Raw genomic sequence first — 64165 nt, forward strand, 5'->3', positions numbered from 1 at the left:
AATTTTTCCAGCGTTTTAATTGTAGTAAAATTGGCTATAAGACTAATTGCAACACTGATATTCAATCCAATGTTTATTTGACTTAAACAATTTGAAAAAAAGAGTTACCTTTACTGGGATTTGAACTCCAGACCTCTCGCTTCCTAAGCGAGCCCGAAAACCCTTCAGCCAACGGTGAATTTATATGTGAACGGCCTGAAGAAAACCATATTATTCTAAATTAGGGCTTGTAACGACTTTAACTGTTGTTTAACACAGATGTAAATAATCCTGGAGCTTACTATAAGCATGTATATTTATAAAGAATCAAAGGGCTGCAAGTTCTGTGGTATTTTCTAATCTTTGCAACCTAAATCGTACTGTATATCTGTATGCATTTTCCTGTATAAGTTTATTTTTGGCGTCCGCGCCAAAGCACGGCGCCTATTATGGAATGAAATCAGATTTTGTGAAAGGGCGACAGCAACTTCTCGAGCCTTTTATAGTTGTTCGTAATCAAAAGCCGATCATACCGATTGGTATGAGGGTGCTTGATTATTAATTAGTCGCGATATGTACAATGAATGGCGAACTGGAGAATTTCGCAATGCAAACATTTTCAAATGAAATAACATTTTCCGTCAATAAATCGCACTCTTCGGGGTATTTTTGTTTATCATTTTGTAGTACACAGTGGGTTTTTTGTAGGACACAGTGGGTTATTATGGTATGTTATTCCGAAAGCTGTTAATAGAATGATGAGTTGATGACCTAAATATTCCGAAAATCTATTTATAGAGGGATGTACTCCTATCGGTAATTCCCGGTCTCTCCCGGGATTTACTAGTGACCGGCGAATAGTACCACACGTTTATTGTCCGGTCTCTCCCGGTTTTGGAGTAGATGTTTGATATCGTTACAGAACAGAACAAATATTTTACAGATGAATGTTTGTCACTTAGTTTGGTTACAATAATAAATAAACACAGATCAACTCTCAAATTTATTGATTATTATCATACATAAACATACAATTCGAAAAAAAAACCAACAACACAAATCGCATGTTTTATTTTATCTATATGAGATAAAAACAATAAATATGTACAATAATTGAGAAAAAATGTACATTTTTATGGCATTAATATGACACTATCAACTTTATTTAATTTGTTATTCGTGTTTAGTAAAGATGACGAAGAATTATTCAAAGTTACAAATCAGATTTTATGAATTATTCAATTGATTGATAATTTAAAAAATGATAAAGAAAAATACAAATGTACATGTATATGGTTTAAGAATAAACAATATTATATATTGAAAGATTAACCATGATTTACTGACTTTTTTCCAGTTAAGTTTTGACTTATAATCGTCGGTCAATATGACAATTGAATTCTTAAAATAGTAGTAAACGTAAAAACTCAGTATTAAAATAGCGCATTAACACAAAAAAAAGAAAAGAAAACAATATTCATAAAATCTGTATTTTTTTATTAAAATAGATATTACAATTATTGTATAATAAACAATTATGATCAACATGATAATATAACAAGTGTCATATTGTTACTAAGTGTGAACAGATACCTTAGGAGGGGGTCCTCGCTAATAGCGATAACATAGTAAGGGACAATTACACAAGTATGGTGTTGATCATGCGTTACACATATGGATTATAAATGATTGTATACATGTATATCCGTTGCTATTAATAACCACGATCATAAAGAAATAACAAGTAATATTCTAATTTCTAGCATGCCAATCAAAGTTATAAATAATGAACAATGTCTTTCGTCCGTTCATTCATAAGTGATATACAATTCTGGTAAAAACCAATGAACCATTGAAAAGTTTATAAGAATATCTTGTCATCATATATCTACTAGTTCATCTGCACCTGCTGCTTGGACGCCCTTTGATGCTTTGCATCAATGCTTTTCTTGTTATGTATTATAATTCATTTTGCAAGGCACCAGAGTTTGATACATACGGAATTCTGCATAACTAGAGTTGCATCAAAAAATCATTTATGTTTATTTTTTTACGACAGCCACACTTTATCCTTGCATATCATGGCTACTTCCTTAACAAAGACACTTAAAAAAGAATTTAACAAGAAAAAAAAAGTTTCCTCGACTGGGATTTGAACTCGAGACCTCTCACTCACTAAGCGAGCGCGTTACCCCTGTACCACGGAGAAGTTATACAAACAATGTCTGAATAACATCAAGTCATTCTAAATTTAGAACTTCCATTGTTTGTTGTTTGTTTGTTTGTTTCATTTACGCCTTTTTCCAACAGTATTTCAGTCATATAGGCGGGTAGTTTCCTAACCATCTTTCCTGGAGAGTTACACCAGTACACGACTACCTTCCTCCGCGCTAAACTACCAAAGCATCTCCCGGGGATCGAACCCACGCCAGAGAGGTAACTGGATTAGAAGTCATCGACTCTAACCCCTCGACCACGGAGGCGGTACGAACTTCCATTGCATTTCGGGTTTGTAATCCTTATTAATTTCAAGGTATTTTGTTCAGGATAAACCTGTTGTTTAAAATTGAAGTATATATTTTAGCGAAAGTCTTCTCGTCTAAACAGTCCGACATGTAGAATCTATATATTCCACTACTCGGTTTGTGTAGTATTCGGTAATCGACATCGCTAAAAATAGTATTTTCATTGATAAAATCATATTCATCCGCGTAATTTGTGATTGTGCATTTATTGACAATTCTATAAGCCAACGCTATTTTTAAACTTTGAATGCGTTGTAATTTGTTGGATACTTGTAACAAAATAAAAATATTTCTTTCTTTTAAATCGCTAGTTTTAAGCTGTTTTGAGAACTACTTGTTGTTAGGTTTGTCGTAAACTTCTGTGTCAGAGATTGAATGTCCGCTTTGTATTTACTTATTTTCGATCAGAAAATACAATAAAAGAATATTAGAAATCTTCGACCATTCGGGAATTACTTTGCTTGAAAATTAAGGCGCCTGTCTTTGACCATCTTTACGCAGTGATCTCCCCTGAATTTTTCGGCGTTAGTCTACATACAAAAGGGAAGTAACCGCTTCAAAAAGTGGACTACTTTCGGCATTTGCAATTAACAACATTAGACTCTGAAATTTCGCTACCATTATTTGTTTGGTCTGACGACCCAAACAAATAAAAAACGGTAAATTTCATCATTGAAGATAATTTGAGTTGTTAAATTAAACTTTGATGATTAAACATTCGCCTTAAGTTGAAAGTATGCTAATTGCTCCAATTAAGGAGTCAAAAACCCTAATAAGTTGTATGTGAGAGTGACAAACCTCTACTTAGAAGGTAGAAACTCCTTTTTATAAGATTTTGCCGTACCAATACAGTACTGAAAACATTGTTTATTTGTTAGAGATTTTCTACCATGTGACCACAAACATGAATGTTCAATCATGCTACTTATCTATTAACTAGAGCCAGTGCGCTCGAATATTCTCAGTGCTTGATAGTAAAACAAGAGCATGAACAAGTTAAAATGGTTTCCTGCAGGGTGAATTTTTTAATGATTTATAGATATTTCATTTAAGTCTCTTCAAAACTGTTTAAAAACAAAAAAAACAACAAAAAAAACGTTTGTATCAATAAAAAAAAGTCTTTGGAGACCGTTGACCGTTGAAGACCGGAGAGGGCGATTAGCAGTTCGACCATCTGTATCAATCATAAATGGCATGTAATAATGATCTGTATGCTTATGGTCTTTTTTGGATTGATGTGAAATGAAAACATTAAGGAAAATAATTAAATACCATTGTATGACTAATTCCGTGCAAAGATAAAAAAATAAAAATAAAGAAATAAAATAAGGTAAACACATAAGATTACGCATAATATATATGCTATTATTATTGCAGATGCCACTACGAATGTTTTAATATTTTACATTTTCATTACATAAACAATTTAGTTTTTGTGAAATTTAAGATAGATATTAAAGCAACATTGATAATTTACAAACACATCAAGTTTTTTCCACCTCAAACGGTAAAATGATAATAGAAAAATAGAAAATATCACGCATAGTAATATGGACTTATAATAATGTGTTATTCCACAGAGCTAAATCCGTAACGCAGCGGAAAACGGCGTTCAGCTTGGTTTTAGAAAAGGTCCACAAACCAATCATGTACAGTTTACAGATCAATTGCTCCTCCATGTATCGAAAACAGGTCACTTGCTCCTCCATGCCTCAAAGATTAATCGCGTACCAATACCTGGTATAAAGTAGAACTTTCTAAGTTCAAAGGGACCATAGTTTTGTCAAAATTCACAATTCCAATAGCTCTTCCTATTTTTCGAATAGTCGAGCGTATACAACAGATTTTTCAATCTTAAATCGTAACAGGCAATATTTTAACTGTTTCAAACATGACACCATAGGAACCGACGGAAAGCTGTAGCGAACTTTGATAGCGCAACTCATGAGTAAATTTAGTTCATCGAGAAATGAATCAAATAAATTGGATGGCCATTTCCAGAAACATAGTTATTGTTGATTTTAGCATTGACGAAACTAACAGTTGTTCGTTGGATGATGCTAAAACTATAAAAAATTTATATATCGTCTGATTTTTTATAAAAACAACATTAAAACGACATTGTATTGTCCCAGTCCCCATCGTCAAAAATCATTGGCCATATACAGCTACACATTGCATGAAGCTTAGCATTTGAATACTTAAACTTACCAAGTTCCGGACTCAAAATGTTATCCACATAACATTGACGCAAAACATGTTCAGAGACGGTTTCAATGTTGAATGACATAATTTGTCTCTCTAATGAAGGTAGCCACTTATACATTGTTTATCATAAATGAAAGTGAATTCTGTCCGATTGAAATAAGTGCACGAAAATTCCGTGCGAATACAATTTACCTAAACCTTAAAGGCCATGCAAATATTTTCTATAGTTTTATATTTTCAACGTGAACATACATTAAAATTCAATTTCAATTAGATCTTTCTATAATTAAATGTGTTAATTTTTTGTTCTTTACACTTAAACGTCGAATATGTCAGGTACAGCTACTCGTATTTTCTTCCAAAGTGTCTTCATACAGACGTAAAGAGAATTGTTCGATAGGACAAACAATAATTTATCCTCGGACAATTTGTTGTTTATCCTAGCAAACTGTCTTCTGACGTCTGTTAGAAAACACTTTTGAAGAAAACATTACCAATCTTCTTGTTATAGACAAGGTTATCTGATGGGCTGTCAGAAGAAAAAAAAGATTGGAGAATGCGACAAAGACTCAATCGCATCTTCTCGGCCCTTTCCGTCAAGCTTCGGATAAGAGCGTTATTATTGATATAAGCCGAGATGGCAGATAAGATTGTGGTAAGACTGTATAGATTTGCAAGCCTTATCCTTAACCTGCTTATACGAGGGCTGTCCAAAAAATTCGTGCACTGCAGTTATTGTCGTGAGAGTTCTTGATATAAAAACATTAATTAAACATCACTTGAAGGGAAGATCTGTCTCGAATGAGAAAACAAAAGAAAAAAACGTGTAACCGGCATGTCGTGAAAACGAACCGTCATACAGTTACCTTGGTAACGTAATACCGGCGCACGACAAAATAGTGGTTTAGTTCATTACTTTGATGCATCACGGTATTCTTAAAACACAACATATAAGCGTTAAAATTCAGGGAAAAGTATGTGTACGTATTCCAAACGTGACTATAAAATATTACGTCATTTGCCCTATTGTAATGTCGTAAACAAACATTTGTGTGAGGTCGTCAATATTGTAATTACGTAAAAATGTCAGTCGCTAAACGTCTGGAAATACGGACGATCATTACATTTTGTGCAAATATTGGTAAAACACAAACAAATACCTACAAAGAACTTATAATGGCAAGCGGGGACAAGTTCAGTGTCACCAAGGCTGGTTTTTAAATGGCACAAACGCTCTGTAGAAGGGCGAGAGTCGGTAGACGATGACAACCGGTCAGGCAGACGTCCATCCATAATGCCGGACTATGTGACGAGGGTTGTCCAATATATTCGTTCACTGGTGGGATATGTTACATGTCTGTTGCATAAGAACAATAAAAACTACAACATACTATGCATCAATCATTCCTCTTTTGACAGTAAAACAAATTATAACATAAAAAGCAAATGCCACTTTACAAGCAACAAACAATTAATACAATTACAGTAATGAACAAACCCATTTTTGCCGTGCGCCGGTATTACGTTACTAAGGTAACTTAAAGACCATTCTTTTACACGACACGCCAGTTACCCGGCTTTTTCTTTTGTTTTCTTATTTGAGACATATTTCCCCTTCAAGTGATATATAATTCATTTGTTTTTATTAATAACCCTTACGACAATTACTGCAGTGCACGAATTTTTTGGACAACCCTCGTACACCATGTATATGAAATGAACCTTCCAAACTTTCAATTTCTTAACTGCCCAATATCATTCTGGAAATATTAGATATCTAAAAAGTTAGTCAGCCATTAGTACAGAACCTGATAAGACTGTACAAATGTCCAGGTTTGCTTGGCGCTATACTGGTGAATTCATTTCGGTTCGAGCTAGGTAAAGGTGCAGTGTTGTTTACAGTTATGATAGTTACATAATTACTTTTGATCAAACGAGTCAGACTAGTAATCAAGGATTGATGGCTGTGAGGGTTCAAGTCCCGTCTTTGAGCAAGCAACTTTATACTCATTGATTAGTACCCACATCGTGGTACAGGCGCTTATGATGACAAATTGTTGCAAAGTCCGGATTACCTGCCCTTTGTATAAACATATACATATATGTTGCATGGAACCAAACTAATTGTTGCTGATACAGTGATATAGTCTTAAACTGTTTTGATTACTACATATAAATTCAGTTAGTTTAATAACATTAATCAACAAAGGTCAATTTTATTCCTATAGACTTACTTACATTAACTTGGGTTAGTATCGGGAATAATTTTATGATTAAAACATATGCCTGACAATCTTAATCAATTTTAGACGTACTAAACGATATCAGATATATAATGATCTGCTTGACGCTTGATGATCCTCTTTCAGTCCATCATCAACTAAAGGTCTGCTTTGCATTTTTAAATGTCATGAATATCAGACATAATGAGATGATGTTTTAAGTACAGATTTTAATCCCTCTGATTAAGGTCAACAATTGGGTTTGCCAAACTACAGATTAACAACATGTACAACTTGTATATAATACATTTTCATGTACATACTTTTATGCTTCATTGTTAGTCTTTCGGTCTCCCGATTTAAAATGACATTTCTTTTTTTGACTTCATTAAGTGTTGATGGCATCAGGATGTTTTATATCTAAGGTATACAATATAAGGAAATACATTGACATTTTTTCGTAGCATTGATTTTAAATGTCATGATTCATTGACATTATATTTAGTTGATAACATCGTGACAAGATGTTTTATATAACCATAGAATTTCATAAGACATGTAATTCAAAGATAACAACAGGAAATAATCTGTTTAAATGGTCAATATGCAGATATTTGCCGCTGCTGTGGCAGCAAAAATGTAGGTCACACTGGAAGTTCCAATTTTTTGTCCGCACAATAAAGTCTATACTTCTTAAAGGACTAGTTTAATTTTGAGCTCAAATGTTCACCTTCAAAGTAATGGACTAACATAAAATCATGTGACATGGAGTGTCAGAATTGGTTGGGATATTTTTCACTCCAAGCTCAATTTTGATTATGAAAATTGACAAAATGGTTGTTCAATGATAAACAATTACAAATGTATACATCATGTTTATGTGATAAAGTAATATTGTTATAGATAATATTTTGTTCACAAATGCATGTTCAATTTAATATTTTTCATATTGAAATTTCCTTTGCTTGTAAAAGTATGAATGTGCAAAAATATCTGGAAAAAGTGATCCCTCGGAAGCATTAAAATCAGCAAAATAACATGGAAATTGCAGACCCGGTTTGATTTAGTCTGTATATGAGTGATATTGAAAAGGTGCAACATCCCTCAAAAGTTAAGTTATAGCACTTTGTATGTACAATATGATGTGTATTGATTTTGCTAAACAACATTCCAGCGTACTTTTCTGTCATGATATCAGATGAATACATCTTGATATAAGTTATTTCTTTGATCAGTCCCTACCGGTCCCTCTGTCAGTCAGTCCGTCCAATGACTAAAGACTGGATCTCTAACGAAATATCTGAAATTTAACTGAAAATATTTTTAAAGCTTGAACTATGGGAAGATTGCAGTGATTATGCGCGTCTTCTCTTTCTTCTTATGTTGAAAGAAATGTTTGCTAAATAGACTTAAAATATGGCAAATATAATACAAAAAACTTGATCCCGTGATAAGTTCTGAAAATAATGTATTCTATGCTTACTGAGGGTCCATCCGCCTTTTCTGGCATTGAGAGTACGGACCCCGCACTGAAAACTGCAGTATGGATAGATGGCAGTCGTCTTCAGATTGTGGACGTTTTCTTTTTCTTCCTATGTTGAAAATTGTGCTACGACAACATTTAGCAAATATAAAAATATTTGCGTTTACTCAAAAAGAACTGCAAATCTTTTTATGGAACTTGGAGTACCGCTCAAGCCGGTGCTAGGGGGCGTGAGGGATGTTGCACTTATTTATTATCTCTCATGTACAGACTCAATCAAACCGAGTCTGCAATTCTTATGTGATTTTGTTGTGATTAATACTTCCGAGGGATCACTTTGTTTCCAGAATTTTGAAATATGGATAATTGGCAGTTTTTAAATTATATACATCATGTTAATCCCGAGAACATTAAGGAGAACATTGAGAACTGACCTACTCATCCAGCGTCGTTTACCGCGTTCAGATTTTTGTTTAAAGATTTTAGCAGTAAAATCAAATCTTTTTCTGTATAACTTCTTTATTTTTTAAAGTATTTACTTCAACCTTCAAATATATGTGTGTTTCTGATCATCAATCACATCATATGCGTCAAAGTTCATAACACTAGCGTCAGAAGTAAACCTCTCCTGAACTCTGAAAAGTATGTTTTTATATAACTTCATTCTTTCTTTATGCTACAAACTTCAAATATACATGTACATTTGTATGTTTCTTATCATCACTCACATCATATGTGGTAAGGATCATAATTCCAGTAATCAGAATTATAATCCTTGAACTAAAGAGAATGTTCATTAAAAACTATTGTTTGTTTTCATTAACTTCTTTTTTTCTTAAGGTATCTATTTCAAATTCAAGTATATGCTCCTTATTATCCCTCTTATCATATGTGAGAACATTCCATACTGTAGCTTGATCCTTTCAGAATTATATCCACCTTGAACTTAGATCAAAAAATTATTATATGTTACTCAAATATCTTTAGTTCTTTAAGAAATTACTTCAAACTCTCAACTCTACTTTTATGACCTAGTGTCCATATCTCCAGAATAATTCCCCCCTTAAACTTTGAACTTTCTTATATTCAGTCATGGATTCACATAAAATTTCACGAACATTTTCATTATCAACACCAACATCTTGTGATTTGATTTATAAGCTTAGCGCATTTATTTCAGTTATTCTCATTTTGAACTTGGAATTTATATGAAAATTGTTATATTTGTATATGTATAGTTTCCGTATTAGACAGGGAAACATAACATATTATTATGATATAGACATACTGAAATTCGAAAGATTTAAGTTCATTTATGTCTTCCACAATGGCGTAGTTTGATAGTTATGGCCCTTCAGTATGTTACTGGGATTCTAACCGGTAAGGGACTTGCTTGCAATACTTAGATAATTTAGTTTTTCTTTTTTTAAACCTTTTATATGCCTTTTTCAGATTTTAAATAACATAGGTTTATCCTTTTATTTCAGGATTACTAAAAGATGTGTTCGTGACCTGTAAAACATTGAGATGTCTTTCCATATAGCTGTAGTATATTGTTGTATAGGTTATAAATCTATTTTTTGTTCTGATTTTCTTCTAGCAAAAACAAAATGAATGTCATCCTGTTTGTTGTTGCTGAATACTTTAAAGGCCCATTATGCACAAGAAATGCTTTTATTCTTATTCTAAAAAATACTCACTGGCCTATAAACCAATCATTGCTTCTGTTGATTTTTGTAAATTAGTTCAGTTATATAGTGATTTTGTATCGAAGTCAAAATAATACTTTATTTACATGTTTTATTTAGGCATAATGGGCCTTTAAAGAAAGGGAAAAGAAGAAAGCACATAAAATTACGCAACTAAGTCATGAAAATAAAAAGATTTTTTGATATAAATAAAAAAAAGTTTTTAATGAATTTTTTAAACTTATTTTTACTCATAAAAACATCTCAAATTTTCACAACTACAATTTAAAGAATATATAGTTTTTGTTTTTAAATCATAATGCAAAAAATTTAAAAGTACATTTTATAAATCGAAATAAAACCTTTTAAAAACATAATTCATGTACATGAAATTACAATGAAAAAACTGTATAAATTAAATATTGTAAATGTGTATAAATATACTTTTCAAGTTTTTTGGGTAAAGGTTTTTTTTTTAAAGTTTTTAATATTGTATTTCTCATATTTAATCAAACAGTATTTTTTAAAATTTTCTTCTTCCCTTTTAAAAGGGTTTATTTTTCATTTATTTACTTAACAGGGTTTGATATCAATTTACTTAATTTTTTGGAAAAATCTGCCCATTTAAACATCTTAAATTTATTTGTTTAAATTTCAACATACTGATAGTATTCCTCCTTTTGTACTATCAGCATTTATAATCTCTCCTATCAGCTCACCATCACATGTAAACTGTAAAACATTTTTGGAGTCGAATCCAGATACAAGCACACTACCTGTTTCAGTGAGATAACAACAGTTGGCCCCTTTTAATTGTTCACCATTACATGATGTAATAAAATGACCATTGTTGTCCAGTACTATCAGTCCATTATTATAGTCAGCAATATAAATCCTTGTAGCATCCTTACTGACAGCTATACTTTGTATGCTAGAGAACAGCTTATGTCCTGATTGATCCTTACTGAACTGTTTAAGCTTTCTACCAGACAATGTATACATATATACTGATGTGACAACATCTGAAATATATAAATTATTGTTTGCGAATGCAAGTCCATAACAATTAAAATCAGTTTTAATCTTGTTTGTTGTTTTCATTTTTCTTTCTAGAGAAATGAAATTAATTTCCTTTTGAGATGGAACAGTTATTGCTACCTGTGTGTTATTGATCAGACACATTTTCCATGCGTATTCAGGTAGATCACAGTAGTCAGTTACAGTATAGTTATAACTGTGTATCCGTTTAAGCTTGTTGTTGTTGTAATCAGCTAGAATTATTGTACCATCTTCCATACAGCAGGCACTGGTGATATAACAAATGTCATTATCAGACTCAACTTTTACATTATATGATTTATTTCTTTACCATGTTTACTATGAAAGAAATTGTTTTTTCTCTTATTGTGCCCAGGGTTTTCATTTGGTCTAACTGTGTACGAATTGTTCTATCAGGTAGAAATTCTATGTCTTCTACTTTAATTTTCATTTCGGCATGCTTCATATATTTGTTGGCAACATTTGCAGCATCCTCTGCCCTCTTAACATAAACAAACACTTCAGACTGATTTGTGTTTGTAGATGCTAATTTATCATTAGCTGATGTAACCCTGGACTTGTTTGCTTGTAGTTGTTTGAGACCATCTTCAATCTCGTCTTCAAGACTTTTGACTTTACTTTCCATCTCTTCTATGGAATTTTTCTCCAGCTTGTCAAGTTTGTCATTGATTTCTTGGCGGAATTTTCTGATATCAGCCAGTAACTCTGCTTTCCTCTTTAACAGCCTTTGTTTATCCTGCTTAAAATATATCAGCTTGTTTTGCAAGGGTCTTGGCTATTTCCTTGAGTTTTTGTTTGTAGTCCCTGGATGTAACTTGGTAAGTATTATTTTGGATAAATTCTGGTATGTAGAATGTATCCTTGCATAATCTGAAAAATAAGTTCACACAATTTATGTATATGAAACTATGACATGACTCAGGAGATGATATGTTATTTTCTGTAGCATACAATCGGTATTTAAGATAGAATGGTTATAGAGTAAAGTTTACCTATGAGCAAACTGCCATACATGTAGAACATCCCAACAATTATCATGGTTCTGACAGTACATATCAATGTGTTTATGACTGTGTCTGTCACATCTCTCTGCTGGTGCCCTCGGCAGACCTTTGCTGGTTCCTGACTTTAACTTGAGATTTATCTAGCAAATTTTTGAAACCCAAATAAAACCCCGGTACCGAATTTTGGGAAATTTTTCACAATTGGGAAAAAGAAATTCTTTTTTCAGTCTTTCCAAAAAGTATTTTTTTACCCCTTTGGCCGTTTTTGGCTTTGGGTTTTTTTCCCCTTGGGAAAAAAAAATAAAATTTCCCAAATTTTTTTCCCTCCCGGGAAAAAAATAAACCTTTTTTATTTTATTTTTTTCCCCCATAAAGCCATTTTTTAAAAAAAGGGTTTGTTCACTTTTGGGAAAAATTTTTTAACTGAAACTATTCAATTTAAAAAAGGGGTCCCAATTTTTTTTTTCACAAAATTGTTTTTTTAAAATTTAAATTTTTAAAAAACCCAAAATTAAAACACAAATTTCCTTTAAAAAATTTGGAAAGTTTTAAAGTAAATTTTTTCGTCCCCGCCAAATTTTTGGCCCCAAGTTTTTTTGGGCCAACCCCACTTAAAAAAACGCAAATTTAAAAAAAACCCCCTTTTTTCCATTGCATAGTTGTAAACTTTATATAAATTTAAATGTTTTAAACCCAAATCCCCATCTAAGGTTTCCCAAAATTGGGTAACACAAATGTCCCTATGTTTCAAGGCTTGGTTTTAAAAAACTATGGGTAGGTTTTTAAACAAAAAACCCGGGGGTAAAAAAGCCGACCAATTTTTGAAGGGAAAAAATGTTCTTTTTAAGGGAAAAGAAAAAGTAAAGAAAAAAAAACCATGATTAAATCAAAAATTCCTTCATTAAAAAAAAACATTTTTTAGTTTAAAGGGTTTTTGGCAAAAATTTCATAAATTGTTTTTTTTTTTTTATTTTTTTTTTTTGAAAAAATATTGTTAAGGGGAAAAAAGAAAAAAAACAAATTTTTTTAAATTTTAAGCCCACAAAAAAAAAATGCAAAAGTTTTTTATCACAAAATCTGATTTTTGTTTTTAAAGGTTTTTGCCCAAATTTTTGGGAAATGGCCGTTTTATAAAAGAACCGTTAAACGGAAAAAAAAACAAGAACGGCATGTCTATAAATGTAAGAGAAATAATCGAATTATTTGCTACTAAATATAGCTACAGGGGTTACCTCGCTTCGTTTCTATTCCTTTAAACGAGTGCTGTATTATTATTATTATTATTATTATTATTAATATTATTATTATTATTATTATTATTATTATTATTATTATTATTATTATCATCATCATCATCATACTGTCCAATTGATATTGTGTTTTCATTTCTGGTGAAAATGACACACATTACGGGGCGAAATGGTATATTCTCCTAAATTAAGTAAAAAAATTGCAAAATGATAATGCTTAGAATTTTACTTTCCTCCGTCGGGTACAAAAGTACGGTGGCACAAAGGTGACATGTGTGTGTGTGTTTTTATCTATCTCGTGGCCACGAGATACTATGTCGTGGCCACGAGTTACTAAGTCGTGGCCCTAGATAGCAAAGTCGTGGTCACGAGATACTATCTCGTGGCCACGAGTTACTAAGTCGTGGCCACGAGATAGCTAAGTCGTGGCCACGAGTTACTATGTCGTGGGCACGAGTTACTAAGTCGTGGCCACGAGATAGCTAAGTCGTGGCCACGGGAAACTATCTCGTGGGCACGAGTTACTATGTCGTGGCCACGAGTTACTAAGTCGTGGCCACGAGATAGCTAAGTCGTGGCCACGAGATAGCTAAGTCGTGACCACAAGATAGCTAAGTCGTGGCCACGAGATACTATGTCGTGGCCACGAGATACTATTTCGTGGCCACGAGTTACTAAGTCGTGGCCACGAGATAGCTAAGTCGTGGCCACGAGATACTATGTCGTGGCCACAAGTTACTAAGTCGTGGCCACGAGACAACTAAGCCGTGGCCACGAGATACTATGTCGTGGCCACGAGATAAATAACCAATCAGATTTCACCATTTATATGAATTTCCCTAATTAACTAGACATGTGCTATAGTACAATGATGTCCCTACTTCACCAGCCTGTAAAAGTGCCATTTATTTCACGGCGTCTCAACGCCGTGATATTGTGATGGGTAGTTTTCGGTAGCATGGGCAAAAGTCACGTGACAAAATGCCTTTCGATTTCTACAGCCGACATTTTATTGTTTTTACGTAATCATTGTACAGCCCATTTCCGTGAAAAGTTACATAGAAACAGTTTTTTTTTTCAAAACCATATAGAATCTAAACAGTATTTTTATCAACACACGAAATATCAGCGTTTTATATTAACACATTTCCGGACATCTTTTCGACATACTTGAGAAATTTGCCTTGAATGGATTATGTATGGTGGCTGATTAACGCCATCCAAATATTTTCGCGTCTTCGCCTCAAAATGCGAAAATGCGAAAACACGAAGGGACGACATATTTTGACTAATGTGTTCTCATGTCGGATCTATGTCTCTCTCGGAGTGAATCTTTTCACGTGTAAAATGTCTTTGAACATTACATTCCTAAGTTTCTATATTTGCAATTAAGAACTTAAATTGTCTTCTTTTTTTTAGCTCACCCGAGCCGAAGGCTCAGGGTGAGCTATAAGTAACAAAGGGGGATACTCCGGCGTCGGTAGTCCGTCGTCATGCGTCAACAATCATCTTCTTCTCTGAAACTGCTGGGCAGATTTAACTAAAATTTGGTCTGTAGCATCCTTGTGATAGTCACACTTAAATTTGCTCATGTCATTTCAATTGGCCCCTTTTAGGGTTCAGCAGAGCTAAAAATTGAAAAACCTTTAAACATCTTCTACTACAGAACTAATGGATGGATGATCACCAAACTTTGTCTGTAGCATCCTTAGGTAGTATTTTATCAAGTTTGCTCATATTAATTTGATTAGCACTAGGGCTAAAAATAGAAAAACCTTTAGACATCTTCTTCTACAGAACCAATTGATGGATGATCACCAAACTTTGTCTGTAGCATTCTTGGGTAGTCTTTTATCAAGTTTGCTCATATTAATTTGATTGGCCCCTTGTAGGGGCGGCTATAGCTAAAAATAGAAATACCTTTAAACGTCTTCTTCTACAGAACTAATTGATGGATGATCACCAAACTTTGTCTGTAGCATCCTTAGGTAGTCTTTTATCAAGTTTGCTCATATTAATTTGATTGGCCCCCTTTAGGGGTCACTAGGGCTTAAAATAGAAAACCTTTAGACATTTTCTTGTACAGAACCAATTGATGGATGATCACTAAACTTTGTCTGTAGCATTCTTGAGTAGTCTTTTATCAAGTTTGCTCATATTAATTTGATTGGCCCCTTGTAGGGGCCGCTATAGCTAAAAATATAAATACCTTTAAATGTCTTCTTCTACAGAACTAATAGATGGATGATCACAAAACTTTGTCAGTACCATTCTTGGGTAGTCTTTTATTAAGTTTGCTCGTATTTATTTGATTGGCCCCTTTTAGGGGTCTCTAGGGCTAAAAATAGAAAAACCTTTAGACATCTTTTTCTACAGAACTAATGGATGGATGATTACCAAACTTTGTCTGTAGCATTCTTGGGAAGTCTTTTATCAAGTTTGCTTATATTATTTTGATTGGCCCCTTATAAGGGCCGCTATAGCTTAAGATAGAAATACTTTTAAATGCTTTTTCTACAGAACCAATTGATGGATGATCACCAAACTTTGTCTGTAGCATTCTTAAGTAGTCTTTTATCAAGTTTGCTCATATTTATTTGATTGGCCCCTTGAAGGGGCCGCTAAAGCTAAAAATAGAAATACCTTTAAACATCTGCTTCTACAGAACTAATAGATGAATGATCACCAAACTTTGTCTGTAGCCTTCTTTGGTAGTCTTTTATCAAGTTTGCTCATCTTAATTTGATTGGCCCCTTTTAGGGGTCTCTAGGGCTAAAAATAGAAAAACCTTTAGACATCTTCATCTACAGAGCTAATTGATAGATGATCATTAAACTTTGTCAGTAGCATTCTAAGGTAGTCTTTAATCAAGTTTGCTCATATTAGTTTGATTGGTCCTGTTAAAGCTAAAGCTTAAATACACTAGCATTTCTTTAAATTAAAGTTTAAAGATATTCTAAGCTCTAATTTTAATATATAAAAAATATTGACAATGGATACACAGTCTCCTTATAAATATAAATATGAAATATACGTGTTTTGACTTCACACAAAGTAGATATGTTATGTTTTAAACTCTTAACACAGTATAAATATAATGATAGTGTCATTACAAAAACTTTTTTTCTTTTTTTTTATAGAAAAGACCATCTTTACATTGCCTGTAATAGCATATGCAGTTCCCTGTACATAGTATATTCATTCTTTTATCCAAATAAGACATTTTCAGCAAGAATTTCATAAATTTCATTGGCTTGGGTCATGACCTGTTTATGATGTGTAAATATATTTCAGCTCTGGAATTCGGACTATTGCATCATTGTAAGGTCAGTTGTAGGTCATTAACCAGGAAAAAAATAGGCCTAGAGAAACATAAAATTTGTTTCTCCTGTACTTTACTATCAAAGATGAGTTTATCTCCTCAATTCTCTTATTGAATTTTGTAAAAAAAAATGTAATTTTTTCATTTTTTTTGTTGAATTACCAAGGGACAAGGGGTTTAATTTCTGTTCCTGAATTAAATTTTGATATGAACTGGCTTACTTTTGATATATTTGATATCGCTTTACCTACTTTTTTTTGTCTTTTATGTACAGACTTGAAATTTGGACTATGGGTGTAATTTGTGTAATTTTTGATGTTGAATTCAATTTTGATACCAGCTGACCTACTTTAGGTATTACTGACATCATTTGACCTACTGTCTTGTATTTTGACATTCAGATTTTAAATGTTGACCAGGTTTGTAAATTCTGATGCCGAAATGAATTTTGATATCAACTGACCTACTTTTGATATTTTTGATATAATTTGACTTTCATTCTTGTGTTCTTGACATACAGACTTGAAATTTGGACTAGGGGTGTAATTTCTGATGCTGAATTGAATTTTGATATTAACTGGCCTACTTTTCATATTTTTTACAATGTTTGACCTATTGTCTTTTTTTGAGGTACAGTTATGTTACCATACAGAATGTATAAAAAAAATTTTGTCCCAAACTGTGAACTTCAAACATCTACACCTTACATGTTTTGCATGTGACATTTTGTGTTTTCATTCAAAAAAAGTTTTTAAAAAAATTGTCCAATCAAGATTAATCCTGCTCTAGTGGTCAGTTGTTCTGCATTTATTCTACATAGTCTCATAGGAACACACTTGCAACATACATATTTTAACAAATCCTTTCCAAAATATTAGGGCAAAATATTACAGTTTTTATAGTGAATAATGAAATGATGGGTTAGATGAGTCATCTAGGGCCATCTTAGTGGTCCTATTGTTTATTATGAAGAAAAAAAGCTAAAACAATCAGTGTTGTGAAAGTATATCACTGGAGCGGCAGGTTGAAGTTGAGCTGGACATGCCTTTCGGCAAGTTCTTTTGAAAATAATTTCTAACACTGAAAACAGTTGTTTCGATCTGGTGAGCGACTCTGAGCCATCATGGCCCTCTTGTTTAATAATTTCATTTTTCTTGCGCAATTCTCTAAAATGAGACTTGGTTTTTCTATATGCGTTTCACAATTAACATTCACCATACCAGGTTGTAAAATAACTTAATTTGGTCCTTAAATCAGTTTTTACCACAACATCAAACTTCATTCAGAATTCATGTCACGTTATTGTGAGCAAAATTCTGAGTTTCCTTTAGATATGAGCAAGAAAATGTTTATCCCCCCCCCCGCCGAAAAGACGGATATAGAATTAGTCTCCATCCGTCCGTCTGTCCTTCCGTCCGTCACTCTACATTTTTGTCCGGAGCATATCTCAAAAAGTATCAATTTGAAACTTCATAGGTGGAGGTATCAACTTGAAACTTCATTTGTGGATAAATCATATTTAGGAAAAGTGCAGTGCACAAGAATGATAACTCTACGCTGCATATTTTTTTCATTGTTGCCCTTTGTTATTCTTCAAACTCAATTTTTGTCCACAGCAAAAAGCCTTTGAGATATCAACATGAAACTTCATGTGGATAGATCTCACTCAGGAGGTGTGCAATGCAAGAGTGATAACTGTACCATTTCTAAATTTTGAGTAATTGCTCTTTGTTATTTTTCATACTTAATTTTTCACATGAGTGGAGCATAAATAAACTAAAAAAACAAACTTTGAGATGTCAATGTAATCTTCATAGGTAGATAGATCTTTTTGAGGATGAATGTTGTGCGAAAGAATGATAACTCTAACCTTTATAATTTTTGAGTTATTGACATTTGTTATTTTCTTACTTTTTGTCCGGAGAATATCTAAAAAAGTGGTAGAGGTAACAACTTGAAACTTCATAGGTGGATAGATCTTATTGGGGAGCATTGCAGCACACTAGAATGATAACATACCGTGCATTGTTTTTTCAATTATTGCACTTTGTTATTTTTCATACTTTATTTTTGTCCAGGGTATAACTACAAAAGCATTTGAGATTTCAACATGAAACTTCATAGGTGGATAGATCTTACTCAGGAGGTATGCAGTGCAAAAGAGTGATAACTCTACCCTTCATAATTTTTGAGTTATTGCCCTTTGTTATTTTCCATACTAAATCTTTCACCTGAGTGGAGCGTATCTCTGAAAAAGTCTTTGAAATGTCAACATGAAACTTTATAGGTGGATAGATCTTATTGGGGAGGAATGTTGTGCGCAAGAATAATACCCTTTATATTTTGTTAGTTATTGCCATTTGTTATTTTTCATACTTTTTGTCCGGAGCTTATCTCAATTATTATTAATTGAGCCTTGATTTTAAACTAAATGTGTCTGTATTTCTTACCATCCTTTACTGGTTTTAGATTATCATTATTGTTTAATAGGTTAACTTAATTAATGTTGTTCATTATGTCTTATATATATATATGATTATGTTTTATCGGATTTATATAAAGCACTCTTGAACATTTATTATCCAAATACTCGAAATAAAATAAAATAACTAACTGTGCAATTATACTTCAATTGTATTTATTTCATACATATGTATAGCAATATCATATACATGTATAACGATTGAGCTTTCAATACCTTACTCCAAATTTGATAAAAAATGATTCTATTAAAATATTATGGAATAATTTTGGCCGCTCAGAATTGTGTTCGACCGAAGGGCAAGCAGGCGTGGTACATGCACCATTGTTTAATACGCTTAAAGTATAGCAATGAACAAAAATTATCATACAGTTGTCCACCAATTAGGCCATCACAATCGGTCCAAGATTACCGTAAATGATCCCGACTTGAAGATCTGATTCACCGTCTGGAATAAACATGACGCGTGAATCAAACCAACCTGCTTCATTAAGACGAGCACGCCTGCCTGCCCAACAGTCGATAGAATTTGTAGGCCACAAATAAATTTTAGAAAATTTATCCCCCAAACTTCTATCGACACAAGATATTATTTCTAATTAAAGCATCCCTGAGGTAATCAAGATAAAATTCAAGGCCAACGTCATTTAAATGAACTCCATCCGGTCGGAAAAAAACCAGTTTTAGCGTCAATATCAGTTTTAATTACGTCACTTTTACCAGATGAACCGACAAAATAACGGCCAATTCCATTTATACGCTTACGTTTTTTCTCCATGGCAACCCACCCAGAAGTTGCACCCGACCAAGATTGCCTTTGAATAATGTCAAACCATATAATAATAGCATCAGGTAAAGCTTCACGAAGGTAGTTTATCTCTGATTTGATTAATTCTTTTAAAGTAACAAGGGGTAAGCTCACAAGATCATTTCCGCCTAAGTTGATAATAATAACTGATGGAGGTGTCGATAATAGAACTTGAGCTTCAACTGACCTCCGGAAATGAGTCCAACGCAGGCCTCGTTCACCCCACCAAGCAATATTGCACCTCAACCGCAGATTCTCCTTGCCAGTATCTTGTGCTCTCTTTCCAGCCCAAAACGGGATTGAATCTCCCAAAACCCACACATCTAAATGTAAATGCATTTAAACTTAATTATGAAACGAAAGTTATTTCGAACCGAAAAATTGATTTACAGGGGACCTACTGGCGAATATATAATCTATAAGCACCAGAATTCCATCTACCCAATTTCATGATAACTGACGAGCTGTAACCTTGAGATGCTAAATCAGTAGCCCTTCCTATCCGAAAACTATGTGACTTAAAACATAAATCCGTACAAACTGTCTTGCTAATACATTTAGACAAAACTGCCGAAAATTGAGATCTAGTAACCGGTGTTAAATTGCTATGACAGAAAAGAGGACCTGGTGAACGAGGCCTTAAACTTAAATATTCAGACATGGACCGGACCGGGCACAATATTCCGTGCTCACAAGGAATCTTCAAATATGTTGGGATACCCCTCTGATTCGTCTTGTATCGACGTAACTGAATGATGATATATTTTTTATTATCGACAAAAGATAAATCCGAAAGGCTAAGCATGTCGTCACTGAGTGAGCTCACCAGTTCGCTTACACGAAAAAGTCCGAAGTAAGCCAAAACAAAAAGAGCTGAAAATAGTTTGCACTCATAGTTGTTATAACATACTCCTGGTAGAGTAGTATATACGGAAATTAAGATCTGCATTGTTAGTGGAGCCCGGATATCACGACAAGGACGACCTCTTCTACACCCTTCTAACAATTTCTGAATTACAAAGATATTGGTAATGTCGTAAAAATCCGTTAAGTTTATGAAAATAATTTATCCCTGCAATATAGGTAGAAATTGTGTTCGGTGAATGGCCTTTTTCGAAGCAAAATGCCATAAATAAAGAAATATGATGAATTGGAAATGGCCATTGATTTGGCAAATTATAATTTTGTCTGAATGTATTAAAGACATTTATGCTAGTGTTATAAGTTAACATAGAATTTGAAGCTATTCCCGATTGTACCAGTCGTCTAGCTCTATACTGAAGACATTCCATAGGAATTCTGGGAACGGGCAAGGATGTAAGTCTGCGTCTGGAGCCAACTTCCGGAATCTGGTTAACTGAAACCGAGATAAAGCATCGCAGATATCATTTGAAGTACCCGGCACATGATTTGCTCGGATTCAGACATTAAGACTCAGGGATCTTAAAGTAATTGCCCTCATCAAGCTCATTACTCTATCTGACTTTGACGTTGCCTTATTTAAGATGTGAACTACTGCAATATTATCACAGTTAAATCTTATTTTCTTATTCGCTAAATGATTGCCCCAAATGAATAACGAAACAAAGATCGGGAAAAGTTCTAAAACGGTTATGTCAGCAGTAATACCAGATTTATGCCAAAATTCCGGCCATTTTGCCTGACACCAATGACCTTGAAAATAGATACCGAACCCTAGATTGTCACCGCCAGCACTGTCTGAAAATAGCTGTACATCGTCATTAGACACCCAAAATATGTCATGAAAAACTGAAATACCATTATATTTTTTAAGAAAAGCTAGCCACATAAGTAAATCCTGTTTTGTATCTTTTTTAATACGAACACGTAAAAAAGGCTTACTAAGCCCACATATTGAATTAATAAGCCGGCGTAGGAATGGTCTACCTGCAATAATTGCCCGGCAACAAAAATTAAGAGAACCTATTAGTGACTGGATTTCCTTCACAGTGCACTTTTTCCGACTCAAAATGTACAAAATCTTATCAATTATTTCCTGAATTTTTGGCATGGGTATCCGAACTTGCATTTTGTCCGAATCTAATTCTAGGCCTAAAAATATCAGACATTCAGTCGGGCCCTCAGTTTTATCCATGGCTAAAGGAACACCCAATTCATTCATGGTATCCTTGAATATTTCTAAAGCCTTGTTACAAGAATTTGTTGTTTTATCTCCGCCCAAAAAATCGTCAAGATAATGTATTAAATTACCGGATTTAAATTTAGATTTTACACAAAATTCTAAAAACCTAGCAAACCGTTCAAAAGTTACACAGCTAATTGAGGCCCCAAAAGGCAATGCTTTATCAAAATAATATTTATTTTTAAAACAAAAGCCTAAAAGCTCAAAATCGGAGGGGTTTATTGGAATTAAGCGATAAGCGCTCTTAATATCCGACTTAAAAAGTTTACAATGGGGACCTAACTCTTGTACCATCTTAACGGCCTCGTCAAAACTTGTATATCGAACCGTGCATAAAGCTGGATCCATATAGTCGTTTACAGATTCCCCCGGAGGAAAAGACAAATGATGTATCATTCTATATTCGCCAGGAGTTTTCTTTTCAACAAGACCAATAGGTGAAACAATTAACTTTGGAAGCGGGGGAGAAACGAACGGGCCGGCGACCCTTCCTGCTTGAATTTCCTTAGAAATTTGACTTTCAATTACCTCCGGCTTTAACCTTGCGGAACGTAAATTGCTACAACCCCGACTAATACGCCTTCATACTGAATCGGAAAGCCAAATTTAAAACCATTATATAAAAATTGAGCTTCATTTCTTTCGTAAAATTGTAAATAATGCATTAACATAGTAATATTTATGGGAGAATAAGCTAAACTAGAAATATCGGTATTTGCCAATTCATTTTGTGTGTCGGTAACCTTTTTAACCTTATTTACCGTATTTGTCGAAAGAAGAGCCCCGGCCTTTAGCAAAACTTCGGAAACCTCTCCCTCGAAATGTCTTTTGGAAAGACGAAGATCGGTCAGACTTAAGATTAGAAGTTTCCGAAGAAGAAGAAGGGGGGCAATTTATTTCTGGGAGAGGTCCGTGACATTTTTTGCAAACATGAGGATATTTGCAATTTGACCAATGGCAATTTCCTCTATTAAAATCAAAACACACCAGGTCGGGGTTTGATATTTGTGGTTTTGAGGGTTGTACCACTTGGAAACAACGCCACCATAAATCATTATTTATCCGAGCCCATGATGCGTTGGCTGTTGCCTGACGAAGCCTAAACTGTTCATCATACGTTCTCCAAGCAAAACCCCCTTGACGCATAGCGCATTCTCTTATGTTTAAACATGTAATGCAAGATTTCGTACATTCTATCCGAATGATTTGATAGATAAATTGAGGAATAAATAAGGAATGCATTTGTCCATTTCTCGATACTGTTTATTTGCTCTTTACATTCCCGAGAAGATGAGACAATATTTCCTTCAAAACTCACCCTAAAGAGGCCACCCTTACAAAATTCATTTAATTCTATAGCACCTTTCAAAAGGAGTGCGAGATTTATGTACTCTCCCCTACAAATTTGTTGCTTTAAAGACGTAGGCACGTGAGCCGCTATATCATCGTCTGCTAGACGTAACGGGGGCACGCTTGGTTCACGTGTGCCTGTATTTAAATTTGAGAAATGACTAGTACTACTAGAATCCCTCGAGGGAAAAGATACTAAATTCAAATTTTGGTTCGGTACGCCACACCCTAAAGATTCAGTATTTGTTGCACGAGCAGACCTATCTCTCTCAGAAATTAAACCTGAAGCATTTATGATTTGTTCAAAATCGACAAAATTTGACATACCAGCATCTCCTTGCAGGAGCCTGTTCTCTACCTCACCCAGCTCGTCAATCGACCGCTTACTGCCTCTGGACTGCGCAGGCTGCCCATTTGTGCCTGTCTGTTCCCCCCTCGCTGACCTCTGATGGGGTGGAATTTCATCCCCTCTCGAGAATTCAGCGTCGGGTTGTGCGCCCCTGGTATTTCTAGCCGCTGGACTGCGAGTTTGCCTTGCAGACTGAACATCATTGAGCTGCCTATGTCTCAAGTTATGGCTATGTTGAGACGGTACTCTTCTTCGGCATCCACGACCACGTGGCATTATCTTATTTTACTTGTATAGTGAATCGTGTGTAAAGGCGAAAGAGGAAATTGCACGGGCATTTCGTGCTTTTATAGCCAATTATCTGGTACCTGTTTACGCTATATAAAATTAACTTGTACAACGGAAACCAGTAGTATTCTACACCTAACACAATAAGGTTAGAATTAATCCGATTGTATAGCAACCGCTAATGTAAACAAATCTGATTTCTTGAAGGATAAATTGAATTATTTTAATTCAAAAATAATTTTCATTATTTATGAAAAGAGTGCTATAGAAATGTGGTATATAACAATAATAATAATAATAATAATAATAATAATAATCTCAAAAAGGTGTTAGAGGTATCAACTTGAAACTTATTAGGTGGATAGATCTCATTGAGGAGGAGTGCAGCACACAAGACATTTAACCTACCGTGCATTATTTTTCAGTTATTGCCCTTTGTTATTTTTCATACTTAATTTTGTCCAGAGCATAACTACAAAGGCCATGAACATTCATAGGTGGATAAATCTCACTCGAGAGGTATGCAGTACACAAGAATGATAATTATTCTGCTCTACTACATATAAACATGGCTCTTGTAACAAGTTACATGATTATGATATTTTAAAACCTTCTGAACAAGTTAACATGTCAATTCAAAACAATGCTATTTGGAGATACCTTATCAATATATTTTACTGGGTTTTTTGGGGTTTTTTTTTGTGTGGGGGTTTTTTTTTTTTTTTTTTTTTTTTTTTTCGCCGTGACAATCATATTGCTGCATTTCCCAGCAATTTTTTACTTGTACAACTTATTGACTGGTCAATTATTTTACATTAAGCGTCACTATGACCCTAATTTTTGACCCAATGACCTCAAAATTATTACATGTCATTTACTGACTTAGCTATCTCGTGGCCACGACTTAGCTATCTCGTGGCCACGACATAGTATCTCGTGGCCACGACTTAGCTATCTCGTGGCCACGACTTAGCTATCTCGTGGCCACGACATAGTATCTCGTGTCCACGACTTAGCTTTGTCGTGGCCACGACTTAGCTATCTCGTGGCCACGACTTAGCTATCTCGTGGCCACGACATAGTATCTCGTGGCCACGACATAGTAACTCGTGGCCACGACATAGTATCTCGTGGCCACGACTTAGTAACTCCTGGCCACGAAATAGTATATCGTGGCCACGACTTAGCTACATCTCGCGGCCACGACTTAGTAACTCATCTGATAGCATTGTCTGATAGAGGATATAAATAATAACCGGAGCATAATTTTTTCACTCATTAAGAGATTTTGCAACAACTTGGTAGAAATATTCACCATAATAAGACGATATGTCATTGGAAACAACCAGAGCTGAAAGGTCAAGGTCACACTATGAGATCAAAGGACAATATACATAAGAATGGAATATTTCGTTCGTGTCCGTTGAAAACTTTTTCATCAATCAAGGGATTTTTAAAAAACTTGCACAAATGTTTAACATAGTTAAAGCACATGTCATGCGCAACAATCAGACCTCTTTCTCATATAATTATGTCACACTTAGATGTCAAAGGTCAACTCTGTCTTATCAAACGTAAATATTGTGGTCAGTTCATAATTTTTTCATCCATCCAGTGATTTTGAAATTACTTAGCATAAACGTTCACCATAATAAGACGATGTGTTGCGTAACACCCAGAACTATGGAAGCTTGAATTTACCCCCTAGATGCCGTGTTCGTGACTACTCGTGTGTCGTCATGTCGACTTATATTTACGCGACATGACGTCTTCTATCATTGTTTGGTGAGATAATAAAGATGTATAGGCAACGTTTGTTTCAAGGCATGTCGACATATTTTTTGTCATTAATGGAGTTAATGAGAATCAATAATAGCTATGTCAACGTAATTTATCTCGACAAGCCTTGTTATATCTGCTTCTTGGAATATATCACCGATTATTAACATCATGGGCACTGTCGGAAAGACCCAATTAATATTCGGAAAGTAAACTCCTCCCACCAAACCAAAATCTTATTACATTGAATGGTTCATCTTTTGAATAACATATTGCTGGACACTTGTATAGGTCATTTGTGTTTTAATATAAAATTTGGTATATGTCCGTTTCTATAGTGCATTTTGTATATGCGTTTTTATCTAACTAGCAGTTATACCAATTAAATTTTGTCACAGGGTGAGAAAAAATGTGCAGCCTGACCGGGACTCAAACCCGATATTGTAAAATATCAACTCAATTGATACATTAAGATCAAATTAAACATCAGACTGATAAACTTTTAATATAGCCGAAATTGTTTCCTCAATAAAGGACGATTCTAAATATTTAGTTTATAATTACTCGATGGGCGGGATTTAGTTTCCGAATAATAATTATGACGTTCAAATGGTCCCGTCCTGTTTTATAATAGACATAAGTTATGTCGACATGGTCTGATACAGATGTTGTAAAGATTCTATGTTTCTCCATCAAAACCATGATACAGCAGGCCATGTCGCACTAATATATATCAACATGACCACATATAAATTATCACGGACCACGGCATCTCGGGGGGTCAATTCAAGCTTCCATACAGAACCCTATCTTACAGATAAAGGTCACACTTAGAGAGTCAACATTGTTTGATGGAGGGAATTTGTCGTGTCCTTTGCATAACTTTGTCATCCATCAAGGGATTTTAAAATTACTTGGCAAAAATGTTTACCATAAAAAGGAAATGCAGCGTGCTCAACAACCAGGTCGAAGTCATACACAGAGGTTTTTGATGGTATACGGTATTTTTTCTTATATGTAAAAAATGTTTGAAAACCAGTTTTATCGTTGTAATAGATGTACCATTCGTGTTTAAATATTAAAATAGTTTCGATAGAGTGTTTACAGCGGCGTATCACGTTGGGGGGGGGGGGGGCAGGATCTGACCCCAAAGCGTCTGTGTTTGTATACTGGACTAATCTTCCTTGTAGTGATGGGCTGTAAGAACAAAAATCTGAGAAGGCGGCAGTGCTGACATTGGTAAGACTTACAGATCTGCAAGCATAATTTTAACCTGCTGAATTTGTGATATGTCTAGTATCAGGTAATTTTGGCCTCGTTTCTCCATTACATAAAATGTTTTGAAAAAAGGCATCGGAAAAATCCTTGAACATGTTTTTTGTTGTGTTTTTTCTTCTAGATTTGTGTACAAGATACAGAACATGTAAACATGTATTTTTAACGTATCTTAAATTTATTCTTAGCGTACTTTTTATTATATAAAATTATCACGCTTAATATTGTGTGTAATATTTTCAAAAGATAGAAAAGTATTAAAGCGGTAGGTGCATCGAAAAAGCTTCTTATCGACACGCAGTTACAGGACAAAATATGATTCACTACGACCAAATTGCATTATTATATATAATAATAGAATATTAGAGCAATTAACATGAAAAAAATGTCCTATATAATTATGATCTGATCGTATGATGTCATCTGATCAGTTGTGTCACTCACTGCTGAGTTTATATACAAAGAGCTATTCTTAAAAATTGATGGAACTTTTTTTTTATTTTAGAATAGCGTTTACAGTGTGTCATTAAAAAGATTTGTCCGAAGCACCTATCGTATTGCAAACACTTACATCAGAAGAAAATACTAAAAATTAAAGTCGAAAACCACGTAGTTATTAAGTTAGTAACATAAGGGGACATGCAGAATGAAAACTGTATATCATACACGGTGTTTAATCGTTTCGAACCGATTTGGAGTATTTCCCCGTTCCTGAACTGATTTGGATTCATGGCTGATTTGAATTGATTAAGATAAAATGGATTTTAGCTTGACAAAATAAACACATTTACATTTTTTAGTCTTTGAATATTCTACTTGCATGGAACATTGCAATGTTTAAGGAATTCATATACAACTTTATAAGGTTAGTTAATGGTCTTTTATCTGACAGTTAGAATCGAAAAAACAAATTTCACATGTCAGTGAAGTAATAATAAACACTAGCATAAAAGTGCCAAAAAAGTTATTATTATCTTCGACTTTTCAGGTATTTCATGTTCATTTTATAGAGAGAAAAAATCACACCGTGATTTTATGGTTTTAGTAAAATGTTTTGTCCAGTCATGAATGTGTATTACGTATTTTTATAATTGTTATACATGTATTATAATTATTCGGAAACACTGGTTAATTATATACTGCGAGCCGGCTGCCCCAACCCCAACTCTAAAAAGTACGTGTCCCGTGCATTAATTATTCTACCCAAATATAAACCAAACAGCAAAAACATATTTAAAGTAGAATAAAAAGTACCAAAAAGAAAAGAGTATGAAAAAAAACATGACTTTTTAAATTTTCATTTGAATTGGAGAGGTTTTCAATTCACTTGAATGGTATTGCGCGATTTAATCAATGTTTGATATGAATAATTGAATTAGAGAGCGTAATTTCCAATCATTTAAAAAAAATCTCTACAATACTATGATTTTGCACATCTCTAATTGAAATTGAGACTTGAAGAGCTCTTGAAATTTTCCAATTTGAATTTATATCGAAACTTTGTGAAAACAATGTATATACATACATGTAGATTTGGCATCCCATACATTTATAAATGTAATAACTACAAGTTTATTGTTTACGTATCTGACCATTTGATAGCATGTATCAAATTTGGAAGGGATTTGCCAATTCGCGTATTAAGAATAATTATGGCACATGTCCCTTCAGGTATTCCGTAGTTTGTACAGGAAGTAAACAGAACATGTATACAACACATTTAACGTATAATTTCTTCTCTTGTTTTTATAACGCTTTACCTTAGTTTAACAGGAAAACTTCATTGATATTTAAATGCTTAAAATACAGGGTTTACATGGCATGGAAATTTTTTTTGCAGAATATTGCCTTGTCAGTAAATAAAATCGAATATTAGTAACTAAATGATGTAGTAACCGTACTGTACCCAATTTCGGATATTTGAACTATTTTTAAATGCACTTTGAACTAGCGGTTAGAAATAAACAATCGGATCAAAGTAATGCTGTATAGTGATACTGATAACGAAGATTTTGAGCTTAACGACTTCGAAATGTCAGACGAGCAATCACTTTTAGTCCAGACTTCAGCAAGGATGGGTCGTGCTCAATATAGCTCGGACTCTGAAAAAGAGGGCAGTATTAAAATAGATACAAAAATGGACCAAAAGGAAAGAAGCACACCATGCTTTGTGTTTGTACTTTCATTTTTCTCAGCAATTAGTGGATTTTTATTTGGTTATGATACTGGTGTGGTCTCTGGAGCTATGTTGCTAATTAAAGATCGTTTCCAATTAACTTCAATTAAAGAAGAAGTAATAGTCAGTGTGACAATAGGATTTGCTTTTATATTTGCTCTAATTGGAGGCTGGTTAAATGACAGATTTGGTAGAAAGATGACAACTATTTTAGCAAGCATTGTGTTCACAGTGGGAGCCGTAGTCTTGGCTGCGGCTTATCAGTTTTGGATGCTGGTGCTTGGTAGGGCCATTCTAGGCATGGGAATAGGTATGTTTCATATATATGAGCGTTTTTATTATGATTTTTTGGTAGCTGGATAAAATTCCCCTGCACTATGTGTTTGGCCATCTGACTGTAACCTTCTAGGATAATTTCTTTCTTGTTTCTTTCTGGCATTAAGGGATTTACCTCCATCTTTGACAGACTTTCATGTTTAGTAAAAAAAAAAATTTTTTTTTTTTGTTTGGCAATAAATTTTTAGGTGTACCTGTGATTTTTGTGGGTACCGGTAGGTAACAGGAGGGGAAACAAACAATGTTTATTTTAGGTTTTATTGGAACACTTCAGATTATGTAATGTGTCTACCCTGATGATAAATTATAAGCTTTTAAAATTTCAAAATTTTATTACATTTGTAAGTTTGAAAGATGATTGATCATTTTATAAATATACTGTACTGTACACATATTAAGTACATGTACTAAAATGAATAAAAAGGGAATTTTACCCAGCTGCCATTTTTAGTTAAAAATTGAATAAAATTTGTTTTCCATAGCATATTTTCTCTTGATATTTCTACATTATATACATGTATAAACTCAGTTGTTTCATCATGTTGATACCTTTACAGCTGACAAACTTGAAAGAGTCATTAGGCATCTGTTTATTACGGCAGGATGTTATACAAATCTCTTTATTGATTTTAATGCATTAAGTTGGATATATTAAGAATGCTTAATTATATATACAATAATCCATATAAAAAACATACATGAAATATATCAATACATGTATTTGAAACTATTTTCATGCTGTCAGTTTTGTCATGGACTTTAATTGTCAATTTGTTAATTATATATATTTTTTGACAGCTCCAAATGTTGTAACCTGGCTCTTCTACCTCCAGGAAATATTAGGCACTTTGACTTTTCAAGCCCATGTTAAAGGTCCGGCATAACTTGTAAAATCTAAAATATCTTCTAAAATCCCCTGCACTGCAAACTTGTTAGAAATATTCTCAATTTTTTCAACTATTTTGATGTTCAATCAAAACCACTATTGACCAAGCAGTATTGGGACAGATAGAAAATGAAATACTGACAAATCCTGCCCGCTACTATACCAGACGCACTGCCCAGGCTGTTAGGGAGTGGGCTTATCAGTTGATACATGTAAATGACTGGTGGTTTACCAGTTAGAAATATATCATTGTGATTATGAGCATGGAGTTTGCATGAAGTTTTTTACCCAATATTTTTTCATTATATAAATGTCATATGAAAGGTCTTTATGGCAGATTAGCAGAGTTTTAAGGGGAGATAATTGTTTCAGGCATGGCGTCCATGACGGTGCCAGTATATATTGCTGAATGTGCACCAATGTCTATGAGGGGCCGTTTAGTAACCCTCAATACACTCTTCATAACTGGTGGACAATGCATTGCCAGTATTATTGACGGTGCATTTAGTTACGACAAAGAACATGGATGGAGGTACTCTTTAGTGATAACTTTACATAAATCTGCTCATAAAAGCTTTTAAGAAAGGTCACAATTGCCCATGTTCCTATGGGCAGCTTTTGGTGGAAGTACTTGAAAATGGTAAGGTAATTATTATATTGTATCGTATAGACAAGCTTGACAAAGACTGGTTTGGAACTTTTTCCAGGAATGGCTTCAATGACGGTACCTGTCTATATTGCGGAATGTGCGCCAATGCATATGCGAGGAAGGCTGGTAACTCTTAATAACCTGTTTATAACGGGCGGTCAGTGTGTGGCTAGTGTTGTAGATGGCGCCTTCAGTTACGATAAAGAAAATGGATGGAGGTAAGCGAATGCTTTATCAACAGTATGGGGAAGCATGTCTGTGTTTTTAAAGGTATCTTTTATCTTACATTGTTTCAGGGATGGTACTTTGTTCTTCTTTTATCTTTTTCAATTTATTGGAGCTATAGGCCAATCCAGTGGGATAAAAAGAGTCATGACCCCATATGAACAATGAGTAAAATGCCAAACCCCCTCGAGAATATGCATTACCTTTTATCAAATTATGCAACCCCCTCTGGTAAAAAATCCTTAATCCGCCCCTCAGAGCTTCTATAAGCTAGTAGATTTGACCTGATGATACAATGCAAATCTGTTAAAGAATTAGTATAAATATTTCTCTCTCAAAAACAGTTCATCAAATACATGCTCTATTGAAAGTAGGCATGAACAATTTTCCTTTTATGTTACCTTAATAATTAAATGTTTATGTTATTTACAGATGGATGTTAGGCCTTGCTGCTGTGCCGTCTATCGTACAGTTTATCGGGTTTATTTTCTTGCCAGAAAGTCCTCGTTGGTTGATTGCTAATGGAAAAAGTGATACAGCTCGAACAGTTCTAGTAAACATACGGGGGACCACAGACATAGAATCAGAATTGGAAGAAATCGAGGCAACTGTTGAAGAAGATAGGCTGGAAAAAGAAAAAGCAGGTGTCTGAATTAAAGTCATTTGGTACATAGTAAAGTAAATAAAAAAAAATAAAATTGTATATAAATATTTAAGATTTGTAAAAGGAGTATATATTTCCAGTTAATGTTTATTGGTTCCAATGTACAGTAAAACCTGTGTAGAGCAATACCCTGTGAGAGACAAAGATTTAGGTTGCTTTTGAGAGGTCTTGCTCTATAGGGGTAAAATTATTGTTTATTGTTAATTATTATAGAAATAATACCGTTGTTGTACAGAGGTTATTGCTTTATGGAGGGCTGGCTCGGTAGGGGTTGAACTGTATTAAACTTCAACTATTTTACAATTTACAATTAGCATTCTCATTTCTCAACATCAGTGTTATTCCATACAATGAGGGGGGGATAGATGTTAGTTAACCCTTTCCCCCATGAGCATATTGTGAAAAATGGCCGTTTTCACTGAAAAGCCTCCTGTTACAAGTTCAAACTGCTATGAAACTATGAAAAATACTTCAATACTAATCAAACTTGGCACAAATGTTGACTGGACCATTGTCTTTGTAACGACATGCTCAGTCTTAAATTTCCTGTTACCATGGCAACAAGGGGACATCTCAAAATTTCCAAAAATCACTATTTTGCCTCGATTTTTTCCATCAAAATTTATTTCAAAGTGCTGCAACTGCTCAAGGGATTGAGATAGAGTCAAAGGCTTTTCAGCGTTGGTTAAACGTTACATTATGATCGACCTGGGGTCATTTTTAGCCTCTCACAAGTCCAAAATTTTCTTGGCGATTCAAACCCCCCCCTAAAAGAAGGGGGCACATCCCCCTTCTGGCAACCCCCTGATGTATGTTTTGGATGGGGGGCGGCGCCGAAAAAGTGCTCAATTTTTTAAGCAACATTTCTCAAACGAAAACTTATGTTTGGGACCCAAATAGGACATTTTTTCACTATTTGAGGTCTAAAAAGGGGGGGGGTCGAAAGTGCGTTGTTTCGCGTATATATGTGGTAAAGGGTTAAGCTCTTTGGATGTCTGTGGCCGAGTGGTAATGGTTGCTGATCTTGAACTTGCCCCTCATTGCTATGGGTTTGAAAATTTCTTACAAAGACAATGTCTGGAACAGCCCCAACTGGAATTGCATTGAATTAATAAAAAAGAAATTCTTGAACTATTTATATTTTTCTCATATTTCACATACTTTTGTTGGTAAAAAAAACCCATCAACTTATTTCCTACTTTTTTCCTTCAGGTTCAAATGTATTTATGAAGATATTGAGGACTCCGCCTGTAAGGAGGGCCCTCATTGTGGGGTGTGGCTTACAACTTTTCCAGCAACTTTCCGGTATAAATACTGTCATGTAAGATTGGAAAGCCATTTTCTAATTTTAGTGTTTGTTACCAATTTTAATATTTATAATTTTATTAAAATTAAACTTATAATAAACGACTGAAATGTCATCAAAAAAATTGTCATAAATTTTAATTGATTTAACTTTGATTGAACTAGAATACTTTGAAGGAACTCCACTGAGGTCCATAAGCCTAAGACACAAAATTTCCAAATCTTACTTAGATCAGCAGGGGCATTTAAAATGGAAAGATGTGCAAAGGATTATTGAGAAATATACTGAGAAATAAAATTGAAAATCATATTTTGTGCAAATTAAGCCCAATTTGAGTAAACAAACTTTGCAATGCTTTTATATTTTGGGTCATTTTTCACATATAGATTAGAATAATTATTCTGGATAAATGGAGCAAGCAAATGATCTGGAATTTTGCACACAAGCTATTATCAAATGCAACATTAACCTTGAAAAAAAAATCCTGTTCCATCAGTGGAGTCCCTTTAAAGCATATTTTAAGATTTAAATGTCAAGAAAATTTTGACCTATATGAGCAACCAGGTTACTGAAGAATCTATATATGTATTTGGACCTACTTCAGTATACATTGTATGTAGTCTGAAATTTGTTATCTGAAATATGTCATAAATTTGATACTTAATTTCATCTCAATTAGTTGTATACCTTACTGTTGTATGTGTTAGGAGCAGTTAAATGTTTGACTTACTTAGTAACTAGTAAATGTTAGGGTAATACTGGACAGCTTGTATAAGTAATTAAGTCCTCTTCATATAGATAAAGTGTGACTGAATACTACCTTAAGCAAATCTGTTGAAACATTTTCTCTTACATATTAGGTATTTAGCCTTTAATCTGTTAGGGCTTTAATCTGTTAGGGCAGTCTTTTAACAATTTAGTCGCTGATGATACAAAATGAAAATTATTTTCAATAATCTGTTGATGTATAAAAACCCAACCAAAAATAATAATTTGCAAGAATCTGAGAGGCATTTACTTACAAACTGTGATGTTAATTATTCATAAGGGGCCTCCTTGGTCAAGTGGTTTGGGTTGCTGACTTTAAACCACTTGCTCCTCCATTTCTGTGGGCAAGGGGCATAATTTGGAAAGTTATATTTTTGGAGTTAAGCTCCTTTTAAACTTAGAATTGTTGTTAATATTTGTTCTTTTAACAGATAGGCATTAACACTGCATGCCATGCTCATGTTTAAAGTTATATATTTTGATTATATATTTTGATTTCTCTCTGCAAGGGAAACATTACTATTTATCATTTTGTATTTATTTTGAAATCTTAAAAGAAATTATTTGTGATTTTGATAGGCTTAGATTCCAATTGGCTGCACATATGGTACCATAATTATAAGAATGTCAGCAGGAAACGGGTTACTGCTAAGATTTATATGCAATTATTGTGTGTTTCAGGTACTACAGTGCCACTATAATCAAAATGTCAGGTGTCCGGAAACAAAGTGATGCAATATGGTTAGCGGCGGCCACAGCCGGTGTAAATTTTGTGTTCACTATAGTGGCATTGTTCCTTGTAGAGAGATTGGGAAGAAAAAAACTCATTATGGGAAGCTTGTTTGGTATGTTAAAAAACCTGTATACAGGGTTGTCATTTATATCTGAGGCAACAGAATGATATGCCAATGAAAGAATATGATTTGGCTATGGGTATAGGGGGATATTTTGATAAACAGAATTTAACCGATATAGATTACCAATCTGTAAATAATGAAAACCTTTGTATAAGAAGTGTTTTATTTTGAGTCCAAATAAAATTAAATAATATAACCTGAAAATCTTTTTAATAAACAATCACATTTACAAGGTTGACAGATGAGTCCAAATAAGATTAAATAATACATGCATAACCTGAATATCATTTTTATTACCAATCACATTTACAAGGTTGAAAGTCGCTGTTCTAATTGCATGTTTACAAGGATAATCATTAGTTTTTGTATCATTCATTTTGTGCAATACACATATATATAATACCCATGTTTTGATTGAAGTAAACATATTGTGGCCTAGTGAGTAAGATTATTGACTTTGAATTGTTTGCTCATACTGTTACTGGTTCAAATCCAATATGTTTCTATCAAGATAGAAATGTAGCTATTTGTTCTGCCCAGGCTCCCACTGCTGCTGTTACCTGCTATATATAGCACAATTCTAAATAAAAAAAAGATCTTTTTTTGCAAAACTTTGATATTGATTTATTATTAAAGGGATACTCAGGCAAAATAATGATAAAAATATATAATTGTTCTTCTGTACTCAATTCACCCTAAAATGACATTTCTTAAAGTCCCAGCATGAATTTCTGTATAAATTCTATATATTTTGGGTTTGAAGCTTAACCCATTACTTCATGAGCATTTTGTGAAAAATGGCTGTTTTCATTGAAAAGTCTCCCGTTACAAGTTCAAATTGCTATAATGCTATAAAAACTGCTTCAACACTTATCAAACTTGGCACAAATGTTGACTGGACCATTGCCCTTGCAACAACATGCTCAGGCTTAAATTTTCTGTTACCATGGCAACGAGGGGACATCTCAAAATTGCCAAAAATCACTATTTTGCGTTGATTTTTTCCATCATAATTGATTTCAAAGTGCTCCAACTTCTCAATGGATTGAGATAGAGTCAAATGCTTTTCAGCGTTGGTTACACGTTACCTTATGATCAATCTGAGGTCATTTATAGCCTCTCACAAGTCCAAAATTTTCTTGGCGATGAGGGGGACTCCGCCCCCCTTCAAACCCCCCAAACAAAAGGGGGCACATCCCCCTTCTGGTAACCCCCTGATGTATCTTTTGGTTGGGGGGCCGCGCAGAAAAAGTGGTCACTTTTTTTAACAACATTTCTCAAACAAAAACGAGTGTTGGGGGCCTAAATAAGGCATTTTTTCACCATTTGAGACAACAAAAAGTGGGGGGGGGGGGGTGAAAAAGCCGTTAAAAGGCGTGTATATGAAGTAATGGGTTAAATATATCTATATATGTTGAACGAAATTTAGACGCCAACAGAATCACCGAATAGTTTAAAAACAAGTCATGACTGTGATTTGAACAAACCCTGGTAGTTACAATAACAAGTATTGTAGATATTGTATAATTGAAACAAGTCTAAATAATTGATTTGACATGTTCTTTAACGTTTCCAGAGTACACAGTGCCAACAATTGTGAAATCTTAGCGCTCTAACCTGACCCACGCAGGTCAAGTTAGGAAAACGCCATTTTATTCTTTATATGGAGAAAAGTTTTGTTCCTTTGACTGTTTAGTGTATTCATTTTGAGGACATTTACAGAATAATGAATGAAAAATTCAAAACTAAGAGATGAAAATTTTGCCTGTGTCTTCCTTTAAAATGTTATACATGTACTTGTTTTTCAACTATACCAGTTGGATTTGTTTTCTAGTGGTCTTGTACACTTTATTAATGGCAGTTTGGTGAAAACTTCAAATTTATGTCTGCAAAATTTACTAGAATTACAAATGGATTGTTACCGTAAACATTTTAGCAGTGGTTGTTTGATGCACTATATTTTCTAATGATCCAAGCGTTCTTAGTATAATATTGAAGAAATTTGGCAAATACATTAAATTTACTTTGGTTTTTTTAAAAACACTCTTTTTTTTTTTTTTTGTAAACAAACATCTGACGAGAATATGTGACATAAACAGAAGCAATGTTAACTCTAGGACATAGACAATTTAGGGCACTTGACAATACTTTGATACCATCTTTGAAATTCGGTAATTGTATATGACTTGATTATGATTGTCTTGTTTGGTTTATATTTTAGGTGTATTGCTGAGCTTGATAGTTTTGGCAGTAGGTTTCCAGTTGGCAGCCTTCCATTCCCCACCCATTTCTTGGTCAGAAGAGGGGGATAACTCTTGCCATGGCTACAAGTAATTTAACATTTCTGTATTATTCTGAAAACCTTTTGATCCTTGCTATCCTTAATATCTTAAATTTATACATAAGTGAAGTGTGACAAGTTCAGTGAAATTTTAGCAGCTAACAGCCACATACTTCGAGACTTCCCCAGCTCTATACAAGTGGCCATGGGGTAGTTTTAATCACTGCTATTATTCCTATAGTCAGATGTGATATATTTTCAATCATTTATAATGGTTTTGTTTTATTTCCAGCTATTGTGAAGAGTGTATAGAGAATGTAGATTGTGGATTTTGCTACAATGACTATGGTCAGGGCGTTGTCAATGGATCATGTCTACCTAAAGATGGAGATGATTCAAGTCATTCTAAAGGTAACACTTTTTCAAGAAATGTAAAATTTAGAAAATTTAAAATTGATTCATTACCCTGGGTATTAAGATCTTTTGTGAAAGATCACATAGTATGTGACCAACAAATTGGCGACAATAAGGTCAAATTGACATTCACTAATTGCTGCGAACAGTCTCACTTTTAACAACTTTTATCTTGGTTTATCAGTCAGCAGTCAATTAAGGTGATTTTTTTTTAAAATGTACATTAGAAAAATACACTCTTTTTCGCAACTTCCAAATACTTGTATTGTCATTTGCGGAATTGGCCAATTGCAATGGATACTCTGCATTAGTGAGCATTTTGTTACTCTTATTGCAGAACTGTTATGTCTGTTGATTAATCAAATAGAATATCACTTTGTTGAATATCATTGTAAATCAAAGAATGTGTTTAAATTATTATACAGTGGGACGGTGTAATGCTACGACAGGGGAAGAACCGGATCTGATATATGCGTACCAGTATTGTCCGACAGATTACTCATGGATGGGAATTGCTGGCCTGGCAATCTACCTCATGTTTTTTGCACCAGGTAAATAAAGATATTGGCATTTATGATGCATTTTAGGATGTCTGATAAATATTAGACAAGTATCTAAATATCGAAATTAACCAGTAGAACTGAACATATCCATGTCACCAGTGCAAACCAAGATCTGTTGGGAAGGTTTCAAGATACCTGTTGACTAAATAACAAACAGTGCTGACCATGATAAGACAGCACAAAGATGTGGTATGTCCATGCTTGCTTTCTGATCATGGTCTGCACTGTTCACTATTCAGTCAATAGGACTATTGGCTATTCAATTAATATGTTGAATGGTTTCATCCAGATTAAAGTTGGACATTTGAGATATTTAGAGTGGTAAGGGTTAAGAACTGATAGTCTGATTCGTTATGTCAAATATTTTTTTTTTTTAACTGCAAAATACACATTTTTTTTCATCAATATTTCTTAATATTTCATTTATAAAAAAATGCTTATAATACAATAACAAATACTACAAGAAAAGAAATAATAATCTGTCTCCATTCGTAAATGCATATAAAAGATAATTAATGAAAATACGTAAGGTTGAGCAGAGAAGTATTTTCCATGACATCATATGGATTTTTAACATCACAACTGATGTCATATTTCTTTCCTTACTCTCCACATATCTTATAGTAATGTAATCAATTGTTCAGTTTATTTAATACATAGAGGATATTTGTTTGTTTTGCATGTAAGATTGAAATATAATTTCACTGAGTGAACACCAGATGCAATATTTTCACGAGTGGCGTAGCCACAAGTGAAAATATAATAGATGGTGTTCACGAATGAAATATATTTCAATGTTATATGTAAAACAAATAAATTTTCTTTTTATTTTATGCTTTTTAAGTGATTTTAAGCTATTTTTTACTGATTTTGCCGTGTAACGTCTCGCATCGCCTTTGTGACGTCATTATATCATGACGTCACATCATCAGTTTTGAAATCTAGTTCCGTTAAATTTCTCTAATTTTGTTAAATTTCTAACATGATGTATGATGACATTGACTTTCTTTTCCTAAAGAAGCAAAATTTACGTATGACGGCATTTATTTCTGCCTGTTATTCCATTTAGTTATGATTTTCTGTTCATCCGCATTCAGATATAGTCCGGCTACAGTGAAAATTATATTTTATAAATTTCACTAGTGGTTTATCAGAATATAATCATCTGATATATTACAATAAAACACTGGAAAGCATGAAATAAATTATGATGTATAGTATATAGTAAAGAGTATGTTGTTAATTACTTTATAGACCGCCTCCGTGGTCGAGGGGTTAGAATCGATGACTTCTAATCCAGTTACCTCTCTGGTGTGGGTTCGATCCCCGGGAGATGCTTTGGTAGTTAAGCGCGGAGGAAGGTAGTCTAGTACTGGTGTAACTCTCCAGGAACGATGGCTAGGAAACTATCTGCCTATATGACTGAAATAGTGTTAGAAAAAGGCGTAAAATGAAACAAACAAACAGTAATTACTTTATGTTATCAGGTATGGGACCTATGCCATGGACTATCAACTCAGAGATCTACCCTCTATGGGCAAGAAGTACATGTAACTCGTTAGCTACGGCAACTAATTGGCTATCTAATCTAGTTGTCTCAATGACATTCCTCACACTTACAGAAACCATCACTAAATATGGTAAGTCGAAGTTTGATCTGAAAGATTTATATGCTTCCGAAACTTCTAAATGGAGAAACGAGTATCCTTTGTGTCCTTCTATCTGTCCTTTCTCCTAATCTTATGTCCTTTCTTTCAATTGTCTGTCCTATTTTCCAACAATCAGTCATTCTTTCCATCTGTCTGTCTTTCCTTATGTGCTTTCTTTGGTGCTTCCATTTGCCAATATGTCCTTTCTTCCTTACTGCAACCTTTTGCCCTAAATTCCAACAATCTGTCCTTTCTAACTGTCTGTTATTCTGTATGTGCTTTCTTTGGTCCTTTCATCTGCCAATCTGTCCTTTCTTCCTTACTGTTTCTTTCTGTCCTTTCGTCCAACCTTTGGTCCTTTCTTCTAACTTTCTGTCCGTTCTTCCATTCTTCCTTGTTCTTTTTGCCTTTATTCTGTCCTTTATCCTTCTGTCCTTTCTTTCATCCTTCTGTCCTTTCCTACATCCTTCTGTCCTATATTCTGCCCTTCAGTCTTTTCTACTGTCTTTCTATAGCACTTACTTACCTTTTCACATAACACCATCATTTATTGACTGATAATTGTGTAATATTTTTGTATTTGTACCATTCATGCTTCTCTACAATGGACTTAGATTTTTGTTTGAATGAATCATGGTCAAGGTCAGTTTTACTTTACATACATTTAATATTCTCAGTACATCAAGGCTGGTTTTGTACTCTATTTACTGTGTGTGAAATTAAGTGACATTTTTTTAATGAAATTTTGGGATGGAATATTTTCTTTTTCCAAAGTATGCAAGGAAGTTTTGGATACTCTGTCATATTTTACATAAGAAAACTTTGTGTTGTTTTATTGCAGGTACATACTGGTTGTTTGTGGGAATTGTGGTTATTGCATTAGTTTTTATGGGAATTACATTACCTGAAACCAGTGGGACAAAATTAGAGGAAGTTGAACTGTTGTTCTCACAACCACTGTGCAGTTGTTCGAAACCCCCACCCACACATCACGAGGAGCACACAAAATATGTGGAATAGATACAAGATAATCTCTTCTCTATGTAAATTACATGGAAAAAATGTGATAAACTTTACAGAGCAAAATATGACAGTGTTAGGATGAATTTTATGAAATATCTTGGATATCGTCAATCTAATTAAACCCAGTTACAAAATTATGCTATGCATTAGGTTCTGACAGTCACCAATAGAAGGTCACCTTCTTGTGACCTTTCAATTAAGGAATTTGTGGCCACAATGGTGTTCTATAAAGTCATGGAGCTAAATATAAATATATGAATATCTGTGATAAAGTAGATCAGTTTCTATTTTTTAAAACCAAGAAACCAAGATAGGTGTATGTGATTATCAAGATATCATATATTACCAGTGGACAAAAAATGGGGGCATCTGTGAATGAGTGCTTACATTCCATACTAGTAAATGATAGAATTGTACGTCCCACATAAAATATTTTCAAAATAACTACTTAAATAATCTTAGTAAAATAGAAAAGACTTGTCTGACTTCATGGATGATGAGGTATTATTTAAAATGCTTCGCTGTAACTGTTGATTTGATTGGTTGGCTTAAAATAACTTTATTATAAAATTTAAGTCCATTAGAAGAGTAAACACAGATCTACATGTAAACATTAAGAAGATCTGAGCTTTAGTCAGACTGGAATACCCTGCTCCTTGTCGTTAAATTGGCATTGAGCTTTTAACATATATTTGTATTTGAAATATGAAAATTTTAAGACATTTAAAACATCTTTAGAGAATATTAACATGTAAATTGTTTTTATTCGAATGTTATTTGATTTTTGTTTTTTGGTTGTTTTTTTTTCTTGTTCAGGAATTTTAGTTGTGTTTAAGGCAGAGTGGTCAAGATTGTTGTCAGCTTCTTCTTCTTCTTTCTTATGATAAAGCTATATTGTTGGCTGATGGAATGTTGGTGGTTCTACTCATGTGCCCATTTGTGCCTGAAATAACGCACAAAGGGGAACTGGAGGTCTCTCCACAAGTAAAGGTGGAAAGTCACCAAATGACCTATACTGTGTTGGTGTGACATAGAACCAAACAAACAAACAAAAATGAATTAGGAATAATTCTGTTTTATTCATTAGACAACGAAAACTGTGATAGATTTTTGAAAAAAAAAATTTTTTTGCTTTATACACAGTTTGTTAAAGAAATAAGAGATTAAGTGCCTTGATATGAACTTATTTTATATAATGGTGCCTTTAGTGAATGTATGACTTTATATTCATTTTATTTTTTTATTTGTTTTCCATATGACTGTATTAGCTGACAATGAAAAGGCCAAACTAAAATGAATGACATGTACATTTGTACACTGTATTTCTCATTGTCAATGACATTTCATGTGTTTTTCATTACCTTTTTTTATAAATAATATATTTGTCTAGTCAGATATGGGGGAAAGTGCAAAATAGTCTGGAAAAAATATATATGTAAGGTGTAGCAATAGTTAAAATATGAAAATTGGTAAACTTAGCATTCTGAATAGTTGAACCAGAGAGAGAACTCTGTCTCAATGTTAGGTGAGTGAATGTAAGAGTTGTCTTCCTTGATGTTGTATAAGTATGTGCCATGCCTTAACCTGCTGAACTGTTTAAAGCAGCATGCCTCCAGATTCGAGCTAATTTTCATGAAAATTTAGAAAATCATTTAAAATTTATTAAAAAGTAAAATATTGCGAATTGGACAATGAAAATAATTTTGACATTGCAAACAGCACTTACAACCCATGTTAATTAACTAAAAAGAGGTCACAATATGCAAAAATTGCCCTGAGTGAGCAAGGCAGTAGAAATTTGGTGAAAAAAACTGCAAATTCGTTCATACATCATACATAACATCAATATTATTACTTTCATCTTGAATCTTTTTTCTTGTGTTTAAATCTCAGTACTTTTTCCTCAAGTTTGATTTTCTTGAAATATTTTGCATCGTCTGGAGGTAACAGCTTTAATAGATTTGCTCAGCTTTTGAAGCTTTGTAATGGATGTCACTATATAAATACAATTATTGAGCCACAGTTCCGATAGTTTGGAGGCTAGTCAGTCTGTACAGAATGTGCACACTGGCCCAGCTTTACAGTTGTGGCAAAGGTTTCTCACTTTTTCTGGTTCCAGCACTTTATGGGTTAAGTGCATTTATATTTTTGTACTAAGTACATAATTATATATTGCTAAGAATTGATATTTTCATGTGTTATGAGGGATATCTGTTTTAATGTACATGTGGTTTTTTATATAAGGTAGATACATTATTTCGAAAGTTTATATTCTCATTTAATTTCTGAAAAAAAATGTTTGGCCTGTGATTATGTGCAAATTCTACCCCTCTGAAGTTCATGTATAATTGAAATAAACAACATATATTCCTATTATTGTTAGTGATTGAATTAGAAAAAGTATGATAGAAATAACAAAGTTAACCCATGGTTATGAATATCAATTGCACTTCTAAATATTTACATCTTTTTAAACTGTACTAGCAATTTAAATACATGTTTTTCTAAAATTGATTCTTTTTAAATTGTTGTGCATTCATGTACATTCATGACCTTAATTTGAAATTAATGATACAAGTTTAATGCTTTTTTGATCGCCTTTATTTTATTTATGAACATGTAAATGTGCAGGTTGTAACAGTAAGGGAAATGAACACATTTATAACATATTTATTCAGATTTACATTCATGTATATTTTCATGCCTGTTTTAAACATCTTGTTTGTAAAAATAAAGTTTATTTTAATAAAAAATACATTAACGTCTGTTTTTTTGTGTTATTTATTTGTTCTGTTTTTGTGGACCAAAACATTTCTCAAGTATTTTATCATCATTATCTTGTATACATTATATGTCCGCCTGCTCGCCTTTATATGGAGAGCATTTAGTGGAGTGGTGGCCTAGTGGTTAAGGTGTCTGCCTCTTAACCCAGAGATCATGGGTCCAAGTCCTAATCGAATCACGACCATATTTCTTCATAAGACACCAGTGCTGATCGGTTCCAGGAAGCGGAGTCGAAAGTGATTTATATGAGTTGAAAAAAAATTGTTTCGCAATCGAGCTTAAATAAATATGTTTAAACCAGGAAGAGCATATGTTTGTTGGTGGATGGGTCACAAAGAAATGTTCTAATGACATACTCAGATCTCGGGACGTATTTGTCAGAAACCGGCACAATACGAGCAAAGACCAATTAAAAGTCCGAGATCCAAGAGAAATCTCAGCCAAAAGTTTTATAACCTTGAGTTCAGGCTACAAGGTTATAATACTTTTTTCTGACTTCAGTCTCAAATCTCAGGATTTTTATTGGTCAGTGTGCATTCTGAGATCTAAGATAAAAGATTAATAACCTTGAGGCCAGGAGTCGCTGGTTCGATCATCGAGCGAGGCAAAATGTCTCGTCCCAAGGTCATTTGTCTCTCGCCGATGGCACGGATCTTAATATAAATCCGTGCCATTGGTTAAGAAATCATGTGTGATATTTAGTAAATAGCCAATCACTTGCGGAAAAAATGGTTATTAATGGTAAGTAATCCAGGAAAGCCAGTTTGGTGCACTGACCGCCGGTACACGACAAGAATGTGTTAATTTTGGTATAAAATCAGATTAACAATGACGTATCAGAATAATTAATTCACCAGCATTATAAAGCTGACCTAAACATATATTATCCATAAGGCTGTAAGTACTTGGATATCAGCAGATTTTCTTGTTATAAAACTCTATATAAGATATATGTAAATTGTCATTTGGAGCAAGTTTAAAATCAAAGCTTAGTGGCCATTTTAAAGATGAACCATGATACCTCTGTTTTGAGAGCAAGACCTGCGAACTACATGTATTTTGATCCCAGTGGCGGGAGTGCTTGAAAGTCAGACCAGAGTCTGAGCTTATGAAGAACTTTTCTAAGCTCCAACTCAAATCTCAAGTATTTGATTGGTCAGAAATTTGTAGGGAATGTATGCTGACCAATGAAAAACATCAAATTCAGGAATGTGCTTAGAAACACGTTTTAAAGCTAGGTTAGATTATTACTACACATGTAGTTTCAACTGCTTACATTTAGCTTTTTGAAATGGGAACCACACAGTTCTAAAATAACAGACGACAATTCCAACGACGTTAAGTTCAAGGCAGGGTAAAACCATCATACAAATATAGCAATGTATTGGATTAACAACTAAATACTCGGGGAAAATCTCATTTAATAAGTCTTAGTTCTTTACAATGAAGTATTTAATATGGTTTTTATTAGAAGATTCCGTTTATTTTCCGACATTGCACTGAACGCTACCTTGGGAACACGTGCATGAACCACGCCCACTGATTGAGAACGCTGACCCGTGCTGGTATACTCTGAAAAAAGATAGATGTTAGTAATAAAATTGTTATTTCAAACAAAATAAAAACTAGCAGGAATTTGAAACTCAGACATTAAATTTGTGTTGTTTTAATGGTTTTTAAAGCAGTAAGTCATCAGTAGAAGAAGACAAAGTTTTCATTGTACTTCTAAGATGACTATTCCATTCTCATTAACGTTGGGTATATACTGATTACATGTAAATATTTTGGGATAAAACAGTTTATACAGTTTAGTATAAGTCAACAAACAAAATATTTTTCTAGACTTAAACTAATGCATGTATATTTTGTGACTACTACATTAACTTAAGTGTTTATTAATAATATATTAATTTGGTTCTCGAAGGAAAGCAAAACAAGCACTTACAAGCCGTCAACAAAACAGTTGTGTCCTGTGAACGAGCAGATAGCAGCCCCATCATCGCACGTGCACTGTAACCCGTGCACTGTAAAATCCTGTCCGTGTGTGTAGGTACTGGAAATGAACAGACATCAAGAGGAATTAATTTTATATATAGTCATGCCATATTACCATGTTAAAAGCCATATTTCAATGCTTGCAACGTTTTGATATCACAGGGATACCGATCGAAATTGTCAGTATAGTTTTGGCACTATATCAACTAACTTACATCAATTTTACCCTTGTCGTGTTAAATATCTTAATTGTATCATAGTTTAGAGTTAAAATTCTATATGCCCATAAATGCACAGTGCGTTAACTGGAGTGCCGATATTAGTTACCCCTCGCCCCTCGTACAAATCAGATAGCCTCGTGTTTCGATGCATTTCCTATTACATAGACTTGTCAATTTCTTCAAGCTAAACACAACTATTCATTACTTTAAGTGAAAATTAAAAAAAAAAGTGTTGACGGAAAAGGGAACAGTGCAGACCATGATCAAACGATATAAATGTGCCCTGTTATTCTTTGTCTGCACTGGTTGCATGTTGCCTAGGCTAAGGGTTAAGTATCTAATTTCGTGAAACTGCCAATCCATCCCGGGTACCTTATGATAAAATTGTAAAAAGTTGGCATTTTCTTTCCCACCAGGTGCAGGGTCTTTCAAACATCTTTCGCTCTTGCTCAAAAGACCTTTTTGCTCGTGCATAAAAATATGTCTGATGCTGGCAAAAGTGAGATCAATTTATGTGAAATTATTATTATTGCTATTACAATGTATCATCATCATCATTATTCATCATCATCAACAACATCATTATTATTATCTTTATTATTATTATTATTATAATTTTTATTATTATTATTATTATTATTATTATTATCATTATTATTATTATTATTATTATTATTATTATTATTATTATTATAGAAATTGCTTGCTTATATACATGTATATATACTTACACCCCAAGTGTTACACAGTCCAATGCTTGTCCTAAAAAGTATAAAAAAAACATTCTGTTTATTTTTGATTGATTTTATAAAAAATTGTATCGTATCAAACGAAATTTAACGCATTCTGAGTAAAACTTCAGAAAGGTTGTTAAAAAGAATAAGAAATTTTAAAATAAAATGAAAATAATTGTAACACACAGACGATGAACTTTGAACTCGAGAACATTTGAGAAAACAATAAATGTCTGTAATCTACTTATGCGCAAGTCTTTAACATATTCTTGGAAATCGAGCACTAGTTCTGACATATTTTGATACATTTCATAACTTAACAAGATCGAAAAATAAAGAGCAACATAACATCTTAAAAGGTAATAACTTTCTAATCATATATACTAACGGAAAGTAACGAAGAAGCTCTATTGGTGAACTGGATATTTTGAGGCTATAACACTCAAATATTATGATTGAACAGATGAATCTATAGTTACCATTTGGGATATGATGAGCTTGCTTGGTCGCATGCGCAGTGGCACACTGGTCTGCTGGCGATATTGACAAGTAAAAGCTGTCCACCCATGCGATCTGACAAAAAAATCAATTTCGAAGTTAGATTAATTATGTTAACATATGTATTTTAACTGAATACTAGATGATGCACAATAGCAACAAAGTCATGTTTTGCTGTTGGTTTGAAGAATGCTATTTGAAAAAAAAACGTTGTGAAACTACCTGGCCACCTTACGTCGATGTTTGTATCTTAAACCCTTGTGCTTATAAAAAATCTTCAGGAAAATATATTATTTTTACAAGGGATGATATTTTTGTAGTTACTCAGAAAACTATGTTATTTATTTTATTACCCCTAACAAATACTTCATTTGGACACTGCTTCTATAGGTTTTTATTTTTCAGATTTTTACTGTAAAAAAGTACAAGTACTGTAAAAAAGTACACAATTTTTAGTCACATGGTACACTTTAATTAACAGCACGAACAACCCACATAGGACTTTGGGAAACTAACATTACAAAAATAGTGAGGGTTAATAAAAAAACTAATATCGATATGACATAAAATCTAAACCCCAAAAAATATATGAATCTAATGTAGTGACAAATTCTTCCAATGCCGGTATACACGACTATTAAATTTCAAACTATATCACTCATTACCACTACTCTGCTGGTACCTTAGCAAGAAGTGTAGAGTCAGACCAGGCTACACATCCGTGCAGTGTGACCAGGATCAGCTCTAGACGACCGATAGCTTAATTTTGGTATTTTGCTATGAACATCAGCAGCATGTCTCCAAATTCATGCTAAATTTTACGATTTTTTTAAAAAAATGTATTCAAAAGTAAAATATTGTAAAGTAAACAAAGAAACTAATTTACAATTTGCAAACAGCACTTGCAATCCACGTATATTACCACAAAAAAGAGGTAAAAATAAGCAAAAATAGCCTTTACTGCTTTAGTAATACGGTAGTATATATTGATAAAGACTACAAACATGACAAAATCGTTCCTTAATCGCACATAGCATCTAAATTATTACTTGAATTTTTATTTATTTTCTGAAAACCAAAGTACATTTGCTATTTCTTTTATTTTGGACCATCTGGAGGCACGCGGCTTTAAACTTTGCCAAATTCTGTTCCAAATTCAAAGCAAGACCACTCCATTACAAAAATTCAGCAGGATAAGTTTCAGTAGTTCACTGTACAGTATAGTTAGTTTCTTGAATCACTAATAAAAGCATACTTGTCCATTACTGTCATCTTTCAGTTCATAATATGTGTCACCGTTACTATGGTAAATTCCACCACTTGACGTGAAGCACGCGCCATTTGCCAATGTTCCTATCGTGGAGGCTAAATTCGCCGCTAGAAGGATTATATTTCATTGTAAATTATCAAAATGAATACATTAAAAAATACATAAAATATGTACAAAAATACATCTGATAAATGAATCAATGCAAGCAAATAAGCAATTATAAATAAGCATTATATAACTCAGCCGTTGCCTAAAATGTCTAATTATGATTCATACGACGTTGAGATCATTTTCTTCATCTAAATTTCAGCTCTCGTACCGTTTGCTCAGTAAGAAAGGGTCATACATCAGTCACTTGTAGCCTCCGCCCATCCCAAGGAAAACGGACCCCCTTCCCTCCTTCCGTCAAAGACCACACTCTTTTCGCACTTTCGGTGGTGAAATCCCGGCTGTACACGCCGACATAATAAAACCAAGGCATTAACGCTGCAATGCGAGGGCAGACAGAGTCATATAGTGGCCTTTTTACCCTCGCTATAACCCGAACTGTCAGGACGGAGCTGCAATTTTCTGGCGCCTTATTCGGAGTCTTTTTCCCTCGTAAACATTTGTGTTGACTTTAGAATTATTCTCCTTCTGATGTAAAGAAGTGGCTGTAATTTTTGAGTACATATTAATACTGCTATAGACTCAAGACCTTCCAGTAACTTAAATTTGTATATGGCTGAAGTTTTTCTAAACCAGTGCTAAAAAACAACATCTAAAGAAACTATTTAGTCATTTCTACATTCCTAATGTTTAGTTTAGCTTTTCCTAAAATATACCATGATCTATCAAACAGTCAATAGCTCCAATTGGTTTTGTGATAAAAACACAGTCATATGTTATAGATTATTTATAATGAAACATATTATTAAACATTATTCATACTTATGGAAAGCCACAATTGTCAAATTAATTGTGTAATATCATAAAACGTAACAACGTAACGCAACATGCAACATTTCAATATGTCTCTTACTAATACAATGGTTTGTACTCACGATCTTTCACGGCGACCACGTTCGGTTCGTTGACACACAAACAGACACCCTGGTTCAGTGACAGGGTAATTTTCCCACACTCTGTCACCAACAAAATTGCGGAGAATACAAAAATGCTGAACATAAAAAAGTATTTTGTAAAGGGTACTAACTGCCCCTTTTTATTCTTCAATTTAAAAAGATAAAAAACATAGGTCAGTATAATTTTGAAAACCGTCCTAATCTTTTAGTCATTTAATACATTTAATTGATATAAAATTTTTTGTAAACAAAAAAAACATGTGTTTTATTTAATTATATGAATAAAATATACTAAACAGAAAATGCTATGCCACTTTGGAAAGCATAGATATTCTTAATTTTTTTTTGTGACCGTAGAAGACGAGTGATAATTTGGGACTAAAAAAGACGGGCGGAGCTAATTTGGTCTAAGTGTTTGCAAGCAACGCGAATATTTTAAAGGTTAGACTTTAGTCGTCAGAATTTACTCTATTAGAGCACCCCCATGGTGGTCTCTCGACGCCCAAATGTTTGCGGTCACCGAAAGAACATGCTCGGCGCATAGACTTGAGCCAAACAATTTTCAACGACAAAACCCTGCCCTAGTCAAATCCTCGACATGTGCGCAGTATGTTTTAGCATTCAATTAACGAAATCTTGACATGCGCAGTGCATCGGCTATAGCCAAACCCGAACCCTGACTTTATAAATAGTGTCTTCGACTTTCTACCACGGAACCAGACATTGTTGCAATTATATCTCATCCTCGTTAATCGATATCTGATGAAGGCCTTTATCTTTATTTTCTCGTCAGCTTTTTATTTTTGGTGTCCAAAACGTTACTTATTGACCAATTACCTGAACTTATGTATTTTTTTCTTTCTTTTTTTCAATTAGTAAGTTAAAGTGAGTTAATATTTTGTATGAAAGTCAAAATACTACTTTGTATACATTTTGATACGTTATTATAAACAACTGCACATTAAACGCTTATGTCTTCAGATAATAAATATCCAACATGCTCTTAAACTATAAAACTCATGTTGACCCTTTCTATAAAAGGAAAAAAAGTATTCTTTCTTAGGAATAATGTGCCACGCTGTAACTATTTAACAATCACGCCAGCAATAGCGCTGAAAATATTTAACAAACTTAACCAGCCACAACGCTCACCTGAGCAAACTAAACAATTAAGTGAGCTATTTTGAACAATCCTAGCCAGCAAAAATGCTTTATCTAGTCAACTAAGCCAGCAATAAACTTAAATTAAAGTGCTCTTTTTAGCAAATTAAGTCAGTAATTATAGTAATCTATTAAACGAACAGTCAGCAAAAGCAGACTGAGCAAACTAGGTCAGCAACAATTCTGTACTAGTATTTAGCAATCTAACCAGCAAAAGTGATTTTTGGAGCAAACTAAATCAGCAAAAATGTTCTTTTGAGCAAATTAAATCAGGAAAAGTGTTTTCTTGAGCAAACTAAAATAGCAAAAGTGCTCTATTGGGCAAACTTAATCAACAAAAGAGCTTTCTTGAGGAAACTAAATCAGCAAAAGTGCTCTTTTTAACAAACTAAGTCAGCAAAGGTTCCCTATTGAGCAAACTCTGCCAGCAAAAGTGCATTTTTTTAGCAAAGTAAGACAGCAAATGTGCTCTATTGTGCCAACTAAATCAGCAACAGTGCTCTTTTGAGCTAACTAAGCCAGTCCAAGTGCTTTTTTAGCAAAACTAAATCAGCAAATGTTCTTTATTGTGCAATCTAAGTCAGCAAAAGTGCTCTTTTGAGCAAACTTAATTATTGATCCATTTCTATCTCCGCATTCTTTGTCTTTCAGTTCATTTCGGTAAATCCGAGAGCTTTCCGCGTAACGCTCGAGGCTTTGTGAATGAGCAAATTTTCCCGCGCCCTTAAAGCGAAACCTGAACCCTGGCCTATTTCTGACATTCATCGTAACTTTCTTGACAAGTCCCTTAAATGAGATTAACACACAATATGGTCACTGATCTGCGGTAAAACAAGAGTTGTCCGTAAGGCAACGCGCTCGACTATTCCGGGTGCAAGGCAGTAAGAAAAGAGGGATAACTCTGCAAAAAGGGACCTGTGACCCTCATGTCCAGATAATCATGGATAAAAAGTGTGGTGAAGTTTCAGCTCAGTGGTTTTGGAGATACCAACTAGCATGCAAAACTTTAACCAAAGTGTGACGCCGACACCGACGCCGAGGTGAGTACAACAGCTCTCCCTATTCTTCTTGATTTGATGGTATAACATTTGTGGGGGAAATGATTAACAAAGTCATGATGAAAATACGTGTGCCTTTATTGATTTTCAAACAAATTAACGCTAACAAATAAATCACAACTATCTGAGTACCTGAGTTTTTATGATAAAAAATTGTTACAAATAATACAAAAAAAAAGGATTTCTGTATCTCCATTTTTTCAATGTTTTCAACAATAACAAAATATCTCCATTTTTTCAATGTTTTCAACAATAACAAAATCTAAGTATTGATGATTCAAGACTTGGCGTTCATACTTAAAATAAAATACAACACAAAATGAACGGACACTTAAGAATTCTTGAAATGCAAACAACATCAATAAATCTAAGATCGTTCAAGTAAACATCGTTGTAAAATAATACATAGTCAATAAAGAGATATTTTTATTATAATAAAACGTATTGTTTCCAATTGAATTGTTAAAATTGAATGTTTAGTTGGCCGGAAAACTTGTGCATTGTTTCTAACGTTTAATATTCTCCTTGTTTATTTCTGTTCCTGAGCCAAATACAAGAATTCTAAAATAAGTTAAATATTTTTTTCTTATGTTAAAATTCCTAAAATGTTCGATCATCGTAAGTTGATGATATAGCATTTATTACATGAAATCTGTCGCGCGGCTACGCTGTACCATACCCTGTAATCCATTAATTTCATTAAAGCCGCATGCTTTCAGATGAAAGTAAATATTTCGAGAGAAAAATGAACTTAAAGTTTAATAAAAGATTCAACAGTCAAGTAAAATTATACTTGTAATATTGAGTAATGACTGCTTTTGCAGAACATGTATTTATCACCATATATCCACTGCGTGACTAACGCATGCAGTAAGGGCTATTTTGTTGCATATTTTAAGATCTTTTTTTTTTTTTTTTGGTAACGTGCGCCATGTGGCAATTGCATTCTAAGTTCACTTTACGATATTTTACTTTTACAAACACTATCAAAAATTTTCATGAAAATTAGCATGAATCTGTAGGCATGCACCTTTCATTCCAACAATAATAAACATATTGTAGTATTTTACAATCTTTAGTGCGTAGATCGATTTAACATACAACTCTTTTTAATTACAACATGTACAATGCTATTTATCTTTTATTTTTACTTTTGAAACTTGATTAGTTCCCTCGTAAACTATACATCAATAAACATATTAACACTTCAACAAATAAATCTCTAACTTTAACAACGAAACTTGAAAATTAATGATTCTACTCCTCGTAATTTAAGATTTCAACAAAAGAAAAGATGAAAAATAAACAATATAAACTTAAAATATTCAAGACAACATAGTTAAAACAAGTCCGTCTACTCTTATAATTTTGAATTAGTGACGTCAAATTTACTTATGACGCTCGGATATTATTTGATATCGTTTACGTCATCTTATCTTAGATGACACTTTTATCATTTTTATGACAGATACTTGAAAGATTTTTAGATTCATCTATCTAAACATAGTTTTTCGTAATGTCCGTGAGCTATAATAAAGAGGTAAAAATCATAGACCATCAATTATTGAAATGATGCGGGCGCTTTTTCTTTAGAAATCTTACTGTCTTCAGAGAATCGTGTCCCTCTCTTGGGGGACTGGTAGCACTTTTTTCTAATTCAACATTTATTATATCCAGTCATTTTCAGATAAATCCCTATAGAAATATCATGTTCGATGAGGTATCAGGGTTGTTGTCTCAACAGTACGGAATAGACGAGTCGTTTATCTTTCGAGAAAATTAAACACTAAGAGTTACATACCAGTTTTTGCATTCTTTCAACTTGGTCTGATAAAATTTGGAGTTTGCATTTTATGTCAGAATTATAAAGTTCATTTCCACACTTTGTCAAATCTATTGGGTCGTCAGAAATATCAGATTTTCCATAACTTGACATTTGACCCTCCGTTGACAAATTATTGTTTCGTCTGTCGATAATTTTTTTGTCGTCTGCTTCATATTTCAAAGCACTACTTTCTGTGGAGTAATTTCTTTTCATAGATAAGTCTGCCGGTACCGTATTATCATTAAACATAGTCCTTTTTCTTTTATTCCCGTAGAAGGGTCCATTCTTATCACCGCTTTCTTTGTCATTCAGTTCATTTCGGTAAATCCTAGAGCTTTCCGCATAACGCTCGAGGCTTTGTGAATGAGCAGGAGTTACTGCCCATACAACTGCGTCTTCCATAGGTGTATAGGCGGATTCCGCTAGACTTTCAGCGCGTGAGTTATCGTTCATCGAGTTACTGGAACAGTCGCTATAGTCCGAGGTATCAAAATTTGAGGTATCCCGTTGATTGTTTGAACTTTCAAGAAAACTGAGTGTTCGTTTGCATTGGTGAAGGCATTCTTCGCGGTCAGATGAACTAAGAATGCTTGCATCTTTTGGTATGTTGAATCTTTCCTTCAACAGATCCAGTTCCCTTTTCAAAAGGCAATTTTCTTCCTCAAGGGCAACAACTCTAGCTCTAACCATACATTCGTACTGACGTTTATTCTCGCGAGACTTCTTGGCGGCCAAGTTGTTTCGCTGCCTCTTCTGCCAGTAGCTGTTGTCTTTCTGAGTATCGGGTACAAGTTGTTTTGCACGGCGCTGTTGTGATATTGGAATATGCGCAGATAGCACGTTTCTATTCATCGTGCGTCTAACTGAAAATAAAGTGAAAAAGTTCAGATTCAAGTATTCAAGAATCCGACATTTTAAAAGTATTCAATGTTTGTGGTTATTAGTAATTCCCCTTTTAAATAAACGAAAAAAATCAGAAAAATAGGTTATACAAAATCAGTTCTTTAGTTAGGGTTTTTTGTTTATTTTTTTATTTTTTTTAAATGAATAGATTTTATTTTTTTTTATAAAAACTCATACATCACAATTTTTAATATATTAAATAAAAACAAATTTAAGCGCTATATTTAATATTTCCGAAGCATTTTTGCTGCTTTTTCCCCCAAATTTAAATTTCGATTTTTTTTTTATTTTATTTTTATTCTTTGAATTTTTTTTTAAAAAAAAAAAAATTACGGGTATATCCTGGTAACCCGACGTGATGTAGTCGGAAAAAAATCAAGGGGAACAACGATGAGAAGTATGTATACGGAAAATGCTCCGTGATTAACGGGACATTCTTTGGCGCCAAAAAATTCCCAATTGTTAATAATTTTCCTGCTTTGAATTTGGAAAAGTTTGAAGTTTCAGGCATTTTATAATCAATCAAAAATACCTCCTGATAAGTGCACAAAACGTTTTAGGGCTTATTCAAAATAAATATTGCTTTAAAATTTCAGTTTTTACCCGCAAATTTAAATTTTCAAAAAATAAAAAAAAAAAGATGGGTTCCAAAAACAAAATTAAAATTTTAAAAAATTTTTATAAAAATTTTATAAAAAATTTACTTATGTAACGTTGTTCAGGTATTTAAACCGGAATAATACAAAAAGGGATATTTTTGTATGAATGTACTTTAGTTATATAACCAATGTATGGAGTTCCCGGCATTATAAATGAATTGTTAGTATTGGGAAATACTGACAAAATTCAACAAATTAATAAACGGGTAAAACCTCGCGACGGGTTCGTCACTTTTTAGCGCTAGTAACCTGTTTTTAAACCCCACAGGTTTATATTTCACATTAATTTTTAATGTTATTATTTTACACGGGTATTTAAACTTGATTTAATTATGAAAAAGGGAAAGGGGGGGAAATCACTTGAACCAAAAGTTTTTTAAAGTTTAAAAGTCCCCTATTTCAGTAACTTTTATTTTGAAATTTTTTGAAAAAGAAAAAAATTATAAACAAAATTTTAAGTTTTAAAAAAAATATTCTTTTAAAAATGAAGCATTTTCCTTAAACCCAAAAAATAGGTAACAATAAAAAATAATAAAAAAGATATTTTAAATTAAAAAGGATTACTGTTTTTGCTTCCCCGGAAAAATTTAAAAATAAACCAAATACAAAAAATAAAATAATATAATAAAAATATAAAAATAATAATAATATAATAATAAAAAAGACTAATTAAAAATTGGAAAGATAGGTTAATTTTAAAGGAGAAAAATGTTAAAAATTATGAAAAAAAACTCTTTAAATGAACATAAATTTGTAACTTTTATAAAGTATAACACACTTACATTTACAGTCCCAAATTTAATTATAATCAATAAAAATTTACGCCGTTTTCCTAAATGATTTGACAATATACACATTATTATAAAAACATTTATATTTATAGCTTTTATATCAGTATTTTATTAAATTATATGTACTATTTAAGGTAATGAATATTTATTCCCCTTGGGGCTTTCAAAAAAATAAAAAGTAGGTAAACTTACATATTTTAAAAATAGGCGGACTACTTTTTGAATATTTAAAAAAAATTGATAATTTTAAAAAATTTGTTTTGTTTAAAAATTAAAATAACTTTCGCCTAAAAAAGTTTTTATGATTATTTAATTTTTTTTTATATTTAAACTCTGGGAAAAAATTTTTGATTTTTAAACCAATATTGCAAAAACCAGTACTTTAAAATCTCAATTTGGTTTTGGAAAAATCAAGTTTAATCTCCCCAAAACTGGGGCCCTAATAGTTAAAACTGTGTATAAATTTTCCCTCTTTGCACCCTTTAAAAAATTTATATTTACTTTTAAAAAAAATGACCCAAAAAAACATTTCCCATTTACACTACCCTTTATATATCGGGACATTTTTCCCCCCTCATTAATACTTTTAGTTCTTTTCTAAATCGGATCTAATCTAGTAGAACCCGGGGCAGAAGTTCATTTGTAGTTTCCCCGGGATTAAGTTAAAAAAGGGGTTTTCTGGCAAAACCCACAAAAAAATTTTTAAAAAAATTTTTAAATGTTTTTATTTCTTACCCCTTGAAAATTTCACTCCCCTTTAAAAAAAAACCTAAAATTTGATAAAACGAAATTATTTTTTTTTAGACCGACAAAAAACACAACAACAGGGATTCTGTCTGATTATTATTGGGAAAAGAACGCTGCCGGGCCCATATATATTAATCATCAATTAAAATTTAAATTTAAACCCTTTTTAAAAAGGAAATTTTAATATTTCCCCCCCCGCCCCTGTTATATTAAAAAAATTAAAAGCGCACTTATAGCAATTGGTTTAAAACAATTTAAAAAAATTGTAATTTGACGTAGTGGGTAAAAGGGTGAAGAAGGGAAAAGGGGGGGGGGGATAACTGCGATTTTTAACATTTTCAGAACTTCCCCCGTTATTACAAGTCATTTTGGGGTTTAAATTTAACAATTTTTCATAGTTTTTTTATGGTCAATATAAGATTTTAAAAAAAAAAATTAGACCAAGCCTTCCTTTAATACTAGTAAAATTTTAGTCAAAATCATTTTTATTTTTTTTTTATGCTCACCCCAGCCCGGGATTTAGGTTTTTTAAATGTCTTTGCAAAAAAAAACACTAAAAAACGAAGGGGTCACCCTAGTGTATGTCCTTCTTAATTTAATAGGAGTTAAAGATCCTGTAACTCATTTTTTATGGTCTTATATCATAAATATAATGCTCAAATGAAGATTTAGATATTGCAAGTTCCAAAAAGCATTATTTGTAAAGATATTACCAAATTTACATTTCATATTAATAAAGGGAGGTAATTAGAAATTTATTTTCTATAAAGTCTAAGTCAAAGTTTTCAATAAGATATTTCAATGATCAAATATAATGATGACAAATATTTGTAGTACATATTTTACATATTCTTCGATGTTTGAAAATTGTTTTGGAAGCATAATTACATACATATATAAAACTTCACTCAAGTGTGGTAACAACCTTAAAACAGTATACAGGATCCTTAAGCAGTTATTGCACTAATGTGAATTGGTCGTCAACGTTTTTAGGACGCGTTGGTGGATAAGTCATAATATAACAAGAAGGGGTCAAGTTTCAACTGGGTCAAAATTTAATGCTTCACCTGCGCCAGTGACTTCAGTGATGACAGAGATCTAAAATTTACGGATTACTACAGGTCGGTTATAAAGTTGATTGGTACATTAACATCACGCAAATAAGGACAATACGAAATTACTTTCCATTTACTAAAGTAAAGTCAAGATACTATCAGAAAAAAAAATTTGTTTCGTTTTTTTCCAGTTAATAAAATAGATTGAACGTGTTAAATCCATAAAAATGATTGTTTTGTTAAGTTCAAAAATAACTAGATAATACATTTTATCATTTACGGTCACGCAAGTCAAATACCGACCTTGAAAATGTTACAGGCGTCCAAACTAGCCCGGTCGCTGTTGTTTGCAGAAAATTCAAATGTATTTTTCATGACAAAAACGCTCTAAATTTAAGTTGCTTACATTCTATTCTAAAATCAATATCACTCTTGTAACAATTTTTTATTCTAGACGTACTTTTTTGTAAAGTTTAGGCGTTAAAAGAACCATGTTAACGTTATTGAAATATAAATTTGCAATATTTTTTCAAGATAGGAAAGTTACCAATGTGGAAGATAGTTACATACAGTAAACATGGGTGTCACGACTAACCGAAATACCGAAACACTACCGAAATACCCCCAGAAACATCTGTTGACCATTTTAAAACCTTATACTTGAGGTTTTATCACGCATTGATGTATACAAATTGATAATCTCCTGTATGTTTTTACATTTATGTATTTTAATAGTTTGAATATGTTAAATTTATATTGTTCCTTGTTGAGGGCCTCATGGGTAATTGATATGTTTGTTCAAATGAGTTCTCTCGTTAAATAAAGTCTTTATTATTATTATTATTATTATTATTATTATTATTATTATTATTATTATTATTATTATAGTCGGAATACCCGATAACAGATATAAGAAAGCCGAAATACCTGGTAGTAATGAGGTAATAAATCAATAATTACTCAATTAAAAGCGCTTATATACTGTTCCAAAGGTCAAAGTATATGTTTTCTTTACCGAAATAAATAAATCAATTGATGCCTGATTTCATTTCGTCATGTCGTCATGATATCCACAACATACACAATAACACAGAAAAAAAAGTACATGTATAACTGAGTTAAAAGAGCCGGATTTTTTTTATATTTCGTCGTTCTTAGCGATAGAATTCTTTTCAACCTTCTGTTTTCTAATGATTCCAAACAATCTGTGACATAAAAAAAATATTCACATATATCAATTTTAAAGGGACTCCACTGAGGTTTTTTGACATGATGGGACTGAAAATATTTTTTTCCAGATAAATGTACTATTTGATGTAGGTGTAGACCTCGAATCTTTGTGCAAACTTTCAAATCATTCGCGCACTTCGTTTTTCCATAATAATTATTCAAATTGTAAAGAAATGACCCAAAATGAAAAGCGTTTAATTAGGCTAAGAAAAGCATAAAACTACGATTTTCGATTTATTTTAAGGTATATTTCTTAACTATCTTTGCATATATTTCTGTTTAAAGCGCCTCAGTTCATTAAATTTATATAAGAAATTCTAATGTTATGTTTTTAGGCTTTTAAACCTCAGTGGAGTCCCTTTAAAGACATTTTACTTACAAATCAGCGTTATTGCAATTTGTATTGTCTCGATTTCAAAGCAGTAATTAGATGATTATTTGGTGAAAACTTGCGGTATTCCGGCCCGAAAAAAGTATCGGGAGTATTTCGGCTCCTTTAATCTATCATTTATGGGTATTATCTATTATCGGGTATTCCGAGGGTATTTCGGTAGTGTTTCGGTATTTCGGTAAGTCGTGACACCGCAGTAAACATAATTTAAAATAAAATGAAGTCCATGAATTCTATGAGAGTTTATTTTATATGGAAATAAAGGACACCCCTATATCTATGAATTTAATAGTGATGACACAACAGTTTTAAACATATGTGTGTGTGGGTGTGTGTGTTGTGTGTGTGTGTGTGTGTTTCGGTTTTGTTTACCCTCGCCACCGAAAAGAGACCATATGGGCGAGCATAATACTTCATTTATAACCCTTTAAAAAGGGGGAGCTGATGTTTAATTACTAATTGTTATATCCGTACATTGTGTTTTAATGTGCAATATACCATATCCCCCATTGACAGGGTAGTCTCTACGTACAACCTCTGCCATGGGAGGAAGATGGGGCAATCCCATACTAAGTTTGAGAAATCTAAAATTTTAATAATTTAAAAGCACTGTAATTTAAAATCGGCCAAGACGTTTATATAAGTTACCGTCTTTTAAACAGGGCTAATTAATATTTAATATAAATAAAATTTTTTAGAGATTTACATGTATAATTGTAGAATTCGCATACTTATGTGCGAGAAGGCATGTCAGGAACGTTTTCTGACCATTCATTGTGGGCTGACTGTTATTTATGTTGGTTTCTATTTTTAAATGTTATAAACCGTATTAAATTGGGATGCATATCAATTAATTACATGTTGTAATTAGCCACAGTTTTTTTTTTTTTAATTTATAAAATTTTTTTAAAGTTCTACCGAACACCCGCTTTATAACTGTTAATTTTGATTTTGTTTTTTAGAGAAGATTGCCTCCTTTGTCCTCATTGTCTAAAAAAAATTTTCTTTTTCTAAATAAGGAGGTCAATCCGATTTCTTGAAGTTTGTGCAAGTTTTTCTGTTGGACCTATTTCGGACAAGTTTGTCGCGCGAACTGGATAGAAATTTTGCGGGTGCCCGGTTGCATTCCAATGTATACGAGTTTTTACCAACTTTATTTCTAGTTAAAACAAATATTAATAATTAAAATGTGGTGGAAACGCGCCTTATCTATTTATCACTTGTCCATGGTCTATAAATTATTATGCATCTAGATATCACACATAATAATTAATCTTCTATAACTTAAACAATTCATAGAAGAATTAGAAAAAAAAAAACCAAGTCCCCAAATATGGCTAATAATATAATAACTTGGTTACCAATTAATGTGGATAGATTTAGTCTTTTTGTAAACATATTAAGAAAAATCTCATGCTTGAGTGAACCCGTGATAAACGTATTGCTCCATATGGGGCACGGGTTCACGTTTTACTAGTATTAAGGATACTAGTTTCATATATATACAGGATTAAAAAAGAAAGATAATAAATAACCACGGGGGGGGGCAAAGGGATATATACAATATGGAGTCTTTTTGACATTGATAGGTAATCTGTAGCCAGCACCTCCCAATTTTGAAATAAACCACGAGGACTGTATATGGTAAAAATAGTCTAGTGCACAGCCTCTTTAAGAAATTATTCAATTAAAATTAAAAACGGCAATTAAAATTACAAAATAAATAAATAAATAAATACACTTCTTAAATAGCACCGTTTCACGGCCGCTTATTAGGGCCACTTTTAAATAAACACTTAAAATAAGTTTTGTTACACTTTATACAATGGCTGTGCACTGACTCAAAATTTAACACATAAAAATATATGGTTCGAAAACTTACATACAGTATTCTATACTGTACGTATATAACCTAGGCAACTACCCCTCGCGTATTGTTAATATGTTCGCGTCTTAACCTAATACATCAAAATAGTTTTGTCTAGTTAGACTACCTTGTATTTATCTTATAAAGTTTCATTGTACGGCATTGATTATATTTTAATACATTCGCCTTTTTGCTGGAGAAAATGTGAGCTCGCGGACCACGCACTGATAAATCATTCAAACCTTTATCAGAATCGGATAGATGGACCAACCACTATGGAAAGCCTTGACTGTCTTATGATTGTAAAAATAAACGTTGTTGTGTCACTCTTTCTTTATACGATGTGCACTCATGAATATATTATATAGATGCATCCTTATATGAAGTCAACTGAACAATATATGATGTCAATGTGTCCTTATATGATGTCGACCAATCATTATACGATGTGCATTTATGAATATATGATCTGGTAGAATCATTATATACAGTCAACTTATCAATATATTATGCCAATCTTTCATTATACGACGTGCATCTATTATTATACGATGTGCATTTATGAATATATCATGTGGTTGCATCATTATATACAGTCAACTTATCAATATATTATTTCAATCTTTCATTATACGATGTGCATCTATTGTTATACGACCGCTGCTTTATATGAAGTGCAAACATCATTATATGGTGTGCATTTGTTATTATACGATGTGCATCTATTATTATACGACGTGCTTTTATTATTATACGATGTGCATTTATGAATATATTATGTGGTTGCATTATTATATACAGTCAACTTATCAATATATTATGTCAATCTTTCATTATACGATGTGCATTTGTTATTATACGATGTGCATCTATTATTATACGACGTGCTTTTAATATTATACGATGTGCATTTATGAATATATTATGTGGTTGCATCATTATATACAGTCAACCTATCAATATATTATGTCAATCTTTCATTATACGATGTGCATTTGTTATTATACGATGTGCATCTATTATTATACGACGTGCTTTTATTATTATACGATGTGCATTTATGAATATATTATGTGGTTGCATCATTATATACAGTCAACTTATCAATATATTATGTCAATCTTTTATTATACGATGTGCATCTATTATTATACGACGTGCTTTTATTATTATACGATGTGCATTTATCAATATATTATGTGGTTGCATCATTATATACAGTCAACTTATCAATATATTATGTCAATCTTTCATTATACGATGTGCATCTGTTATTATACGATGTACATTTATGAATATATTATGTGGTTGCATCATTATATACAGTCAACCTATCAATATATTATGTCAATCTTTCATTATACGATGTGCATTTGTTATTATACGATGTGCATCTGTAATTATACGATGTGCATCTATTATTATACGAGGTGCATCTATTATTATACGATGTGCAATTATGAATATATTATGTGGTTGCATCATTATCAACTATTAGTCAACTTATCAATATATCATGTCCATCTTTCATTATACGATGTGCATCTGTTATTATACGATGTGCATCTATTATTATACGATGTGCATCTATTATTATACGATGTGCATTTATCAATATATTATGTGGTTGCATCATTATATACAGTCAACTTATCAATATATTATGTCAATCTTTCATTATACGATGTGCATCTGTTATTATACGATGTGCATTTTTGAATATATTATGTGGTTGCATCATTATATTATATAAAACCATCCTTATATAGAGTCAAATAATCGATATATTATGTAAATGAGTCTTTATATGATGTCCATTTTTTCTTTAAACAATGTGAACCTATGAATATACATGTATTATAGGGAAACATCTACACATGTATTCAATTTCATAGACGAAAAAAACGTTATTTTCCAACAGACAATGGAAGAAATTTTAGTTAAATGTGGGTTTGGAACCTACCAAATAAGGCTATTTAGAGAGCAGAAGATTACTCCAGATATTATGCCGTTACTTTCACTTTATGACTTTAAATGTTTGGGTGTAACAGAAAGATATGAGATCATGAAACTGCGAGTGGAATGTGTAACTTTCGGAAGACATATCAACAAACCAGTGCAGCGTGGTTTTAAGATACCAAAAATAACTATTGAAAGTCTTCTAGAATCTGGATTTTCAATTGTTAACATCAGCCAACTTCTTGGTGTATCGGAAAGCACAATTTATCGAAATATGCGACGACACGGAATTTCAAAATATGCTTTCACCAGTATTGAAGATCATCAGCTGGATGTGGTCATGGCAAAGATCCTAGAAGAATTTCCAAGGTGTGGAGAAATGATGTTGAGGAATCTGCTAGGTGAAAAGGGTATTAAGGTATGTAGATATACATGTACTATGCAATACTAGTTAATTCTAAATTCCTTTTCTAAGAGCGTGTGTATACCAACGCCAAACCTCATTTATATTGAAATTTTGGCCAAGTAAAGTAAGTGCACAAAGTGGAAAGCCTTAAAAAAAGAATGGTACGAGTATTATAGGAAAAGGGGTCATAAACAACACTGACAAAAACTTTGGACTTAAGATTCGTTACGGTGTCGTTAAGGTCTGCACTTGAAACAGCTAGCTTTGGTATAAATCAAATGTTCGGATTTTATAGTACTTAAAAGATTATATAGACGTATTAAGGAAATATACAATAGTATAACAAAATTTAATGCTTGTTTTAAAACCTAAGATTCAGTTATATTTTGCAATCAACCGATAAAAATGCCTATTGTGTTTCATTGGCATTTGTCACGAAACTTTATCATGCTGTAAGATTAACTGTCCATTATGTGTGTTGATCAATACATTTGTAAATTATCCACCAGCCTTTC

The 64165-nt window shown here is 33.0% G+C and overlaps 4 protein-coding genes across 5 annotated transcripts in view; 2 read left to right on the top strand and 2 right to left on the bottom strand.

Annotated features, from left to right (window-relative positions):
• Positions 1–28957: 28957 nt before the first annotated feature.
• LOC132733596 (proton myo-inositol cotransporter-like) lies at positions 28958–43797 on the top strand. 2 transcript variants are annotated; one of them, XM_060720257.1, is made up of 10 exons: positions 28958–29721; positions 31006–31165; positions 31940–32151; positions 33384–33492; positions 34927–35090; positions 37324–37432; positions 37676–37794; positions 38223–38348; positions 39848–40000; positions 40851–43797. In XM_060720257.1, the coding sequence occupies exons 1-10, from the start codon at positions 29217–29219 to the stop codon at positions 41027–41029; spliced, it is 1836 nt and encodes a 611-aa protein (XP_060576240.1). In that variant the 5' UTR covers positions 28958–29216; the 3' UTR covers positions 41030–43797. The 2 variants fall into 2 exon arrangements, with proteins under 2 accessions (XP_060576240.1, XP_060576239.1); XM_060720256.1 differs by lacking the exon at positions 31006–31165 and adding an exon at positions 31341–31500 and having other exon boundaries at positions 28963–29721.
• Positions 43798–45220: 1423 nt separating this feature from the next.
• Positions 45221–49712, bottom strand: LOC132733601 (uncharacterized). Its single transcript, XM_060720259.1, has 6 exons — positions 49578–49712; positions 48520–48641; positions 47246–47339; positions 46764–46794; positions 45762–45869; positions 45221–45388 (listed from the first exon to the last, which is right to left on the bottom strand). The coding sequence occupies exons 1-6, from the start codon at positions 49699–49701 to the stop codon at positions 45298–45300; spliced, it is 570 nt and encodes a 189-aa protein (XP_060576242.1). The 5' UTR covers positions 49702–49712; the 3' UTR covers positions 45221–45297.
• A 3891-nt stretch (positions 49713–53603) lies between these two features.
• Positions 53604–54494, bottom strand: LOC132733590 (nuclear factor interleukin-3-regulated protein-like). The gene has a single exon (XM_060720250.1). It carries the CDS (start codon positions 54492–54494, stop codon positions 53604–53606), a length of 891 nt encoding a protein of 296 aa, XP_060576233.1.
• Positions 54495–63209: 8715 nt separating this feature from the next.
• LOC132733591 (uncharacterized) overlaps positions 63210–64165 on the top strand; it is a 1153-nt gene continuing 197 nt past the window's right edge. The window contains exon 1 of the mRNA XM_060720251.1: positions 63210–63662. Within this exon, the coding sequence (XP_060576234.1) occupies positions 63210–63662 (453 nt within the window). The remainder of the gene's footprint in view (positions 63663–64165) is intronic.

Source organism: Ruditapes philippinarum, unplaced genomic scaffold (assembly GCF_026571515.1).
Source record: "Ruditapes philippinarum isolate M1 unplaced genomic scaffold, ASM2657151v2 ctg5169_1_1_1_1, whole genome shotgun sequence".
Classification (NCBI taxonomy): Eukaryota; Metazoa; Mollusca; class Bivalvia; order Venerida; family Veneridae; genus Ruditapes; species Ruditapes philippinarum.

What these genes read in the sequence shown, in the direction of transcription:
- LOC132733596 (XM_060720257.1), top strand. Translation starts at nt 29,217, where the DNA reads ATGCTGTATAGTGATACTGATAACGAAGATTTTGAGCTTAACGACTTC. An exon ending in TCCGGTATAAATACTGTCAT is followed by an intron (nt 33,493 to 34,926) that starts GTAAGATTGGAA and finishes TGTGTGTTTCAG; the next exon opens with GTACTACAGTGCCACTATAA. An exon ending in AACTCTTGCCATGGCTACAA is followed by an intron (nt 37,433 to 37,675) that starts GTAATTTAACAT and finishes TTTTATTTCCAG; the next exon opens with CTATTGTGAAGAGTGTATAG.
- LOC132733590 (XM_060720250.1), bottom strand. Translation starts at nt 54,494, where the DNA reads ATGAATAGAAACGTGCTATCTGCGCATATTCCAATATCACAACAGCGC.
- LOC132733601 (XM_060720259.1), bottom strand. Translation starts at nt 49,701, where the DNA reads ATGTTCAGCATTTTTGTATTCTCCGCAATTTTGTTGGTGACAGAGTGT. An exon ending in AGCTCATCATATCCCAAATG is followed by an intron (nt 46,795 to 47,245) that starts GTAACTATAGAT and finishes TATACTTTTTAG; the next exon opens with GACAAGCATTGGACTGTGTA. An exon ending in AACTGTTTTGTTGACGGCTT is followed by an intron (nt 45,389 to 45,761) that starts GTAAGTGCTTGT and finishes ATCTTTTTTCAG; the next exon opens with AGTATACCAGCACGGGTCAG.